The sequence below is a fragment of the Equus caballus genome, chromosome 8 (genome assembly GCF_041296265.1).
Source record: "Equus caballus isolate H_3958 breed thoroughbred chromosome 8, TB-T2T, whole genome shotgun sequence".
Classification (NCBI taxonomy): Eukaryota; Metazoa; Chordata; class Mammalia; order Perissodactyla; family Equidae; genus Equus; species Equus caballus.
Genome location: NC_091691.1, coordinates 97347044 through 97417455, shown reverse-complemented (window position 1 = coordinate 97417455; position 70412 = coordinate 97347044). Strand labels below are relative to the sequence as shown.

The window sequence follows — 70412 nt, the reverse complement described above, 5'->3', positions numbered from 1 at the left end:
ATTTGTTTCTGATGAGCAGAGGTCATTCAGATCTTTCCTCCCTTTCCTGTTTCTCTATATGTAATTTGTCATTTTTCTCTGGCTACTTTCAAATTTTTCTCTTTATTTTAGGCTTTCATCAGTTTGATCGTGATATGCTTAAGCATGATTTTCCTCATATTTATCCTGCTTGGGGTTTTCTGAGCTTTTAACATCTGTTAATTTATGTATTTCACCAAGTTTGGAAAATTTGCGGCCATTATTTCTCCAAATATTTTTCTTCTCCATTTTCTCTCTTTTTCTCTTGAACTCCAATTAAATATATATTACAGCTCTTGATATTATACACAACTCACTGAGGCTCTGTCCTTTTCTGCTTTGCTTTCATTCTTCTTTTCTCTCAGACCTTCAGATTAGATAATTTCTATTCATCTATCTTCTCTGTTCCCTGATTCTTCTGTCGTCTCCATTTGTCTGTTAAAATCAGCTAGTGATTTTTTTCTTATTTCAGATATTGTATCTTTTAGTTCTAAAATTTCTATTTGATTCTGTCTTATAATTTCTATTTCTCTGATGAGATTTTCTATTTGTTCACTTATTAAAGGCATATTTTCCTTTATGTCTTTGAGCAAAGTTATAATAGCTGCTTTGACATTTTGTCTGCTAATTCCGGCATATGAATCATCTTAAGGTTAATCTTCATTCATTTCCTCTTTTCTCTTGATTATGAGTCATGTTTTCCTCTTTCTTAGATGTCTAGTAATTTTGAATTGTATCCTAGACATATGAGCAATATACTTCAGAGATTCCTCTGAAGAGGTTGTTTGTTGTTGTTATTGTTTTAACAGGCCATTATTTTGGCTCTGTTAATCCTCCGTCCTTTGTCTCTCTTGTCATGGTAGCAAGTGAAATCTCATTCACTTCCCTTGTCCTCAGTTGGGAGGCTTGACTCTGCCTCACACGTGCACAGTTCAGAGGTTATCCAGAGGTTTAGGCAGAGTATGCAGGACTGGGTCCTTCCCCTCTGTGACTTCATCTCCTTTGCAGCACCTCCCTCCCCTGACTTTGTGCTGATGTGGTAGACTTGAACTCTGCCTTCTGGTTCTTCCAGTGGGGTTTTAAATAAAGTCTCGATAGCCTCCTTTATTTGAGTATAATTATTTAAAATTTGAAAGGAAGCACTGGTCATTTTTGGTGACTAACCATTTTTGATGACTAATTTACTTGAACAGTGCCCTTTAAAGTTCTAATTTCCTTTAAGTTAACATTTTCTGCCATTACATTCATATGCCTACCTACAATAACAGTGAGAATATGCTATGAACACTTAACCACCCACACTAAAATTTTAAATCTAAGTTCTCTTGGAATGCTGTTTTGATGAATTTCAGTGTGGGAGGTGAGATGATTTAAAACTTCATACTTTCCATTATAGTCAGAGGCATAATTTCTCTGACATCTTTTTTCATTCTGAGTAAGAAATTACACTAGAATAATGTTTTTAAATAAAATTTTTCCATGTAATGATAGTTTTTTCTCTTCAATCTACCCAAACTAAAAAAGTTCAGAAGCATTTATTTACTTATCATGACTGCTAAGAAATTATAGTCATTACACCTACCATCCATTCTCTTCCACATTGTGCTGGGAAAAAAAATACATCACTTTGCTTCAGAAAATCCCCTGTGTTTCTGTCTCCGTACTTCATCAATTGATTGAGCCTTTGGATAGCTGAGCAAAGCATGAAATATACCAAACCTAGCCTCTGCCTCCCAGTGCTTGTTTCCTAAAGAGGAAAGTTCTTTTCAATATAGTGAAGAGGAAGATTACCTTTCTTACTTGCCAAGTGGGCTACAAACTAGAATGTAGATGTCACAGGGTTGGTCAGTAAAAGAACAGAAATAATGTGTGCAAGTGTGAGGCCCTGGTTTAAGTTGTACTGGTGGTTGTCACGAAAGACAGTGGTATAACAGATAGGTAACTCAACCATAGTAGAGCTAACTGTAGGTACATTATCACACGAACAAATGTTTTACTTCATCTTGTATAATCAAGACCTCAAATCATTATTTAATTCTTTAGCTATTACATGTTCAATTAATATTCAAACTTGAATTTAAAAATAACGTTAAAAATAATAGCTAGATAAATTGAATACATTTAAAACTAGATTTTTAAAATAGTATAGTATTTAAAGATCATTTGGCCCTATCATAAAATGGCGTTTGTTTGGGGACTTGTTTTTTAAGTGGTAGCAGCTGTCAGTAGAAGTGAGAAGCCGGATAGAATAGCATTGTCTTCTTCTTTCATAAGCTTCCTTCTTATTCCACTTCTCAGAAGTTTGTTGAGCACGTATTATGGGCCAGGCACTGTGCTTAGCACAGCCTCTCAGCTCAGCTGATCATCACTCTCCAGGAATGGCAGGTCAGTGTTACCCAACCTTGTGATTGCTCAAGAGAAATCCTTTGTGTGAAGTCTGCCGATTCTGAAATGCTGGCGTCCATCTCAGAAGTACTTAGGACATTGTGAAGGCTGCAGGAAACAGAGTGAAGGGAGCCCATGGGGCTCCTAGGCTGCCAGTTTGTGACTTCAGAATTTAGGCATGACCCCTGTGACGTCACAAGCGCTGCCTGGGAGGATCCCCAGGAGCTGTTATCAGTCAGTGGCACCTCAGCATGACTTGTTTTATGTGCTTTTTTCCCAGTACTAGCTGCTCTCAAGATGATTTCAACCAGGAATGATGTGAGGTGAAGAGCATATGGAAGTCCAGGCAGGAGACAGCAGGCTTGGCAGAGGACACCCCAAAAATGCAGCCGCAGAGTCAAAAGGAAGATTTTAGTAAGCAATATTGAGCACCTACTGTGTGCAATGGACTTCACGGGGCCCATGAAGTGCAGAGATTAGTTGGAAATGGAATCTGATGTTATGAAGCTGTAAGTCTACTAAGGTAGATGTACATAAATTTTGGGAATGCGTGGCATCCTGTAGACGGACCAACAAGTCTTGAGGTTTCCATTAGTTTATCATATAAATGTTCCCTGAAAACCTACAACATGCCTGGAACGTTGGCAGCAGCACAATAAACAAAACAGACACAGTCTCTGCACTCAGGGATTTACAGTCTAGAAGGGGAGCTGGTAGTTTCTTAAAATATGTTCTTAAACGCTACAGTGGAACTATGGAGATTGTGATGGTGAATAGGGACACCTAACTCGCTCAGGAGGAATCAGAAAAGTCTTTCCTGAAAAAGTGCAACTAAGCTGAGATCTGAAGAATAACGTGGAGTCTGGCGTTGTGGGGGGACTAGCTTGACCAAGAGGACAGGTAGTGTTCCAGGGCTGGGGAGGGAATCAGAGAAGGCTCTGGTGCAGGTGAGATCTCAGTTCATTTGAGAAACCAGAAGGCTTAGAAGGATGGGATTGTTGGGACATATGTAGTGAGGTTAGAGGAGTAAGCAGAGAACCGAGTGGGCCAGACTCGTAGATCCTATTGCGATGTTGGGCTTCATGCTAAGACCCTATGGCCGCTGTAGGATTTTAAGCAGGAGAAAAGGGACGTGCAGTCTGCAATGTGACACATACATTGGAGAGGGCTGCCATGAAAGCAAAGAGATTAGGTAGGGGCTTTCGCAATAACTCAGCAAAAGTTATAGAGGATATGGCTTACAGGCTATGGGAGGTGATGGTGAAAATGGAAGAAGTGGTGGCTTTTGAGAAATGGAGTAACTGGTTTTGATATCGAATTGAATTTGAAAGAGAGGGAAGTGTCAAAGAAGATTCAGGATTACAGTGGCCCACTTACCAAGGCAAGGAATACCAGGGTGAAACAGATTCGAGACGATGTATGAAAGTTTCCATTTTGGACGAGTCGAGTTTCAGATATTAAATATGCAGGAGGATCAAGGTCCAGTTCTCAGAAGAGGGGACTGGGCTGGGCTGGGCTGGTGTCTGGCTAACACAGAGGCTGAGGGAGGGATGCACTGGAATGAACATGTGGAGCGAGAAGAAGCCCAGACCAGGTTCTCTGTGTGTCTGTGGCCCACTGCCCTCCTCCAGCTGCAAGTGCAGAGAATGTGTGTCACCACAGGGCTCTTGCACTGTCTAGCACACACTCACACAAGGTTTATTTTTATGAATACAACATAAAACCAAGAACATTCCTGGTCCTCATTATCTTCCATAAGAGCATCTACCAAATCTAATTGACAGTCCAAACCTGGACAGTCCCAAACCTGACATGTTGCCCTCCTTCAATACGATGACGTCCCCTCCTGATCATGTCACTATATACTCCCAATAAGTATACTGGGTGGTCATCTTTATCCATGTGCATATGCTTCTTTGATAAAATTTTTTAAAGCAAATACTTAAATGTCTCTATCCCCAACCTCTTTGTCTTCTTATTACTGGTTAATTGGTCTTCTGGCTAATAACTGGGAAGATTTCTGTCGTCCCTCTGAATGTAATCTATATGGAAAATACTTCCTATCTGGCTGCCAAACCACAGCAAGACCCAGGTAGCCACATGGCTTGGGTTTGGGTAGAAAATGGGGACCCATCAATGAGAGCTGGGGAGACCCATCATGACCTGGGGAGGCAGAAAACCACGGCTCTGGACTCAGGCATCCCAGGGTTGGAATCTCCTAGATTCAATGACCTCATTCGTCCTCCTCCCCTCCTCACCTCGTGGCAGCTGAATAATTAATCGAGACATTGCAGGTCTCAGAGATTCAGCAGGAATGAAGATCAGCAAATACATCTTATTATTTAGTGACTTGGTAAAACTGATGTTCCATTGCTCAGAAATGGTTATATTTTACAACCAACTTTTGTTAATTGACTACTATGAATACCCTTTTTAAAATACAAATTGGCGTCATAAACCTCCTGCACAGTTAGTCCTTGGGAACTCTGCCAAATACATCAGGTAGGTCCACGGAATCTGAAAACCTCACAAGATTCAACCAAATCTGGTGAGCATGGACTGTGCTTAAATAGTAAAGAGTACCAAACACCTGCGAATATTTAACCAAGAGGACTTGATGCTGTCCAGCACCAGAGAAGAAGTGGCTCCTTATGGATGCCTCAGCGAGGCTGATGCCACAGGTGGGTCCCATTTCTGTGACAAGAGGCAGGGTAAGCTGGCCCCATGATCCAGCCATTTTAGACGTGATGCAGCAAGCTTTAAAACTGACATTTCAAGAACCCACAAAGAGATGGAATATGTTGCACTTTGTTTTTATTTGGAATCATAAGAGAAACATTTTTAATAAACCCTTAAATTCTTCTCCATTAATGCTATTTAAATAGTGAATTCATAAAGATTGAAGTGATTTGTTTACTTATACTTAGCTGTAGAAAAATTACATGCTTTTGGTTATTTGTTTACACCATCAAATCCAATCGAGCCAAACAAGATGGTCGACTAAAATGACTGATGAATGCAACCTGAGCTGATGGCTTTAAATTTGGGATGTGTTACTGATGTCAGGGTTGATCAGTTCTCTGTCTAAAATTGATGCTATTTAAAGCTCTGAACAATTTAGATGTAGTCACTGAGTAAAATTCCAACGGGGTGAGAGAAATTCCATCAGGACTGATTCTACTGTGGTGAATTTACATGTGCGCAGGTGTCGGAGGGAGAGTGGCCTCTACCGATGGGGTAGTGAGACAGAACAGGATGCAGGAGGGGCAGTGGGCTGGCACCACTCACAGCAAAGGTAAAGAGGCTTAGAATAAATCTATACTCATCTTCTCACAAGGAATCCCAAATGGCATAAGAATGTGAATATTGGTCATTTCTGTTTCAAAACTTTTCAAGAAAGGAAAAAGTGAAGGGGAGGCAAGAAGTTAATATGTATCACGCTTCAATAACTCATCTGAAAATGAACCCACAGGGAAATCATGGTAGTCGGTGGGGTAGACCAATGTTTTATTAACAGTATAAAAGTAATGTGTGGTGAAAGCAACAGTGACATAAGTACTGACAGTCAGTGGATGAATGATTATGTGTCATGAGCACCTCAGGACACAGCAAACTAGAGCAATTCCACCAATCAAATGGCAAGAGAAGTCTAACCAAAGAACCATCCTTGTGCTGGAAGGGCAGAATGAGTCCAGTCCAGGGACTACTGCGGCCAGACTTGGGGAAATCAAGTTGTTGAAGGTAGCTGTGACTTTAGAGAGGTGTGCAACAGAGACATTAAACCATTTCCAGTGTCTGTACCTTTAAAATATTTTATTACTGGTCCAAATGTCCAAACACATATTAAAGAGGGAAAATATTATTTACTGGACTGAAATTCTCTGGATATTTAGATTCTATTCCTGTCCAGGGGTGTAAGAGAGGGGATCTGTCAGCAGCTCAGATGTAAGCTGGAAGGTTCCCGTCATTGTTAATGCAGCTTAGCCATCTCTAGGAAAAAGGCAGCAAATAATTTGGATCCCTCTATGTAGTTCCACCTAACAAAAGAAGAAATAAAGAGAAACTGTTATTTCCATTCAAATAATGGAGGAAAAATAGTCTACAATTTAAACAGGAAGATTTGATGACATAAATTCAATCTAAAATATGCAGCATGTTGGAAGGTTACTGATGGGGACACCCTGTGGTTTGCACACTGAGAGATCAGCCCCCTCAGGAACCCGCTAACCTGTTGATTTTCTCATTCTGCGCGTGCTCTCCATCGTCCACAGCGCCCAGCGGGAGCATCATCACACTCTTTTGGATAACATCCTGGAATATATTGGCAATTGGTATGGTTGATCCATCCCGGATCATATCTGGCTCTGTTCCAAACACTGAAACACAAGAAAAGAAGGCATTGAATAAATTAATGAGAAGACTACCCCCAGTGATCTCCGCAAATGTCATGTTTACTTTATCTTTCTTTCTTTTTTTTTTTTTCACCATTAAATTTGGTGCCTGGGATAAGTAAGCGTCTTGATATCATGCAATTTATATTCTAAAATAGTCAATACAGCCAAGAAGAAAACTGTGGTTGCCTTATTTACTATTATTTACTTTTAAGAAATATTTTTAAATAATATTTTTAACTAATTTTAAACTTACAGAAAAGTTGCAAAAGTAGTATAGAGTTCTCAAGTATTCCTTACTCTGCTTTCCCTAATGTTAACATCTTATATAACTATTGTACAGTTATCAAGAATAGGAGATTAACATTGGATAATATTATTAGCTAGACTCAGACTTTATTTGAATTTCACTCTTTCCCTGCTGCTGTACCAGGATCCAATGCAGAATCCCACACTGCATTTTGTCGTTGCTCCTTAGTCTCTTGTCTGTGACTGTTTCTCAGTCTTCCCTTGTCTTTCCTGAACTTGACCCTGCTGAAGTGTACTGATCAGTTGTTTTGTAAAATGTCCCTCAATTTGGGTTTGTCTGACGTTTTTTCACGATTGGAAGAGGTCATGTGTTTTTGGCCAGAGTACCACAAGAAGATGTACCTACCTACTTTTATGGTTGCTTCATGAATTAAATGTTAGAAACACTAATATTAAATATTAGGAACACATTTCTTTGGTGTTTTGTGTTTCTTTTGTAACCAATATATGAATAAATCGCTGTACTCAACTATTACCTGAATGTTGCAGTGTTTGTACTCAACTTTCAAGGTATCCCATGAAACAGTTTTAATGGGTATCCTAGGGTCTAGAAAGAGAGGAGTTGAAACCTAGGCTATAGGTAAAGGTGTCAGAGATGGAGTGGGATGAAAAATAAAATGAAGACACAAAAGAGAACATGCCATGTCTTCTGTATCCACAGAGCAAGGTGTGAATGTGAATAAAGATATTGTCCACTCGTGCATTGCTTAACGACAGGATACATTCTGAGAAATGCATCATTAGGTGATTTAATTGTTAGGTGGTTTAATTGTTGTGTACTCACACCAACCTAGGTGGTATGGCCTACCACACGCCTAGGTTATATGGTACTAATCTTATGGGACCGCTGTCGTACATGCAGTCCATTGTTGACAAAAAACTCGTTATGTGGCACATGACTGCTTTGTTAGCAGAACTGGTTTAGCACACAAATAGACAAAAAGGTGCCTTATGCATTCCTGCATTTTCCTGTATTTCATGTCTTTACCGTTGAACTTGACATTTCAATCACACATCTCTCTTCAGCTGGCATTCCATTTAACTTCCTAACTCTTCTTCCTCTTTTCTTCACCCCCAAATTTTACCGGTAAAATACTGCTACAATTGGGGGCAGGGGGGATGATTGTGTAAAGTACGGCTCTCAGTGTTGGACTTGTCCTCTAATTTTTGATGTTCGTGTCCCTTGTGCTCATAGACACAGAGAGTTAGTGCTGCAAGGAGGTCTGGAGGCCATTAAACCCAGACCTCTGTGACCGGGAAGAGCAAGTCCCGCAGGGCAGCCGAGTGCCAGCTTGCTCGCTCCACTAAAGCTTAGCTTCTTCATTTTTAACCCCAGAGGACTTCCTTTACTTTCGTGCAAGTTCAGCTGTGCTTTTAAAAGTTTTTGTGTATCGGCCAATATTTCCATGAGTTTTGCAGAAGGAGGGTTGGGAGGTTTCCAAGTCCATCATTTTTCCCCAAATTCAGGTCTCCAGAATGTGAATTTGAACCTGGCTTTGCTACTTCTAGCTGAGTGCCCTCCAGCAAATTATTTAATCTCTTCACACCTTAATCTGCACCCTGGGGAAGGCTGTTGGGAGGATTCATGAGACAGTGTGTATAAAGAGCCCTGAACCACACCGTTTACCATCAGTAATGCAGCCCATATAAAAGGAGAGTCCACATTGAAGTTTTAAAAGTGTCTGCTTTATCTACAGCCCCACCGGGTACCACCCCTTGTTCCCAGTGTAAACCAGCAATCAAAATAGCATCAGTCTAACCTGTTTTGATGGCTCTTTTTGCTGCAAGATACTGATTATCTTTAATATTTGCGATCCATGGGTGTAGTCCTAGTGCCATAGAAACAACCATCTGGTTGGAACTATTTCTTTTGGAAAATATATATTCAAGATGCTGCTTTACCTAAAAGGTAACATTTTCAGTTGTAAGAGAAAATTTTGAGTTACTCTCATAGCCTTGTATCAAGAAACTGATTGGAATCCCAAGCTGACGCATTCAAGTGTTCTGATTTTCCCTTAGCTCTTCCAGAGGGAGGACGCTGAGTGAGCAGGGTCTCCAGGACTGAGAGCTTCACCCAGTGTGAGAAACACTTGCTCTCACTCCCACCCCTCCCAAGAACCTCCAATCCCAGTCCTGTCCCCCACCCCTCCCCGACCACAGTGTCTCACTGTTAATGTTGGGTTATTATGAATTTGGGTAATTATGAAACCTTGAATGATATTATGGGTAATACGAATATGATGAATGTTTGAGGTAATTATGAAACACCATACAAGTAGAACTTCTCAATTTGAATATCCCTCTTTTTGGACTTAGTATCTTAATGAATATTTTGGGAACATTACACACTTGGAAATTTCCAAAAAGTGGGAGCAATTGCACGCTAAGCTGTGAAGGAGGCTCATTGACAGCATCTTTCTCTCTCCCCTGGGCTCCATTCTCATTGCCACTATGGAAATCCACCCGAGAAAAACTCATACTCTGAAATATTCATCCCTTCAACAAACATTTAAGGCACACCTGTTACGTGGCAGGAACTGTTTTAGGTGCTGGGACATAGCTGTGAGCAAGACGAAGACCGTCCTGCGCTCATGTAAAGTGTGTGCTGTGAGGAGGAGCAACAGTCCATCCAGAAAGGGAAGGAGGGAGGAAAGATGGAAAGAAAAAAACGGAGGGACGCAGAGGGGAAGGAGGATCTTTGAGAATGTAATTAGCGCTAAGACAACGATAAAAGTGGACAGTGGATGGAGAGAGGCCGCCGAGGTATTCCTTGAGCTCCCTTCTTCGGAGTCTACCTTCTGTTCAACTTGAGGTACACTGATGATAGGTCGATACTTTAGACATGCACCTCCTTCCAGACACAAACATTTTCATTAAGGTGGCTGCTTTCAGGGGGTTGATTTCAGACATCATGGACAAACTAATGCTGGGGGTAAAGATTTTCTGGCTCACTCCAGCCATAGACAAGTAGCTTCTACGCCTGTGTGTAAAACCAATCTTGCCTTTTTATCCACCATTTAATTTTTAAAAATTTCCCATCACTCCAACTCCAAATGGTTATTGGTCTGATGACTGTAATTGCATATAATTGAGAAAAGAGATTTTTACTCAACAAAAATCCTATTGGTTTCTTGACATTTGTTCCAGTCCCTTCTGTATTGGAAAAAAATGATACTTCAACGCTAACAACTGAGCTGCTCACTACTGTGTGGCATCCGGCTCTCAGGAATGGCGCTGCTGGACAGAAGAACAATGCACGTTTGTTACCTGTGTTTCCACCACGGACATATTCATGTGAGGGACTAGACGGATTGAAAATTTTCCTATAACTCGGCCAGGTATGACTGTTTTAGCTCCAGGCTCCTCAAAGGCGCCCTCAATCCCGTGAATAGAAAGAGATGGGTACCTCCATAGGTGCATTAGAATTTCCTCCTAAATTGAAATAAAAGTATTTTATTATATGAAAGAATGTTTAATTAAAACTCATTTGAATTGTATTGCTTGCATCACCAATTTCTGTACATCTGTGACACAGTTAATGGCAAGTTAATTATCACCTCACTTAGATATGTCTGGACAAACAGTACAAGCGGACTTTCCCCTCAGGACACTAGATCTCTGCTGCCTTCGCCTGCCCAAGCCACTCCCATTGGCGAGGGCCCCTCGTCGCTGAAGTTTGCAGTTAATAGATGGCAAAGGGGCCCTTTCAGAAACTTGGGTTCAGTTATAAATTTCTATCCCAGTCATTGCAATGATAATTTGTGTGCTAAATGCATTTTATTTTTCAGAAGGCTTCAAAGAACTCCGCAGATGTTTGAGCCAGTTTTCAATCTTGCTATGGCCACTGTAGAGCTAGTCTGAGGAAGAGCTACACTTCATGATAATAAACTCTATCACTCTCTTCTGCATGCTTCTCCCTCTCTTGGCTGTTCCCCCAGGAACCAGCCATAGCTAGCAAACACCCTAGCAGGCAAGCGTTTTAAAAAGGAGGAGGAGGAGGAGGAGAAGGGAAAAGGAAAAAATCTAAATTTGCCAGTAACGCTTTCGGCTTTGGGTCTACTTATTATACCAAGGCAGCAGTGACGTAGCAGTCTACAGATTAGCCCCTAAGTCTCTTGGTTTTGCCTATAAAAATGAACAATTAGGGTCATGGAGCTGGAATAACCTCAGACTATTCTCAATCTTTAAACAGTTAGGGAGCCCAGCTCACCGGCTGAAGACCGGCTTAGGATTGAGTCCAGAAAACTGATTTGGAAAAACACATCTGTGAAATATGCAATTGCTCCATGGTTAGGTGCCTAAATCCAGTGCCAGTGGGACCCCAGATAAAGGTCTGGTTGATCTAGACCACAGGGAAGTGGCCTTGAAAGTGAAAGTCCGCCTTGGAATTAACATCTGCTTTCAGTTCTAAGATGTGCAGATAAACAGGACACAGTAAATTAAGCCTTGGGAAAATATTTGTTACCATCATTCTTCGTTCAGATTATCCATCAACTTGTGACCATACCTTGGTGTCAAACAGAAATTTCTTAACCTGGCTGCTATTCCGGTATTCTTCTAGGTCCAGGTCAATGGCTTCGTACATTTTTTTTTCCTCTTCAGTAAGAGGAGCCACGTGGTCATAGATTCCAGGGATCAGAATATGACCCGATGAGTCTACAAGGCTACCTACAAGATACACACAGGAAACAAAGCCACATGGAGTCACCAGTGTGCTGATGTTCTGGTCCTGGAGCAGGATCATGGGGGACTCTCCTGGGCTTGCAGCAGACCTTGTGACCGGCCCTGGTCCCCACAGCAGAGCCACTGGCAGCAACTCACATCCCAGAGGTGATGGTCAGAAGAAAGAGCTGGTCACCCGGCAAACTCAGCCTGAGTTGGACCCGCGTGAATGTCCACCTTGTCAATGGAGGGATGAAAACACACGACTCTGCAGTAAATTCCATTGGGTATGACTTACCTGCATTATATCCCAATTCTCAACTCCACCTTTATATCATAAACAAGCTTCTTTTTTTTTTTAGTTTTATCTTATCATGAGTTAAAAAGTAACACATGTTCATTACAAAAAAAGTTTTTTTGAGGAAGATTAGCCCTGAGCTAACTACTCCCAATCCTCCTTTTTTTGCTGAGGAAGACTGGCTCTGAGCTAATATCCGTGCCTATCTTCCTCTACTTTATACGTGGGATGCCTACCACAGCATGGCTTTTGCCAAGCGGTGCCATGTCTGCACCTGGAATCCAAACCAGCGAACCCCGGGCTACCGAGAAGCAGGACGTGCAAACTTAACCGCTGCGCCACCGGGCCAGCCCAAAAAATTTTCAATATATATGTTTATATATATATACATACCTGAGAAACTGAAAATCATCATTCCTTCTCAATTTCTCTCCTCCTACACACACCATAATAATATAATAAATACTCGTCTTTAATCAAAAGCATAATATCCCTGAGGTCTAGTCTATGAGATATACATCATAACCACAAAAGCCTCCACAGTGAATAAGAAGATACTCAAATCTGTTCTTTATGAAAGAGTTTTGGACCAATAGGAATGGGGGAAAATCATCAGTGACTATCTATAAAAGAAACAGAAGTCAAGATTTAGCAAACACTGCTCGCTATCTTGAGAAAGTACTTATCAAAGATACAATGCAACTAGCAAGTAGACTAACAGAAATGACAGGAAAATGTCTCCAGGGCAGCCAACTTAATCCCCATTCAAGTAAAGACACTTCATAAAGATATGCTTCATATTCTTGATGTGACAGTCTTTCTTGACAATATCAGAAAATTACTGTGAAGCACTGTATTTTCAAATCTTTCTGTTAAAGTCGATAATTACAAAGCACAGAGTTGAAGGCTCTAAGAGGATGGATGCATTCCACGTAGTTATTGGACACCTGCTGTGTTCTAGGCCCCAGAGGAATGAATACACAGGACAGCACTGTCTCTGACCACAAAAGTCTAAATATCAAGTGTGACCCGACATGAGCAGACCACCAGGTGGCTGGCTCTGTAGAGACACAATTAAAGCCAAGGTAAACCCTCTACCAAAATCTACAGTAGTGGGGACGGCAGTAGTGCGATACATAACGGGCTTCCCAGCACTCTGAGAATGATCATAGACAGCAAAGCCCTGAGGTCTGAGGGTGCTAAGGCAGCAAAATGTGAAGCAACGTCTTCACTGTTCTGGTTTTCAACCACATCCTCTTTGGGCCCCCTTTCCTGGTCCTCCGAGGACTTTGCCCAGACTTGTGTAACCCCACTTTGGGGACAGTACTGCAGATTGCTGTGCATACATCAGCCTCCCTGCAGGTCCTGAGTTATGGAATTCTCCTCATTTAGCCCAATCAAGCATATTGTATGTTGAGTAAATGACACAAACCCATTAGTAAAATTCAAGTCAAAATAATAAGCTGAGCTCTGAGTGATTGGGACTGGCACTGATTGGCAGTCCATCCTCTAGCACCCTCACCAAAATCAAAACAAAACATCAACTACCGCCAATAATACAATCACTAAGTCTTCCCTTTAGTGTATGTCCCTCAACTTCTGCTGGCATTCTTGTGTGCAAGAACAGAGCTGCAAAGATGAATAAGAGACAGACCCTGCTCACAAACCAGCCAGAAAGATGCAGGGTAAAGAAATAACTGTGGGTCCACGTGCAAAGAGCTATAAAGAGGGGCAAACTGTCAGGAGCACAGAGAGCACGCAGTGAACCAGCCAAGGAGGAAGCGTCAGGGAAGACGACAGCGTCACAGTGGGGCCTCAGAGGTTGAGTAGGATGCGACAGGCACAGTCTCAGTGGTGAGAAGAGAGATGCATGTCTGAAACATCCAGTTTGACAACAATGAAGAGCTGAAATACTCTAGTAGCCAGGATGCTCAGTGTCCATCTTATGACACTGAGCTGTGACATTTTTCCTGTCATTTTATCTGGTGTTACCAGACATTACCACAGTGTGCGTGTTTGTGTGTTGGGGGGATTCAGATGTCATTAGCAAATTAGGCTGTGATTTGAGCAGCGCGGGCTCTCCACATGTCACTGCACATCTCCCGTAGAACTGCCCGGCCCGGTCCTCGGTGTAGGTTTCAACCTCGGACCCTGTTTTCTCAGGACACAAAGCAGCCGTCCCAGCTGCTGGCTCAGGCTGTGCCAGCAGACACACATCCTGACAGGAGAGACGCATAATGCCCTCCTTTTCCTTCCCTTTACATTCACTTGCAGAGAAGTTTGATTAGAGAGAGCTCCAGGGGCTGCGCAGCACACTGCCCTGACGGAACCTCCATCAAGGAATGGCGATGGGAAAACGCCGCCATGTGTGCCATGCAGATAATTCTGCTCCACATTTCCTATTTTGGTGTTTCTTTGCCCTAATGCTTCAGTATCGAGTGCATTTGTATGAAAACAGGATGCTTAAGACTCCACCTCCCCCTTCTCATTTTCCACTTGAAACCACGATCCTGTGAATGTGAGGTAGTTTCTACAGCCACGGCTGCCTCGGCCAGGAGCCCAGGCTTGGGGAATGCATGGGAGGCAGAGGGGGCCGCTTCTGAGAACTGTCCACAGGAAACGGAATCGTCCATCCCCGGGAGTCTTCTTGGAATTTTAACATTTTAATAATGTCGGATATTTGGTGCTTATACAAACGCCCTCGACCCAGTGATCTTTTCTACTTTGTGGCTTTTAGGAGAGTGCAGGGAGTGGGGAAATGTCTGCCAAGAGGAAAGCACAGAGGTGAGAGCTTTCTGTGTGAACATGAGGACCTCCACCTCCCACCTCCTGCCTCCCCGGCACACTGCACTGAAGTCTCTTTGAAGCCAGGGAACTTATTGATTTTCCTTTGTACTCCCTCTTTGTACTGCCTAGTGGAGAGTCTCATGCCTTTTACATAGTTGGCACTCAACAAACATCTGAGACCTATTAGTAATCGTGGTGGTTATCAGGACCATGCAGATGAGGAACTTGAAGGACAGAGAGGTTAGAAGATTTGCACATGGTCACACAGCAGTGGGAGCGCTGCCATCTGGGTTTCCAGTTTCCTGACTGATGTGTAGGGCACCTGCCAGCCTGCAGGGTGAGGACAGGACAGAACCGGCTCTCCCACGACATGACATCCTAATCTGCAGTGGCTGAGGTGGGGCGTGGGAGTCAAGATGCTATCGGGATTTCTCCACAACAGCCCTGCATGGCAGCAAGCAAAATTCCTGCTCGCCATCTGATCAGTGCTAAAGCTCCAGCTTCTGTCCTTACGTATTTGGACAAACCACATTAAAACCACACAGAGGGCACAATCCAGAATCACATTGTTATGGATTGCTTATTTGATTTGTTTCAAAAATTAAAGAAAGAGAAGCCACATGCTTTTTGTTATGTTCACGATCCTGGTCTGACTTTTCCTAGTGGAGTAATATGCATTTGTGGGGCTAAATGGAATTCCGTGCCTGGGTGAAACCATACAATCTAAAAGGATGTTATGGAGCAGGCATGCTTGGGGGAAATCAAAATGCACTATAAAGATTTGATGATGCCATTCCTAGGGAAGACAAAATTAGTTCTGGTAGAATGGAGAATTAACCTTTTTTCCCCCAAAAAATATTAAGTTGCAAGCTATCTGAATTCTTCTGGAAACAATTTAAAGGAAAAGGGCTTGTTGTATTCTGTCTGAAAGTGTCAAGCAAGGAAAATATAGTCCAAGAGTTTTATTCTAGGAAAACTAGAAGGCTGTAGAAGAATAGAATATGATAGATGGATAGAGAGAATGGGTAGATGATAGGTAGATAGATAGAGAGAGAGATCAATAGATAGATGAAAGATCAATAGATAGAATAGCAGGGGCCGGCCCCATGGACGAGTGGTGAAGTCCATGCACTCTGCATTGGTGGCCCAGGGTTTTGCAGGTTTGCATCCCGTGTGCAGACATGGCACCACTCACCAGGGTCACGCTGAGGCGGTGTCCCACACAGCACAACCAGAGGCGCTCACAAGTAGAATATACAACTATGTACTGGGGGGCTTTGGGAAGAAAAAAAAAAGAGGAAGATTGGCAAGAGTTGTTAGCTCAGGTGCCAATCTTTAAAAATAAAAAATAGAATAGTAGATGATAGATAGATAAAATAGATCATAGATAGAATAGTTAGATGATAGATGATAGGTAGAGAGATGACAGATGATAGGTAGATGATTGATAATAAAGATGGATAGATAATAGCTAGATAGATAAAATTTCATTATTTAATTTGGGGAATGAAGGAGCAGGAAGCTCTACATCTAAAGATGTTGCAGAAGACCCTCAGGAGACCTCCCACCAAGTTGGCCCTGCAGGCTGTCCTAGACTGCCAAGTCCCTGCCGAGACCAGAGGGATGCAAGCGGGTGGGGCTGAGGTTGGAGCTGTGTGAACAAGGAAAAAGTGGCGACTTTTACTGATTGATCCCATAGAGGGCATGCTTATGGGCAGTTTGCCCAAAAGAGGCACACTGTAAAATTTGCATAAAAGTGCCCTTGGTGCCAGGTGAGACAGAGCCAAGTGTTGTGGAGTCTGAAGCTCATGTAACCTGAGAAGCTCTTTTTAAAAAAGAACACCAAAATTATGAATACAAAAGTTCAGTGTCCCTGCCAGGACTGCGGAAGGGCCTCCTGCAGGTGAGGCGCTGAAAATGAAGCTTCCTTCAATCCCAGGAGCCCCCCGGGTGCTGGGCAGTCCTGACCTAGGCGAGAGCGACAGGGTGAATCAAGGCGGGCACTTGGCTCTCTGGAAACACACACTCTCACACACTCACACACACACGTAACTGCTGCCTGTACACACCAGGCACTCTACAGGAAGCCAGGAGCAGGGGGCAAGAAGCGAACTCACTGGAGGCTCTGGGCCACTTGGGGCCACAGCAACCTGCAAAAACGAAGCCACGTGCCGTTGATATTCTTTGGCACCATCTCTGGATGCTTCTGCAGAAGGGTCTCTATGCTATGGTTCTTGAGTGTGGCTGGATGTGTCGCAAGGTCCACTAAAAGAAAAGGAGGTGAGTTGAGGGAGAGTTTCAGTCCATGAGAAGAAATAACGTGGGCTTAACGAGCCCGAGGAACATCTAGCCAAAGGCGGTAAAGTTAAGAACTCCGTTTTTCTTCTACTCCATACTTATTCAGAGCTGGTTCAGAAACCAAGGGAGGAGAGACACTGAGTCAAACAGAACTGTATTTTGTAGATTCCTTGGTGCTTAAAAAGTGAAATGAAATACGACATTACCGAGAAGAGCAATCAAATCAGCCATTGGTTCATTAAGGATACCACCAAAGGTTCCCGAATGAAAATCTTGATCTCTGCATTTCACCTGTGAGAAAGGTAAAAGAGAAGACAGCTGCTTACCAAGTGGTTGCTTGAGCGATAGCTTTCACGTGGTGTCCCTCAGGACTCAGGTGGGTGACCTGATATCGTCACTTCTTGTATTTCTGTCACACGACTTGGAGCATCTACCCCTCCCATGTCTTCACTTCCCACTGAATCCCCTGAAACTGACTTCAGCCCCCAACTATTCCACTAACACGCTCTTCTCCAAGATCACCAGCCCTCCTTGGCCAGATTATTGATGTTTATAGAGTAAGCTTCCTCTTGTTTTCACCCCATCTGTTGCTCACACCTTCTTCCAGAAAAATTCTCTTCCTGTGGTTTCTGAGAAAGCTTCTCCCCTTTTTTCTCTTCTTGCCTGCAGGACAATTCTATTTATGTCTCCTCTAATAACTTCTTTTCTGTCTCCCATTCCTGCAGCTTAATCCTTGGATCATTCTTTCTCTATGTACAGAGCTTCGAGAACTCACATGTCTTCATTTACTAATTCCGTACTCTTAAATGTTCATCTCTGTAGATATGACCTTTTACCCACCCAGTAGACCTAAAATTTTGGTTGCTTATGGTGCAAGATACTTTGGTGTGCTCCCAGTTTTTGAAATGTGGTAGGTCTAGAAGTGAACTTCACATCTTCTACAATTTACTCTCTACCAGCTTCCCCAACTCCAAAACAAGGACAGACCGCAGTCCTGTAAATCTATCACCTTAAGGTGATGTTTGATGTCTTCTATGCACATCATATCCAATCCATTACCAATTCCTAATGAGTTATTTTTAAATTGTCTCTTTGGCTCATTCCCTCTTGTCATTCCTGCTCTGCTCCCATCTAGCTTTAAAGTCCCGCCAGGGGAATCTTTCATGTAGTCACTTTATTTCATTAGGCAGTAATACTAACTAAGCACTTCACAGTTTGCAGAGCCCCACCTCCAAAATCTTAAACCCTTATTCCAACTTCTGGTCACAACTTCTCTCCTCCCAGCTCCCTTGTCACTCGCCTGCACTCTGCCTGCTGTTGGTCTCAGCAAAATGTCCAATCCCTTGATCCCTCCAAGACTTCCCCACCTGTCATCTTCCTGTCTTTCTTTTTTCCCCCATTCAAACTAAATGCCACTGTTCATCACTTCAACCTTTCTGTCCTCAACGTCATGATTTGCTTTTCCCTGCTTCCTCCATCACACCACCTGGAATTACCTCAACCCTGGATGGATCCTGCCACTTGGACCTTCTCCATCCATGGCCACTGAGTACAGCTGCAAAAATTACCCAACTGCACAGACACATGACTCTATACCCCTCATCCTGCTGACACATCTTCATGCTCCAGTCTATTCTCTGATCCCCAGAGAGACCATTAGGGATACCACCTGGTACGCAGAGAGACCACTTCAAGCAATCACTTCTCCGCAGATTAGCTTCCTTCCTTCTCAAGAGAAAAAATAGAGGCCAATAACAGGGGAGATGTTCCACAACTTTCACCTCTCTAACTCCATCTTGCAGCTGCAACCACCTGATACCCTTGCACAAGAGGGGAGCTCCCTCACCTGTCTCAGCTCTCACCCCTCCGACCTCCTCAGGGCCTCTGTTCTCACGAATGCCCCCTCTCCCTAGGAGGTTTTCTACTGTCTCTTAAGGCTCTCTGAGTCTATGCTCCCTTGAGCTGCTATCCCAGCTCGCTCCTTCTTTTCACAGCCAAGTTTCTTGAGCGAGATTTCTACAAGGACCATGCGGCTTCCTCTTCCCTTCCACTCCCACATCATCTCTTGAAGTATCTGTATCTCCTGGCAGTAAACTCCTTGAGGGCAGGTGCTGTTTTATTCAGTCCTGTATCCTCTGGCACTCAGCATCATTATGTCTAGCGAATAGGAAGCACACACTCATTCTCAAATCCACAAGAATGCATGAGTGTGTCATCTTTGCTATACCACCTCCTTCTCATGACAGCCGGGGTTGGATCAGGTACGTATCATTAGCACACACATTGCTATACGTGAAGACAGACTAAAGTGGCTAAAATAACTCATGGTTGCCAGGGAGGGACTTTCTGATTCTAAACAGTATGCTCCATCACAGGCTGTCTGTATTCATAGAAAAGGAGAAGGAAACAGACTAGGTGTCAAATGTGAACTGGATGTTGCACCTAGTGGTCACAACAAACCTGGGGGGGATGGTTATTGTGCCCACTTTATAGGTAGGGAAACTGAGGCTCAGAGGTTGAGGTGCCTTCACAAGCCTGTCCATCGTGTGAGTCAGAGTACAGACGCAGGCCTCGGCAAGGCCAGCAAAGCTTCTCTTTCCATCCAAGATGCGGCAGGCAGGCACTGCGGAGCAGGTAATATTCCTGTCACAGCATCCCCATCACCTGCTTAGGTGGCATCCTTAGCTTAGCTCCCGGGGCTGCTGCTCCTGCCTCCAAATCCCACAACCGTAGTTCCTAAACCTTTTGGTCTGTGAGTCACAAACCCCTCTGAATCCTTTCTCCAGAAAACTGCAAAGCACATCCACCCTCAGCTTGGGAGTCTTCATGATCGCCCCAGTCCCAAGACCTCCGTGATCCCCCGGGCCGCACATCCAGGTCAGGGTCCCAACTCTGCTCTCGCAAGAGCCTTCTCTCTTCCCCACCAAGGTCCCTGAGTGGATTCCTCCCTGTGCGCCACCGTCGTTTGCAAATACCTCCACAGTGAAGTAGCTGTTCCCTCGTGTTCCACAGGTGAGCGCTGGCTTCCTCCGGCTGATCCACAGATTATCTGAAATTACCACGTAGTCTACACTGGAGAAGAACCGGTCCTTTTCTCTTCTGACAAGCTCCTCCAGAGCGACAGAACCTGCTTCTTCCATCCCTTCAATGATGAATTTGATATTCACGGGGAGATCCTGAATTAACAAATTAACAATGGGACAAACCATTCTGTCAAAAAACTGCACAACTTGCCCCTTCACCTTTTAAGGCCCAGGATTAGTTTGGATGTAACATAAATACATTCTGTTATTATATACATTCAGTGTATGGGTTGTTTACATCCCCAATAGTTCTGTTTACAACACAGGAATTTTAACTAAGATTGGGACAGAGAATTCAAGACAATGCCCAGTGTGTACACTCTCGCATGACCCATCAATTTGATGTTGATGATAAAGAATTTGGGGAAGGAATTCCTAAAGGAAAGCACCAGCCACACTGCAGAGCTGTGCTGGGCCAGCCCAGACAGACTCGCTTTCCTCCTTCTCCCAGAAAGGGATTTTTCCAGAAAGGTTACTCAATTACAAATCTCTTTTCTGTCCTCATAATTCTGAGCATGATAAATGAGAACTCTTGCCTTTGAAAGACTGTCTAATGTTTAAGCCTCAGGATAATTTTTATTTCAAGTATCTGTTATTTTTCAGCTGTGGGTTCAATCTGCCTTTTGACTCATTCAAAGGCTTTGATCTTGTAGCAAAATGGAACTAGAGTTTTTCTCTAGTTAATATCAGAGCACGGAATAGCTCCTTTAAAATTTTTACAATGTGCTTTTTCCCCCATTTGGTTTTGATCTTTTTGTATCTTTATAATTTATAACTTCATATCTTTGAGAGCCACATGAAGAGGAGAGGTCAGAGTCTTTCCCTGGAGCATAAGACATAGCAGGAGGCTCTAAAAGTGATTCTGTGCAGACCAACGACAGCACAAACATGCTAATTAGTTCTACTGAGTGGGACTGACTCGCCAAAGATTAACAAAGGCAGGATGAGTGGAGGATTATCTATGAAAAACAAGTGACCTTCGGTCATTCAGCTGGTTAAGGGCATTTGGGGATAATGATTTGTTGAAGTGTATCCCTTGCATACATTTCTACGTGTCTTAGGAAGTTAAGCTAAAGTTCTGAAAACCCTGATATTTGAAAACTCTTATTAACATTTAACTAGAAAACAATTGCTGAGAAGTAATTGGAAAGCTAAGAATTTTCTGGCAAAATGTGATTAATAAAATACAAGTCAATAGCTATTAAGTGGAGGAGGAGGAGGATGGGCCAGTAGCCAGGCCTGGGTTTTGGTCTCTGCCCTGTTCCTTGATGCCCAAGGGACCTGGGAAAAGTCATTTAACCTTTCAGCAGCTCACGTCTCTATCCATGCAATATGGTTATTAACATTGCTCTGCCTCGGGCTAAAGTAATCCAGTGGGGTGATGTACATGAAGTGCTCTGTAATGGAGACAGAAAGACAGGATGGAAGGGCAGGAGGCACAGGAAGGAAGAAGCCAGCAGTCGTGGTGGCCTGGCTCGCGCGGGCGCTGGAGCACCTTCACATCTGTTGCTTCATTGAAGCCCAGAAGCTTCATCATTCCTAGCTCACAGATGTGGAACATGAGGCTCAGAGATTAACCGACTTGTCCAAGGGCAGAAAATATTTCTTAGGTTTTGTACGTGATTATGTAAGTTTCAGAGGTGAAAATTGAAAAAAGCAAAGCAGATTTTGGCCTTTATGTAGGAACTTTCTTTTAAACATCTCTTTTTCTCCCCTTAGAAACAAGGAAAAAGAGAGAAAAGGGAGGGAGAGAGAGAGGGAGGGAAAGAAGGAAGGAGAGAAAGAAAGAAAGTGGAGAGAGAGAATCAAAGAAAGAGAGAGAGAAAAACCAAGGCCACATTCAGTGCTCAGGGCTTATTTAGAGCGAGCATCAGCAATGAGAAGAGGACTTTGGAGTGGTCAACAGACCCAGCCGGAAAATGCTCTGATTTATTGAGCCTGTCTTTCTCGATAAGATAAAGCAGTTGAGTGAGCACAGTTAAATCTCATCTCTTCTGCTTATGTCTCAGGAGCAAACAAACTGATGAAAGAGCAGCCCCCGGCCTCTGAGGAAATCGCCTCCAGGAGAACAGACTGCAGCCAGGACCGGCTCTGAGGGCCAGGGTTTGGGAGAGGCACCCTCAGAGATGGAATTACGCTCTGGGCGTGAGCTGGGCTGCTCTACCCGGTGTTGTGTTTATCCTGTGGCGACAGCACCCAGAGATTGATGCCTACTCCCCTAGTCCTCACCAGAACGGGCAAGGTGGAGACGGGCACAGCCGAACCCCAACCTTGAACTTCCTCCATCCTGGAAGAGGTGTGCTGCTCCCAGAGCCTCTGCTGGGGCCAGCAGCCGGGACAGTGGGCAAAGGGCTTGCTCTGTGATGGTGTCCTTGAACCGAACAAAGGGGACCCATTTCCTTCTTAAATTTCCAGTGTTCAAAAATGCTTAATTCAATTAAGCCATGCGAGCAAGATAAAGGAAAGGTGGCAGAGCAAGCCCACAAAATCTGTCTGCACCCCAAGTCACACAGCTAATCCTTTGTGGAGCCCAGCCTGGAACTGGCCCTGTCTAATTCCTGTGCATGTCCCAGCACCCACAAAGCCAACACGAGCCTCCTTGTTATTATAATACCACATTGGACAATGTTTATATTAGCTGCTTCTGGAAGTTTGTGTAAAATGTCAATCCTATGACCTAAAAGTTGCAGATGTCAGACTTCCCATTACAAACTGCACGGCAAGGAACATTCAACAATGGACACCTCAAAGGTTGGGTCTGAGTAGAAGAGAGACTTTGGCTCAAAGGGCCCTGAGGAACTTTCTAGAAAGCTGAGGCCCTCTCAGTGTGCTTCAGGAGACCCTAGGGCTGTGAAACAGGTCCAGGGTGAGCAGGGGAACAAGAGGAGAGTCCTCAAGGCCAGGACCACAGAGACCTGTGCCTCCAGCCCCATGACCTCTTGTAGTACCTGGCGCACAGTAGGTCCTCTGAGCATGTTTCCTGAACTTAACATGCAGGAGAGGCTAACGGGTTGGCTTTGCTTGGGAAGTGCTTTGGGAGTCAGGGTATAATGATTGTGCCTCTCCTTCTTCCTCTTCCCTCTCCCATTTCCTTGGCCATTTCCAATGACTCCTCCCACCATCTCCAGCCCTGGAGCTGCCTCCTCTCCTCGGAAGTTTCCCTGAACTCGGAGCTGGCCCAGCCACAGTGTGGGAGTTTTCCAACTTCCCCAGAGCTGGAAGTAAGAACAGGGGCTAGGAGCCAACAGCCAGGCTCTCCCCATCTCAAGTTCACTAACGAGATGGGCCATTTCTGCGTAAAATGGAAGTACATCATCAAATAAAACCAGTGTCAGAAAGCCGGCCACCCAAATCAACACCCTCATTTTTACAGAACAGAATCTGAGGCCGAGAGAGATCAATTCTCCTGCCTGTAGCCACACAGCTAGATTGAATCCTCTGTTTGGAGTCTAAGCACATTGATTAGTAGAAGAGAAAAGAATGGTGTGAGACGAAACCATCCTGTGAGAGCATCACACCAGACAGTCAAAGATGCATACCCGGTCCACCAGTCCTGGCCTCTGGTGGCCTGAAGAGGAGCCCTCCTGCTCAGAGCTGCAGCCCCACCTTTCTTCCAGAACCCTTATCTGGACTTCTCTTGAAACTACTTTCCACAAGAATGGAAAGAGATTTAAGGATTCAGACAGAATGTCACATAACCAGAGATTTCTATGTTGATAATTTGCAAAGTAGCAATATTTTTTTAAAGTGTATGCCTGTTTCTATTAATAAAACTATACTTTGTGATAAGAAAGAGGAGAAGATAAAAAAAAAGACAAGCTAAGGTAAGATAAAGGTAAAAAAAGACAAGATAAGATAAGGAGAAAAAAGACAAGTCCCAGCAGATAGTAATTTAGCTCACCATGTTTTTTGTTGTGTTTCCTTTTCCATTGTGGTCAACAGTGCAGGCTCAGACCAGCTGGGTGGCTTTGCACAAGCTCCCTAACCTTCCCCAGGCTCACTCTCTTCATCTGTAAAGTGGGTGTGATTGTAATACACACCTCCAAGGATTGTAGGAAGAGGAAAGGACACATGCAGTTTAAAGCGCAGAGCACAGTGAGTAGCTCAAAGCACACTGCCTTTATCACCCTCCTCATCCTCATCACCCTCATCCTCATCATGTCGCCATCATCATCATCCCCATCCTCTCTCCCAAACACAGCTGGTCACCCACCTCTTCCATGGCTCTGAATGCGCTCACAGCATTAATCCATGCTAAAACGGGGCCTTTGTTGTCTGTTGCTCCTCGTCCGTAAAGTTTTCCTTTAAAAATGGGGGAAGAATTTTCAAAAAAGCACAGACACCTCTGCCAACTTGAGTGGGCTAAGAACAGAGGTAGTTTTACAAGTAATCATTTTAACAGTGCTTTCTATTTTTCCAGGTACGAATCTTGCTCTGAAATCTCAAAGCATGATTTCTTATGTACAGATAGTAGGGTCATCACCTAGTCAGAGAATGTAAGCTAATTGGAAATATACAAATCCCCTTGGCCTTAATAGTAATTAGTTATTTCATCCAAGTTCATTGAAAAGGACCTGAGGATTTGCTGTGGAATGTCACGCAACATAGGCTCTCACTTTGAGACTTTACGATCGGAAGAAGAATGAAAAAAGAGTGTGTGTCTATCTCCACTAACCTTTCTTCTTCTTTTCTTTATAAAACATAATTACATTTGGTATATTTAAAAAGGAAAATGTGTGACCTAGACAACTATTTTCCTCACAACCCAAGAACTCCCATCATGGGGAGCTAGTCCCCCTAGGGGCACAAAGTTTCATAGTTTCCTCCACAAATGAAAGAAAATCAGCCTCATTGGACCAACTATGAGACTACAGACAATGAGAGCAGCATTCTGCTCCTTCTTAACAACGGGGGAGGGCCTGCAGCTGGAGACAGGAGTCACATCTTAAATTCTTAAGCCTGTAAGCAATCCCTTATCCATGGGGGAACGCAGCACTGGTGGTCACATACCGTCCACCTCCGTCAGCGTGTAAGGGTCCGTGAGCCACCCATCTTCCCTTCTAGCAGGCTGCACGTCCAGGTGGCCGTAGAAGCACACAGTGGGTTTCTTCGGATCATTCCCCAGTTCGGCTAGGATGATGGGAGGGATCGGGAGAGTCTGACCATTGGGCAGCTGCAGATGGAAAATGGACCACATTAAAAAAGAAAACAAGATTTGGCTCTTCCAGAAAATCCAAAGACACGACATTAGGAGTCCTGTTTCTACCCCTGGGTCCTCGTAGAGCCCATGTAATTCTTCCAATCATCACTTTTTCCAGCTCTAAAATGGGTACCTTGAGACACTTTTCGTTAAAACATCAAACAATTAAAAGTAAGTACTCCCTCAGAGACACTGACAAATAGTATACTTAATTGAAAATCTCTCCAATCCAAACTCAGACTCAGCTAGCTTGAATTAGGTGGACATGGTTCTGGAAAACAGACCACTTAGAGCCTTGTCTGGACTAAAGCTGGCGGCATGGGGCACGTGGGTCTAAGACGGCCGTTTGTGATTGCGTGGCAGTAGTAGCAATGACTCTGATAAAGGATCGCAGCTCTACATACGGATGGCCTTTCAGGAAGACGCATTTGAATTTAAAGGGAAGGACAGTTTGGGATAAATTTGAACCTTACGAGCAGGTTGTGAATAGTATGGGGGCCTCTCTGTAATAAGCTGACCTCCGCTCCTCTCCTCCACTTGCCCCCCACCCCCGATCCTGACATGATGAGGAATCAGTAAAATCGTCTCATTTGGCACCAGGTGGAATTTTTCATCCTTACTGGGAATTGAGATTGTGGGGCTTTTTTGTTGAGGATCAGGGTAAGTCCCCATCTTGGCCCCACCAAGGGAAGGTATGGCCCATGTACAGGGAGTGGCAGCTCGTAGGTGGGAGGGGGCCACCCAGCACCTGCTGAGAGCCCCCGTCCACGGAGTCCACGCTGGCTCCCAGGCGCCGGAGCTTGTCTGCAGCCAGGGCCATCATTCGGAAGAGCTCCTGTCTGAGGCGAGGCACAGGCTGGATGGAGTCGCTCTCAACGGCCACCCACTCCTTCAGCGTCTGTGAGGAAAGGCGACGAGGTGATCAGCATGAGGGGGTCATCCAGGTCTACTCGGGGTGAGGCTCTCTTCCCGGTGCCGGTTCTCAAGGGCAGGAGGCCCCACACCCCCAGCGCTCTCTGTTTGTCCTGAAGACTGAGCTGGCAACACGCGACACTCACAAGAAGCTGGAGGTTCAATCAAGAACAGAGGCCAGAGACCTCTGGTTAATAAAGAAGATGAGGCAGGACGCGCTGGGCTGGAGGGTGCCTTCCTAAAACCCTGGCTGCTGCCTCCTGGGTCCTCCAGGGTGGCAGAGAAGGGCAGGCCCCGACTCACTGTTTCTAGTTACTAGGAACCGAGAGCAGCTGGCCGGCCACACCCGCTCCAGAATTCTGGGCTTCCCACAAGTGCCCCTGGAGGCCTCTGGCCCTCAGGGGTCACTCTCATTCAACCCCCTGGTGGCCTCAGCTGGGCTGCAGGGCTCCTCCTGAGCACCCTTTGCGTTTAGGATCCACGGGCAGAGTACCCCGGCACTCAGCACAGGGTGGTGCAGGCAGGCAGCCTTGGTTCCGCCCTCTATAGTCGGTGACTGAGTACCTTCCTGGAACTCTCCTAGCCTCAGCTTCCTCATCTGTCTGAGGAGCAATGCTCCCTAACTGCAGGTTACAGTGAGTGTGACATGGTGATGCAATGAGAAATATGTATCTTGGCCTTTGTTCTGGGCTCTTGGCCAGCGCTCCTAAAACCTTTGTAATTTCCTAGGCGATAAAGGTGCTGGGAGCATCTTTTGTTCCAGGATTTGGTCTCTGCCTCGAGTTCCTAACCCAGAGCTCCTCATGCGCTTGGAATTATCTGGGTGATCGGAGCATCTCTTGTTCTAATGAGGGAATGCTGGTGGTCCCTGGATAGGGGCTGTCACCAGGAAGACCAAGCGTGATTATAAGCTGGGAACTTTCAACCCCAGCCCACATCCTCAGGGGAGGGGGAGGGGCTGGGGAGTGAGTCAATAATTTATCATGCCAACGTGATAAAGCTTGCATAAACATCCCTAAAGTGCGGCGTTCCAGGTAGGTGAACACCTCCAGGTGCCGGGAGGGTGGTGTGCCCCAACCCCACGGGGACAGAAGCTCCTGTGCTGGGGACCTTTCCGGTCCTCAATACACCCCTTCATCTGGCTGTTCGTCTGTGTCCTTTATCATGTCTTTTAGTATATGATAAACCAGTAAAGGTAAGGTAAATGTCTCCCTAAGTTCTGGAGCTGTTCTAGCAGATGATTGAACCTGAGGACAGGGTCGTGGGGATCCCCAACTGGTAGCCAAGTCAGAGAGAAGTGCAGGGAACCTGGAGACCTCATACTTGAGACTGGCGCTTAGAGTCAGCGGTGGGGGGGGGAGGGGGGCGAGGGTGAGGCTAACTCCAGGTAGATCGTGTCAGAAGTGAGTCAAACTGTAGGACACCCAGTTGGTGTCGCAGAGAATTGGAGAATTGCTTCTTGTACAAAAACACACACATCTGGTCACAGATGTGAGTGGAGTAGTGGAAGAAAACAAATTTCCTTTCAGTGAGGATTAAATAAGATACAGTGCACAGAAAATACAGCTCAGTGCCCAGCCCTGAGTGGGCACTCAATAACACCAGCTAACGTTGAGTTATGCAGAAAAATAATTCACAGTCCAGTATCAGCACTGAGTTGCTCATACTGGGATAGCCATAGTTTTTATTAAAAACCACTCATATTTTGGATGACTGATCTTGAACTCCCTAACTTATTTTAGTTTACTCTCTATTCTGGATGTAATGCTTTTACTTTATCATAAAGAAAGTTATTTCACCTTAAGGAATATTGTGTTTTACATTTTTTAACTAGAATTTATAGAGCAGATGCTGCCAAGTTATCCTTACATTTGATGGTATATTTGAGGAAGTTGCAAAGAGAAGAGAAGAGTTTTGGCTGAAAGACCCAAATGGGCGCATGCTCCCACACATGCTGTTCCTCTCCCCTCTAATTCCAGCAACACGGAAACCCCGCTCAGATTTTGAAAACCCAATAGGCATTTATGCCAAATTAATAAACCCACAGGAGTGAGGATTGCATGAAGGTCAAGCTTAGGAACAGAGGCCTGGTCGTTCAGCTTTATGTTTTAGCATGAAACATGAGGGTTTCACATCTAATCGTTTGCCCAATAATACTCCTAACATTGGTTGGCTGATCCAAGAAACGTATATTGAACACACGTCATGAACCAGACATGGTGTGGGGCTCAGGGTACAAAGTCCAGTGAGACTCCAGGGAGTTTCTGGGCTGTAGTGGGCCAGGTGTGCGGGCGAGGGAGGGGACAAGAGAGCCAGAGAAGGAGGAGAGGGTCTTGCAGGTGAGGAGGAGGAGACAGCCTTCTCCTGCCCCACCGCTCCCCTCTCCTCTGGCTCCTTGCCCTCCCTCTCTCTATATATGCCCACACCACGTGGTGAGTTAGGAATGAAGCAGAGGTTATACAGGAGGAGATAAATTGTGTATTGCACATGGACTACAAAACAAAGAGCTTTGACGTTGAACTTGGCAGAGCTCTGTCTGGACCTAAAGCAGCTGTAGTCCAGTGGAATTAGCCTGGGATGTGTCCTGGGGAGGATGAGTTTCAGGCAGGTGTTGAAGGTGGAGAGGACATCAGCAAGCCCTCTAAAGGGGAGGATGGGCTGTCTGATGATGGTCCAGAGTGAACCTGAGCTCAGTGGAGTTTGCTGGTCATCACTAAACGGACAGGCCTAGATCCAAGGAGCTGGGAATGCCATTTTTAGGAGGAACGGCTGGGAGGGATCTCTTACCTAAACCTAATGAATATTGGTTATTTAAATTCAATGAGGATTCACAGGCATTTTAAGTGGAATTAAGTTGTCAGGGAAAAAAATTCCACATCACTCAGGGGGCCAGCCCAGTGGCGTGGTATTGAAGTACACGCACTCCACTTCAGTGACAGGGGTTGGCAGGTCTGGATCCGGGTGTGCACCTACATACCACTCATCAAGCCATGCTGTGATGGTGCTCCACATACAAAAACAGAGGAAGATTGGCACAGATGTTAGCCCAGAGACAATCTCCCTCAAGCAAAAAGAGGAAGATCGGCAACAGATGTTAGCTCAGAGCCAATCTCCCTCACCAAAAAAAATAAAATAAAATAAAAATCCACATCTCCCAGCAAATAACCATTCACCCAGATACCCAAAGGGCATATCATGCGAGCACTCTTTGTGTCTAGTTTTTCCTACCTGGACAAATTCATCCTGATGGAGATCGATGTATTGGATGACCTTCTCTAACAGCCGGGCGGGCGGTGAGGACGGAGAGAACATGCCTCTCTCAAGTAGCAGCAGGAAAACAAGGAGAGACGATGCCTGTGAGCGGGCAACAGAGGAGGGATGGTTTAAAATAAATAAATGCTGTCCCAGGTTTTGGACTTTCGACCCTTCAAACACTTAAAGGAAGTATGTTACCCAACACAGCTGCTTCCAGTCATTTGGACTCAAATAACAAAAGGTACTAGAATGGGGAGTATATTTCTTGCTACATCTTTACCCAAATGCTTCATTTGCAATGCTAAAGAATTTCAACAAGACAGAAACCAAGTTAACAAGCTTGTGTTTAAACCATCTACTTCAGTTTTTCCTACGAGGCAATCTTTCCGATTGGCTCACTTCCTGTAAAAGGAGGTCAGTGCTCTACAGCCCAGGTGTGAAGGGCAATATTTGTAAGAGAGAGAAGCGTGAGACAACTAAAAAAACAAAACTTCTATGTGTGATTAACCACTTTATTAGAAAAAAACCTACTTTGCAGGGGCTGTTTAAAGTCCTGTGTGGTACTGTGGGATTTGTTTCCATCAGCTCCTGAAGTCAGAGTACTTTACACAGAAACTATAAGCCATGCTGGGATAATAATGTTGGGGCCCAGGGCAGGCCAACCCCAAATATCCCACAATTGCATATTGATTATTTTGAACTAAAGTTACTTGAGAAGCAGAAAGGGCATTCTGACCCTCCTGTCTCTGTTCCCCTGAAAGCAGGAAATCTACCTCCTGTGTGACAGGTGCTCTCCTGCATCCTTCTCAGCAGAGCTGGGGATTCGGGGCAAGAAGCTGCATAAACAAACCTTGTTAGTTTCCTACCTCAGCCTAAACTCTGCTTAAATTCCTCACTATTTACGTACCCTAAACCTAACTTTCTTTGTCCAGTCAATTCTTCACAAATTTATGTTTCTTTGTGTTCAAGATATATATGCTGCCTGCTTTGTTCCCTCTCCAAGCATCATTTCTTTATGGTCTCCAATATGTACATATTAAACTGGGTTTTTCTCCTGTTAATCTGGTCTTGTGTCAATTTTATTACTAGTCCAGCCATAAGAACACAAGAAGAGAAGAAAGGGGATTTTCCCTCACCCCAAAGGTAACAACAAAGGACTGATGGTCATTTAGACGCTGTTGGCCACACTCTCCACCTGGGAAACCCATGGCCCTGGCTCTCACTTTTCCCTCCCACTTCTCTGGGCTCTCTGCTTCTGTCCCTGATGGGTCTCTCCCTTCCCTCACCTATAACTGTGGGACCTGCCAAGACCCCATTCTCCTCCCTGTTCCCTCTCCCTGTGTGTGACCCCTTCCCCATCACCCCTCCAGCCCCATGGTGGGCTCCAGGCTGGGTCCAGAAGAGGTTAAGATTTCCAGTTTCAGAACTAAGCTAATTATCTTCTTCCAAACCAGCTCTACCTTCTGGACTTTTGTACATTTTAACAATAGACTTTACTTTTTAGAGTTATTTTAGGTTTAGGCTGCTTGCTCCCTTGGTCTACAGTTCCAGCACCAACAGAGTCAAGGCGAGAACGTGTGTGTAGAGTAGAAAGAACTACTGAACTCAGTCATAAAATACAAACTAACCCAATTTAAAAATGGGTCATGGATTTGAATAGACATTTCTCCAAAGAAAATAAACAAATGGCCAATAAGCACATGAAAAGATACTCAACATCATTAGCCCTCAGGAAATGCACATCAAAACACAACGAGACAAGAATTCATACCCACTAGGATTAAAATCTGAGCTAAAATCAAAAAGTCAGATAACAACAAGTGTTGGCGAGGATGTGGAGCAATTGGAGCCTTCATCCACTGCAGGTGGTGCAACCACTTTGCAAATCAGTCTGGCAGGTCCTCAAAAGACTAAACAGAATTACCATATGAACCAGCAGTTCCACTCCTTGGTGTATACTCAAAAGAAATGAAAGCATATGTACACAAAAACTCATGCATGGATGTTTATAGCAGCATTATTCACAATAGCCAAAAGGTGGAGATAATCCAAATGACCATCAATGGGTGATCAGATAAACAAAATGTAGAACATATGCATACAGCGCAATATTACTCAGCCATAAAAAGAAATGAAGTACTCATACATGCTACAACATGAATGAACCTTAAACACGTTATGCTAAGTGAAAGAAACCAGACACAAAAGACTACATACCATATCGTCCATTTATATGAAATGTCCAGAACAGATAAATCCTGAGAGATAAAAAGTAGACAGGTGTTTGTCTAGGGCTGAGAAGATGGGGGGAAACGGGAGTGACTGCTAAGGGGTAGGGGAGTTCTTTTCAGGCAATGCAAATGTTCTAAATTGATTGTGGCAATGATTGTACAATTCTGAATGTACTAAAAGCCATTGAATTGCACACTTTAAATGGGCGAATTGTAAGGTATGTGAATTATAGTGCAATACAGTTGTTATAAAAATAATAATCATAGTTGTAAGCACTCATTCAACAATGTAAGTATATTACTGAGTATGAGAAGTGTCTGTCTATAAAGGAAGCTAAGCAGTGGGTGAAATCATGGTTAAAGTGAGCCGCGCTCATTCATGAACGGATTGAGAACTTGGTCCAGTAGATGGTGCCAATGGGCTGTTCCTGAGCGGCCTCTGCCTTGTAATGTGATAGGACTGAGGCTGGATCCAGCTAAGCTGTGTGGGGCAGAGCCAAGAGCTGGGGACTGCCAATAAATCAGGAGGAAAGGACTCCTATAGACCAATAGTGGCAGGAAGATGGAGCTCTGGGCACCCAGGAAAGGCTCTTTGAAATGGAGCAGGTTCTTTTCTGTAGCTGATCCATCTAAATTAATATTTGAACTTTTATTTTTCATTCATTCAATTTCTATTAAAAAATTACTTGGCGCACCTCTCCAGTGAAAAATAAAAAGCGAAACTTGAAGAAGAAAGGGATGCCACAGGAAAAGAAGGAAAACAGCGATGGTAGGGACTCAGAATATTTCAGATTTCAGGGAGCCACCTCCCTTCCCAATGAGAAGAGCACAGCGACGGCTGATCTTCCTAGAGGTGTCTGCATGGCTCCCTTTTCTCCCTTGGTTCTTCCCTCCTCTCCCTTTCCCCCCAGGGCAGACGGACCACTGCTGTCCATTCACCATCGGGCCAACAGAGACGGACTCCGGGTGCCAATCCTGCCTTTAAGATCTTGGGTGGGACCCCGGACCATGTCTGCTCTCCTCAAGAGTTCCCCCTGTTTTTTCATCTTCCTGTTTTTTCTCTTGTGTTATAGTCATGCTTGACCTTGAACTAAGCAACCAACAAAAATGGAGGTTTAGAAAAGCTCTTCCTGGCTTTGTCCTTTGCAGAAAGAAGAGAAAGCTGCTGGGGAATGGGAAGCTGATGGCGTGGGCCAGGGAGCAGAGCCAGGAAAGCCCTGGTCTTAGCGTTTTCTTGTGTGTGTGTGGGGGGGGGGGGGGGGGGGGTTGGGGAGGGGAAACAGGTAGCCGAGCCCCGTGCTACAGGACCCTCATGGAGGAAACCCCACCTGCTCCACAGGCTCCTGCTAATTCCAGCTGGTTGTCCTTAGACTTGGAACATAACTTCCAAGTGCTCCTGCACCGTCTTATTTTTAAATACTTTAACTTTTAGGACTTCTCCAGGTCACGTGCACATCCTCTGCAGTGTGATCACCCCCATCCTGTCCTTCTCCCATCAATTCAGCTCCACTTTCTTAGAGCCTTCCTTCCCACTGCTGCCCAGGTCTCCCTCAGGACGCAGGACGTGGCCTCAGGCTCATTCTCCTCTCTCCCAGCTCTGGCCAACGACTGAAGAAAGTTAGATCACCTGTGTGCTTAGCCGACAGTGACCTTGAAATTGCCATGGGCTGCCTTAACTGCTGACACTTCTACCTCCTGATGTGAAAACAGCAGGCACCCCAAAAGGAGGCCAGGAGTGCGGTGAGCTGTTGACACATCCCACTCCTGCACCGACCGCTCTTGTTGTTTGCTTCTGAGTTTGAATAGAACAAACAATAGAAAATGAAAGCATTCTTACGGAAAATAGTATGTAAGTTCCTCAAAAAATTAAAAATAGATCTACCATATGATCCAGTGATCCCACTTCTGAGTATATACGCAAAGGAAATGAAAACAGAATAGTGAAGAGACATCTGCTCTCCCATGTTCATTGCAGCATTATTCACAACAGCCAGGACATGGGAACAACCTAAGTGCCCGTCCCGGGATGAATGGATGAAGGTGTGGTATGTATATGCAATGGAATATTATTGAGCATGAGAAAGAAGGACATCCTGCCATTTGTGACACATGGATGGTCCTTATGCTAAGTGAGATAAGTCAGACAGAGAAGGACAAATACGGTACGATATCACTTATATGTGGAATCTAAAAAAGCCAAAGTCGTGAAAACAGAGTAAAGTGTTGGTTACCAGGGGCTAGGGGTCAGGGGGATAGGAGAGATGTTTAAGGGTAAAAATTGGCAGCTAGTAGTAAATAAGCCCTAGAGAGCTAATGCACAGTACAGTGAATATAGACAATAATATCGTATTCTCATCATCAAACTTGTTAAGAGACTGGAACTTAATTATTCCAACCACTAAAAAGAAAGGATAATTACTTGACGTGATGGAGGTGCTAATTAGCGATCAATGGCAATCATATTATAATACATAAATGCGTCAGATCAACACGTTGTACACCTTAAATTTGCACAATGTTATATGTCAAACATATTTCAGTAAAAAGAAAGAAAATGAAAGCCTTCTTGCCTCCCACCGCACAGAGCCTGGGGCCAAGCGTGGCTCCTCCCCAGCGCGCTCGATGGCTCAACTGAGAAATGTTAGTGCCGGCACCGCGGAGCTCAAGAATCCCACTTACCACTGGCCTAGAGTCCGTGTGACTGGTTTTACAGAGGATGCTCTGCCCCGTGTCTGCTTTGATGAACGGTTACAATACAGAAAAAATCCTTTATTGGCCTAGTTTATCTCACCATGATGGTATTAAAAATAAAACCCGAAAACCAAAAAGCAGGTTTTTCTGGATTCCGTGAATTCCCCTGCAGGTGCTGGCCCAGCCAAGCGATTGCTGCAGAGATTAATGAAGTCTGGCAGCTGGGGGTGAAGAAGGAGCCAGGAGGGCGTGGCCTTCAGGGGGCAGCCGGGCCTCGCTGCGGGGGAAGGGAGCCGCTTCAAGGAGCAGAACCCCCCCAGAAAGTCCCAAGTGCTGGGAGCCGTGGCTACATCATTTGATCGGCTGTTTGACAGGGTCCAGCCGATTAACGCCGAGGGGTGCAGGGTCGCCCCTTGGTGAAGAATAACTGGCCAGCCCCTCACATAGTTCTGAAACCTGTGCTGCTTCTAATTGCCCTTCATTCCTTTTCCTTTCTTAACCTCCAGTTTTCACTCCTTTGGGTGGCTGCTTGGGAGGCACTACCTCCTGGGAAAATTAGATATCGTAAGAGAATGTGACCACCTGCAGGTAACTTTCAAGATATTCTTCGGTTAATTATTGGAGGAGCACACAGTCCTATTTGAGGCAATCAGAAAGGAATCCTGCCCAGATAAGATGTCGAATTAGGTTTATGGCCTCTGTCTGGTTAATGTTTCCTTCTCCCTCCAGTTCTTTGTCTAAATATATATATGCATCGTCCTTCTAAGTTTGTTGGTTAATTGGATGATCAAGAAGTATCTATATATTATTCTTGACCTTCTGCTTTCTGTTAAAATGTTATAGAGGTTTTCTCCTAAAAGCAATAAATAATAAATAATTGATGAGTAGAAGGGCCGAGGGGTGCAGGGATGCCCCTCGGTGAAGAATGGCCGGCCGACACCCCTGATATTTTCTGAATTATATGCATGCTTTCTATCAAGGTTATGTGTATACTTATTTCTCTTTTTTATTCTTGAAGATATATAGTTTAGCTTAGCTTTTCAGCCCTTTACTTTACTAACAATATGATACTTTCTCCGGCAGTGTACTTAAGGGACTGTTAGCTCTACAATCTAAAAGACAAAGGAATGCTTCCACCCCCTAAAGGGCACGAAAAAGTAAAGATGTTTAACTGCCCGCTGAGAATGCAGATAGCCCTGGGGATAAGACACCCTGGAGTCGCCTTTTGTTCCCATTAACCATCTACACTAATGGCGTAAATGATTGAGGGAGGCAGGGATGGCTCCACCAGGATGTAACCAGACGGACTGCTGTCCTGTCCGGAGGCCTGGACCTTCTCTCTTTGATTTAACTTTACCATGAATCACAACAGACGCCTAGGTACCTATCTCCTTTAGCTTAGAGACAACAAACACTAGTTAATTGCGGAGAAGACTACCATTAACCTTATGCTCTATAGAATAGAATGCTAATAAATATTCTTGTGCTCGTTTTTTACTTCCTTATCTCTCTGAGAATATTTGTAAAACTATTTCTGTACTAATCCTGAAAAATATATAAATGACACTTGTGCACAGTAAAGTCGGACTTGCTAACACCAACCCAAGTCTCACGTCCCCTTTATTTCCCCCTCACTCATCGTGCCGACGCTGTCCATCCCTCAGGAACCTGGACTCCGCCGGGACGGGACCCCGGCACCCAAGAACTGCGAGTTTCTCCACCCTCTTCCAGCCGGGTCTGAGCGCGACTTTGACCCCAAAGAAGAGCTTAGCCTCCCTAAGGCCAAGCTTATCCTCCCTCAGGAGGGCGGAGGTCAACAGCTCCCGGGGATGGGGATGCTGAGCGCAGGCGCCAGCCCAGGCTGAGGGGCACCGGCTCTGAAATGGCGCAGAGCGCTCCCAAGTGCCATCAAGAGGAGGCAGGAGCGGCTGTAGGCGCAGCATCGGCCCTTCGGAGGCCCGAGGCTCTGCGCAGAGCGGTCCATCCTGGGCGGCGGACAGCTGGTCTTCCCCCCGCAGAGGAGGGAGCGGGCTGTCCATGCAGGCCACGGGCAGGGGGAAGGCTGGCATTGTCAGCGTGTGATGTCACCTCAGAAAGGACCCTTGTGACCCTTTTCATTCCCTCCCGTCAGGCCAGGGACCTGCGTCTCTCCCAACATCAGCCAGAGAGACAGCCCCGGCTTTGCAGGACTCTCAGGAGTCAGGGAGGCGGAGCTGACAGAGCTGGTGGGACTGGTCTAGCCAGCAAAGGAACCAAAATGGAGATATCACCAGAGAATGCATGTCTTTTTCTAGAAACCTGTAGTTAGCTAGATACTGTTTTAGATGTTATCTTATAGAGTCTCAAGCTCGCAGCAAACTTGGTTTGACTTCAAAGCTTGGGGCTTTAGCTGTCCTTCACGACTGGGAAGCAAGATCCAAGGGATAAAGGGAAGGATGAATTCCAGGCTTGGCCACGTCCTGGAGCAGCACCGCAGGCTACACTCTGTTGTGAACAAAGTCCAACAAATGAAAATTCAGGAACAAGAGCAGTTTCGAGGAGAGGGCAGGAGCATTTCCATCCCTTCATGTTAGTGTCCTGTGGCTGCTGCAACAAAGTACCGCAAAGTCTTTTTTTCTTTTTCTGTCTTCTCTCTGCTCCCTGGGTGAGTTCCTCAGTCCTGTCTTCCAGTTCGTCCTTCTCTCTTGGACTGTGGCCCGTGAAGAATTTACATGAACTGTTGAGTTTTTCAATGACTAGTTTTCACTTTCAGTATTTCTAATTAGTTGCAGTTCACATCCGTCTTTCTCAACACTCATATGCCTGCTTATGTTTTACAATCTCTTCTCTTCTTTTTTTTGAGATTGGCACCTGAGCTAACAAGTGTTAGCAATCTTTTTCTTTTTTTTTTTTATTCTTCTCTCCAAAGCCCCCCAGTACATAGTTGTATATTCTAGTTGTAGGTCCTTCTGGTTGTGGCATGTGGGACGCCACCTCAGCGTGGCTTGACGAGCAGTGCTAATGATGTGGATTAAGGCTGCCCCAGATAGAGAAGCCCAAGGTGACCTGGCCTACATGCCAAACTATATGACCCAGTGGACTTTTTTTATGGTATGAATTAGGACTGCCCCAGGGAGAGAAGCCTGGGGCATCCTCACCTGCATGCCGATCTATATGGCCAGATTCGTATCTAAAGTTATATAACCGCACAATAACCAGACCCCATCTGCACTGAAATCATTTAATGACTTTTTACATCATCTTTTCTTTTTTCCAGTAAAAATAAGTCACGTACCCATGCCTTAGAAATTTAGCCCTAACCCTCAACTCAGAGCAGCAGGAGCTCTGACTGCCCATGGGTCCTGTCCCCATGCAGCAGCAGCAGGAGCTCTGACCGCCCGTGGGTCCTGTCCCCATGCACCAGCTCTGCCTGCCCATGGGTCCTGTCCCCATGTCAGCGGGGGCAGCAGCAGGAGCTCTGACTGCCCGTGGGTCCTGTCCCCACGCACCAGCTCTGCCTGCCCATGGGTCCTGTCCCCATGCCAGCGGGGGCAGCAGCAGGAGCTCTGCCTGCCCATGGGCCCTGTCCCCATGCCAGCGGGGGCAGCAGAAGCGGCGGCAGCAGAAGCTCTGACTGCCCATGGGTCCTGTCCCCATGCTATTCCACACTATTCTCTAAATAAAAGAGCACTACTGCCAGATCTTAAGAGTCTAAGAAATCTTTCTTTCGACTCCTCGGCTCACTGAACCCGCATCACTAGGTCTGCGCCCAGGATCCAAACCAGCGAAACCCTGAGCCACTGAAGCAGAGCGTGTGAACCTGATCCCTTGGCCATGGGGCCGGCCCCTCTTACTCTTTTGTATGAGTGGTACTCCTTCATTTATGTCTTTTGTTGTTGTTGTTGTTAGAGTGGCAACTGAGCTAACAACTGTTGCCAATCTTCTTTTGTTTTCTTTCTTCTGTTTCTCCCCAAGACCCACAGTACATAGTTGTATATTTTAGTTGTGGGCCCTTCTAGTTGTGGCATGTGGGACACCATCTCAGCGTGGCCTAACTAGCAGTGCCATGGCTGCGCCCAGGATCCGAACCAGCGAAACCCTGGGCTGCCAAAGTGGAGTGTGAGAACTTAACCACTTGGCCATGGGTCTGGCCCCCTCATTTATGTCTTGATGATTCTAAACATTCTTCAATTGTATCCATTTTAAATATGTTCTACTCTTTGCATTTCAGTAGCAGTAAACCCACCTCCCAATTAATTTTGTGGGCTATCATTCTAATTGTTAATCTTTCTTATGTATTTCAGAATTTTAACGGGCAGGCTCAAGTTAAAATGTCAAGTTGAATGACAGGTGTTTTATTCTCCCTCTCTGTAATGATTTGTGCCTAGAAATGTGAGGTTACCTTTGCCTAGTGTTTCAGGATGCCCAGTCTGGGACCAGGTCTTAAGTTGGTGGCTTAGCATTCCCAAACAGTGTGCAGTGGAGGGCTGGGGCCGTGTCACCAGCAGGGAGATTCACTCAGTCTCTCAGTTTCCTGCAATGGTGCTGGCTCCCGCTGCCCTCTGTGCCTGGGTGCTTTTGGTCCCAGTTACCCTGCAGGAGTCTCAGTTCTAGATGCCAAGGCCTGTTTTGCACCCAGAGTCCAGTGAAGCTGCAGTTTCAGCCCCTGTTCACCACTATATGCTTCTGTTTTGTTTCTATTCAGTAGAAATATTTATTATGTTTTTGAGTCTATGTTTTTTAAATTAAAAATGTAAAGTATATGTAATTACATTGTTTGAAGTGGATGGGGGAGTTTAAGAGGGAACTCTTGCTGAATCTTGATTTGAAGTCCCTACAGTGATTTCACTTCCCAGAAGGCAGTCACTGCACATGCCAGCCTCAGTATGCAGTCTCCACACGCACACTCCTTGGAAACATGCCCCACGGCCAACTCTCCCAAATAGAGGGGGTAGGGTTAGCAGGGAGAGAAGAAAAAGCTCCCTGAAAAGCTTATGTGCTCTGATCACTGTACCTTGAAAGGCATAAATGGCCGTATCCTGGATATCTTTCACCTCCCTGGTCCTCAGACCAGGACATGAGCTGACTAATAACTGTGGACCCAGCACTGTGAGCTCAGGATCCAAACTAAGATGCAAGGTCTGTAGGGGCATTGGGCTCCCTGTGATTGCCCCAGGGCGGCGCTCCTGCAGAGTTGCATGGCCTGCAGTGCAAGGTGTGTAGTTAGGTAACCAGGGGCCCCAGGCAAACTGTAAAGCTGAAATCTGTTAGTACCAAGGACTCACAAAGCCCAGGGCACTCACGCTGCTCCTGGACTGTGCAGGGTCTTCCTCCTTATTCCATATTCTTTGGGGGAGCTCACCTGTTCATACCTCCCCCTCACTTCTCCTCTCCTTTCACAAAGTCCCCATTCGCCGGGGGTATTCTGAATCCCATCCCTTCGGGGGTCGATAGGGGATAACTCCCCCAACTTTATGTGCTACTGGCTGCTGGAAGCTGAGTGTGGTCTTTTTCAGTGCTGTGCATGCATCTAAAAGGTGCCTCTGCTCCAACCAGAGTGCTTCTGGATGGGGAGGATTGTAATCACTTGAAAGGGCGATTGAGATGGTGGACACTTGAGGCGCTATGGGGGCCACAGGGGAAGAGGTGCTTTGGGGACTGAAGTCCCTCGCATCCTGGTGTGTAGGAGTTGCCTACCGTCCTGCGATCAGGGCTGGGATGGAGTTCCTCCTCATGGTTCAATTCTGCCCGCCCCGGCATCTCTCCTATCGGCCCAGAGACAGCAAGACCGTTTGTCTTGTCTGGGCTCTGTCAGAGAGACGATATGACCATAGCTCCCTTCAGGCAGGAGATCTGTGCCTGATGCCCGACAGGGTCAAAGAAAGCATCCGGGAGGACTGGGGCTGACTCACACACCCCATCTCTTCTCTCCTCCTGTGACCTCGCCAGGAGCCCAGCTACCGGCACCAACTACTCAGCAACTCAATGCTCATGTTTTATAAAATATGTCTGCTTAAAAATAGTTTCCAAGATCTTATTGGTAACTTGAGACCTTAAAGTTATACTGTTAAGTTAAATGATGAATGCTCATTAAACATCCAGATTATTTCTAAATAAGATGAAATACTGAAACGTTAATTTCGAAACATGTTTATCTACTTTTGGCTTCTTATTATAGAGAAACTAAAGATATTTGAGTCTGTTAGTAAATATATTCTCTCACCACACTGAAAATAAATTGTACTGTGAGGAAGCACATGCCTCTAGAAATTGTGAAAGGATGTATTCATAAATTTGCTAACCTACTATCAAATGTCGTTATGTAACAACTAGTACACGATGCTTACCTCCTAGTTTTCACTAGATATTAAAGTTACTAAGGTTTAAGAATTCTAATCCACATATGTAAGTGAGATTACTAGGAATAATCAAGGTAAAGAAAAAAGCTCTATATACAAAATATGCAAGGAAAGTAAGATGTGTTTTTGGTAAGAAAAGGTATAAGACATGAAGATGTATTCTTGGTAAGGGAAAAGGAGAGTAATTTTGTCCTAGTTTAGAGATAATTTAAAGGTTGTTTCAAAATTTAAAAAACACTTGAATAAGGGATAAAACTAAATGCATATAAAAGTTGGGAAAAGAGAGAGAGAAAGATAGAAAAATCTTACGTTGTGTGGTCAAGCTGGCTAAAATTACAAGAATTTATTATTAACCTTTTTCCTAAAAAAGAGTTTTATATCAACAGTTTGCCTATGCAAAAACTACAATTTAATATCCTTTCTCTTTTGAAAGGACAAAGCTTTCTTAGATTATTGTGAAAGGCTTTTCTTTACTCATTGAATAATCTGCCTAGAAAGCAAAAACAGAAATTAAATAATTTCCTGTACTTCATATTAACTTGATCAGGTCTTTGATTACTTAAGAAAACCAAGTCTTCTCAATATTAATATAACTAATTTTTTTTTACAACTATATAATTTCTAGAAATTTATATAATTTTTGAAATATTTATGTTAGTAATATACACCTATACAAATATAACCTAAAGAAGGTTAAACACCACTTTTATTTGACAATGCTTCACATGTAATTTAACATATCAAATAAGCCTAATTAGTTTAATATTGTTCTTTTTATAAGGAGAGAAAAAAATCTTTGAGGTTTTCCAAGGGCCCCCTAAAAAACTCCCAAAGTTGGTTCCAGCTCAAAAAGACTTTATTTAGAATTTGACCTTGGGAGGTTATCAAAAGTGTCAAAAGGCTTAAAATACTTGATTAAATATGACCACAGGTCACTGTGAAACAATACTTGGTTATCCATTTAACCAAAGTGACAATTAAAAAATGTCAAAATGGACTCTCACGGAGCCATTTTAAAATGGAGTCGGAGCTGCCTTTCCAGAGAAACTGCCTTGCTGTCTTGAACCTTGCACTGGGCCAAACCTTTGGACTGGGCCAAAACCACCACTGTTTTATAACTAACTGTTTGAGAAGTTACCAGAGAAACGGACATCCTGATCACAAGACTGAGGTTTACGGACTTTCTATTTGAAGATAGAATCAGTAACCAATTATGTGCAGCCAGGGACCACTCAGCTTATTGACACCCGTAGAATATTTTTTTCTCTTTCCTCTTTCAACTTGTGTGATTATCCCCTTCCTCTTCTCACAGAAACCCCTGCTTTCACCCTGTAATCAGGACATTATTTGGGCTTCTGCCTGAATTTGCGCTCCCCAAATTTCAATTCTTTGATCCTGAATAAGTGTTTCATCTCTTCAACTGGGTTCTTTTTTTCGAAGGTTGACACCGGATTCCACCATTCACCCAGAGTAACTGTATTCCAGGCACTACACAAACTATTTGAAAATAATGCTACTTAATTGCAAGAATATGCAGCCACCCAAAGCATACTGATAAAGTATGTGCAAGCAGCACATCCCTCAGGCGGAGCCAGTGATCGCCTAAGAAGAGCATGTCTGTCCCCGCAGGGCATCTGCTCTCCTCACCTGGCTCAATGGCAGAGCACACGCACTCTTTAGGCAAATGCAAGTGTAGCACTCTGGTCCCCTAGACTCTTGACGCAGGAGGGTCTACTAACCATTCTTCCTAGTTTGAGAACCATGGGGCTGGAACTCTGTAGCCTCTAGCAATTACCCTGGACCTCAAAGGACAGTGGAAGAGGAGGTCTCATCAAGGCTGTCAGCCAGTCACATTAAATATCTCTCTGCAAATTGCTTGCCTGTGCTCCCACCCCTCCCCCAGAAGGAAGACAAGGCTGTTATAGTGATCGATTCACATCTAGAAAACAAAGATGCCTCAGACATTCATTCCGTTTGAAGGCAGAAGAAACAATGTATCTCATATGCACAGATATGGGATGACACAGTGTTACGGCCTGCAAACATAGGTCCCTTACCTGCCACACAAGAGGGGCCAAGTAAAAACTGGAACGCCAGGTTTACGTCAAGGAAAGGGTTTTTATTTCAGATGATATCAGCTGGGAGATGAGAGTAAGCCCTCAAATTCATCTTGTTTCATTTCGTCTCCCTGACAGATGGGAGGCCAGGGGTTTTAACGATTTGTGAGGAATATGGCTGCTTGTAGAGAGTAGGGGTGGGCAGTCAGTGGCCTTGCTGGTCGCAGCTTTCCCACCAGCTTGCATTCTGCCTTGGGACACTGCTTGTAGGAAGGAGGACAAGACGATAAGGGAATTTGCAGTGGATGACCTTGGCTGTTTGTTTCCATGGTGGGTATTGGATTCTGGCGCCAGGAAGCCAGGGAGTAAGCAGGGATTGGGAGCTTTGGTTTCAACCCCATATAGGCTGGGTTTAATGTAGGGAAACTGATATCAGGGCCAGTTTCAGTAGTGGCCTGGAAGTCATTTGATGCTATTGAAGGCCATCAGGGCTGGCTCAAGCTGTGTGTGACAACCCAGGTACTTCACTGGGTGCATGTGGAGGATGTCACCTTTGAGAGGAGGCAGATGCATATGCCCAAGGCCAGCAGAGCTGAGACAGAGGCGGCATGAATATACCCTGTTACTTGAACAGGTGCCAGAGCCTCTGCTCTGTGGCTGTGGCCCCGCGCTAGAAGCTGCCGTGAGCCGGGCAGCACTGCAGGCTCTCCGTTCATCTGCTCAGGCTGCCATAACGACGTCTTGCAGACTTGGTGGCTTAAACAACGGAAACCTAGTCTCCCCCTTTGCTGGAGGCTGCAAGTCTAAGATCAAGGTGTTGGCAGGGTTGGTTCCTTCTAAGAGCAGTGAGGGGGAATCTGTTCCTGGCCTCTCTCTCTTGGCTTCTGGGGGTTGCTGGCAATCTTTGGTGTTCCTCATTTGTGAAAGCATCACCTGGTCTCTGCCTTCATCTCCACGTGGCCTTCTCCCCGTGTGCATGTCTGTGTCCAAATGTCTCCCTTTCATAGGGGCATCAGTCCTACTGCATGAGGACCTGCCCTACTCCAGCAGGCCTCATCATAACTAATGACATCTGCAAAGACCCTATTTCCAAATCAGGTCACATTCTGAGGCACTGGGAGTTATGACTTTGATAAATAAATGAAAAGCAATAGCATATGTTGGAAGATATGAGGAAACCATTTGGTTTAAAACTAATTTGGCCTGACCTTGTTTTTCCAAAAGGGGCTGTACATCTGCTTTAAACATTTACTATGTCCCAAAGACAAGAATGATGCCCTTAAAGGCAGGGATACAACTTCCCCCCATATCGGCATTTCTTTAAGGATAAACATCTCTTCCTGGGAACTAAGGATTAATTACTGACCTGCTGTGCTCACCTTGTGACCGCTGACCTGCTGACCACCGATCTGCTGTGCCACCTAAGCATCTTGTGACTATTGTAAATGGGACATTCCTATTATATGTGATATATGCTCTTTGTTCCAAGATGGTATATAACCACTCTGTACATTCCACTTTTTTGGTGCCCTTCCTTCCTTAGGGAAGGAAAGCCCCGGGCTAGTCCTCAGATTTGGCTCATAACAAGCTCACCCCAATTTTGATTTACAGATTGATTATGGATTATTTGCATCAACAACTTCAATATACAAATGTTGGGGGGGGGGGTGGTACACAATTCAACCCCTAACAGGTGTGAGTCTCCAAATCACCTAGAGAGAACTTTCAAAACATACCAGGCCTGTGAGTACAAATCTCTGAGGGTTATCTCTGGGCAAGTTAGTCCCTGATCTCTCCCACACACAAGTTTGGGGCCACAGGACCATCTGCCCCAAACATCTGGGTTGAAGTCCATACTGTTCCCTCTTGGGTAGGGTTTGGCCATGACTGTCTGTTCTTCTGCTCCTACTAAATTACTGTTCAAGTTGTGCATTGAGTCAGCCTCTCCTCAACAAACTATTTTCATGCATCAGTCCATTCAGGGGCATTCTCTTAAGATGGAGAGTAATAGATTCCACTAAACGTAGGTGATTTATGGTGATTATGGAACATGAGCCTGAAAAGAACGCACTGTGCTGGGCTCCCCTGCGAGCCCAGCCACATGGATGCAAAATTGTGAAAGGAAAAGAACAGGAGGCGGGGAGCTCCCTCTGTCAGGTTTGCTTCCTGCTCCCCGCTCAGCGTGCTCCCTGAAGCCTCCGAGGCCGATGCAGATGTCAGCATTCTCTCTGAAGAATGAGCAGCAAAGCACACTCCATGAGTCCTTTCTCCGTCTAATGCTGCAGAGTCTCTTTTTTAGTCTTGGTTTTCCTTGGGACAAATGCCATGCTATAACCGTGGTGTAATAGAGGGACTTAGAGGGTGTCTCCCTATTTGGGGAAAGCTGACTATCGTCCTCAGTATCTGCTCTGCTTCTTCTACAGTGTGATGGGGATTTCCGCCAGGTGTATGGCCCTGCCTCTCGCACAGTTAGGAGTGGCCATGAGAGTACTTTCTGAGAGTGAGATGCAAATGGAAGAAGCATCTGCTAATTCTGGATTGTGCCTTAAAGTGAAATAGTATGTCTTCCCTTCCCCTCCCCACCTTCCCACAGGCTGAATGGCAGGAGCTGGGGCAGAGGCCACGGACCATGAGACGAAACTGTGGGCGGAGGAGCCACCACACCTGCCCTGGCCTGCCTGCGCAGACTTCATGTGAAGGAGAAATGCGTCAGCTGTCACCGTGCTGAAGCCTTGTTGTTTGGGTCACAGTAGCCTGGCCGCCATGCTCACTAACAAATACTGTGGTTTAAGGATCCTGACATGTCTAGCATCTCTTCCTGACACTGTCACCAAACAGTAACAAGGGCAGAGTGAACTTGACTTTCCCTGAGTCACCTGGAAACGCTCAAGCTCCTTCAGGTCAGAAGTGCGCCTCTCAGCTCGTTCTCTTCTGGGTCAAGAAGGCAGCCCAGGAACTTCTCTTTTCCTAAATGAGACCAGGTGGTTGGATTTTTGTTAGTGGAGTGATACAACACGGAACAAGCTTTGGATCTGGCAATTGGGGAAGACCCCATATGCAGACACTTCTCCTGGAACGTTTGTGACGAATGCCATTTCATTAGCATTGAATAAAGCTTTATCCCCTACGTGGAAACTAGTTAGAGCGCGAAGACCCCTGAGGAAGGTTGCTCGAAGGAATCGGCCCCTTGAGTGCAGTGATTGGTACCAGACTGTCTTCCTAGGATGAGCCTCCCAGAGAGGACTAGCAGGATGGGGTGGTTAGAAAGGAGACGAGATTACAGGAGGACACAGGCTCCTGGACACTATAGAGGTGACTCCAGGGGTGTAGGAGAGAGGTCATGGGGGGCTCCGTGACCTCCAGCGTCGCCACGCTGTTCCATTCAGTGTTGGGAGTGAGAGGGCAAAAATATAGCACACCTTTTTCCCACCCAAGTCCTGACCTCTGAGGCAAAATGCTCGGAAAGTGGACAAAATGAAGACTTTAATACAAAGTCCTGCTCCTCTTTTTGGAGTTTACTCTGGTCTTTTCTATCAGCTGGGCCAATAAACAATTTTGTTTAAACCAGTTTGATTTGATTTTTGGTTATTGGCAGCATGAGTGGGGATGGGGACACCTCCCTAACACCACCCCTCACCTGGACTGGGGAGAGGAGACCCACGTCTGCTGTCTGAGCCCTGCCCCCACCCCCACCGGGAGCCACAACAAACCACAGTGTGCTCCAGGAGTAAGTCAGACGGGCAGCAATTCTTCTAGAGGCTTCATTTTTACTTTTTATTTAGCAGCACAGAATGAGACCAAATAATCCTTCCAGTTAGGTTTAGGTTTTGAAGGCTCATAACAAAGTGAAGACAGGAAACAGCAGTGATGGCTAAGGTCTTGAAAAAAGGACAGAATATGCACGACACTGAGGGATCAGAAAGGGTGGCCCCTTGAGGCATCAGATGCCCCTGACAATGTTCCAAGTGTGCACGACCCTGAATCAGGAGGCAGAGACAGGACCAGAAAGCATCAAGTCCTTTCTTCAGCCCAACTGGATGGAACCAGAACTTTCTACAGCAGAACTAGTGCTTTTAGACCATGGCTATTTTCTGGAGACCAAGCCATGCTGAGCACCTTTGAGAATTCAGCCGTCCTTCAGGGTCATTTACAAGCCCCCAGGACTGCATTTATATCTGCCCTGTCTAGGTAACTCAATTCATGAGACAGTTGGGTACTCGTGTCTGTTCTTGGAAGTCTGTGTATGATCTGACAAGAGAGAGAGGAGAGAGAGGAGCTTCCGCTTTCCCGAGCAATCAGAAGACGATGCGGGTAGGGGGCAGGATTCCTCCGGCGGCACTCCACGGAAAACAGGGTCCTCTCAGTTCTTCAGCTGAGACACTTCGTACAGGTACGCAGCCAGCATTTTGGTTCCTTCTATGTAGTTATGCCTAAGGGAGAAGAACAAGGCAGACTGTTGGCTGGTGTCCCGAGGCCCAAGCACACACATTTCCTGGGAGAGTCCCGCCATCCTGGCTTGCTGGCCCTGAGTTCCGCCTGCCCTTAGAACTGGGCCACCGGGTCCTCAAGTGCAGGTTCAGTCCAAATGTCCCAGCAGGGAGTCCTGGTCCTGGTCTAGCGGAATGTACGGGGTTTCACCCAGGACTTAATGTGAAAAGCCTTCCCTCCATCATGGGCCCCCTTTGTCTGTTTGTTTGGATCCGAGGCCTCCACCTCGTGTCCCAGTGCCCCAGTCTCTGCCCCCTCTCTCTGCCCTTCAAGCAGGGACTTTGCCTCTGTTTTAGTCCCTGACTGGCCCACCCCAGTCACTCCAAGACGGCCCTGTATTCTGCCCTCCTCAGCTGTTCCTGAACTGCCTGCCTGGACCTCTCCTCACTGCTGCTAACAGAGACCACCCTCCATCCCTGTTGAATAAAAGAACCCCCATCATGTCTGCATAAGCCAGGAACACATAAAAGTGGCTTATGAAGCCAGCAACAATATTACCATTTTTCAAACAGGGAAAGTGAGCAGGAGGCGTAGACAAAGTACAGAGATGAACAGAGACCACTGGTGGAAGCTTGTTTTGAAGAACCGCCAACTCCCCAAGGCCCATTTCCCGGCCTCCCGGTGGAAAGCGCGGGAGGTGGTGCTTCTGGAAACCGCCACTTCCTGCTCTCCTCTCTTAGCAGCACGACAGCAGGAGGAGTGGAGGAGGAAAGGACTGGAGGGGATGCCCTGGGCTTTCCCAGCATTTCTCGCTGGTACCCACAGGAAGATAACTCAGGTTCAGGACAGAGGACCCGGAGCCTCACCTGTTGAGCTTTTCATTCTGGGAGTGGGCGCCGTCATCAGCTGACCCCACAGGCAACAGCATGACATTCTTGCCCGTGGCCTCCTGAAATGTCAGAGTCACAGGAATACTGCCGCCTTCCCTGGTCAAGTCTGGCTCAACACCAAAAACTGGGGGGAATGGAATAAGAGACACGGTGAGCTTCACGGCTGTGAGGCTGGGGATCCTCGCAGATCCACTGCTCAGCAACACCGAGTGCAGACCGTGTGCAAGGCCTGAGCACAGCAGCCCCACTCGTGAGGCTGGCTGGTGGTGCTGCCCAGCCTGCACATCGACCCTCCGCAGGGTGTCACTGATGCAGCTTCATGACCACACAACACGGCAGAGCCCTATGCTGAGGCTCCTGGCCTGCGTCCCCAAGGAGGATGTCTGACCTGTTTTCAGGGCTTTTCTCCCAGCCATGTAATGTGGGTGGTTGAAGTCAGACACCCAGGGCTTCCCACCATGGCCCATGTACACCTTGAACTTGTTGGGGCTGTTCAGTTCAGCAAACTTCTTAGTCAAGTAGCTTGTAACCTGAACCACAAACAGAAGGGACACAATGTATCAGAAGCTTGGCATTTGATCCAATGCTGGTGATGTACTCTGCAAGAGTCCCCAGTGGGTCTACACTAGGTCTAAAGAGGGCCTATGAAACGCCTGTAATGGTCTACAGCTAGTTTACAGTGAGTCTACACAGGTCTACAGTGAGTCTACAAAAGGCTTACAGGGGGCCCGCAGTGAGTCTACAACGGGCCTACAGTGAGTCTACAGTGAGTCTACAACGGGCCTACAGTGAGTCTACAACGGGCCTACAGTGAGTCTACAACGGGCCTACAGTGAGTCTACCATGGGCCTACAGTGAGTCTACAGTGGGCTTGAGCGGGTCTCCAGTGGGCCTACAATGAGTCTACAGTGAGTCTACAACGGGCCTACAGTGAGTCTACAGGGGGCCTACAGTGAGTCTACAACGGGTCTACAGGGGGCCTACAGGGAGTCTACAATGGGCCTACAGTGAGTCTACAACGGGCCTACAGGGAGTCTACAGGGGGCCTACAGTGAGTCTACAGTGGGCCTACAGTGAGTCTACAGGGGGCCTACAGTGAGTCTACAGGGGGCCTACGGTGAGTCTACAATGGGCCTACAGTGAGTCTACAGGGGGCCTACAGTGAGTCTACAATGGGCTTACAGTGAGTCTACAGTGGGTTTGAGCAGGTCTCCAGTGGGCCTACAATGAGTCTACAGTGAGTCTACAGGGGGCCTACAGTGAGCCTACAGTGGGCCTACAGTGAGTCTACAGGGGGCCTACAGTGAGTCTACAGGGGGCCTACGGTGAGTCTACAACGGGCCTACAGTGAGTCTACAACAGGCCTACAGTGAGTCTACCATGGGCCTACAGTGAGTCTACCATGGGCCTACAGTGAGTCTCCAGTGGGTCTCAGTGGGTCTCCAGTGGGCCTACAGTGAGTCTCCAGTGGGCCTACAGTGAGTCTATAACAGGTCCACAGTAAGTCTACGAGTCTACAATGGGTCTCCTTTTCTTCTGCTAAACACTGATCTACATAACTGTGCTTGGAGAAAAAGGGATTTTATCAAGAAACAAAATCCAGTTTTATGAAGGTAAAAGGTACTGTTTTATATTCAAGTAATTCACCCTTTAGCAGATGTTTGCAAATAATGATAATATTTAAACCAAGTTTTAAAAGTGTTCCTTGACTTGCTTTATAAAAATCATCGTATCTAGACCAAAAACGGAGCCAGGAGCCAACCCAAAGCCACCTCCTGATGGCAAAATCCCAGCCCTTGGCCTCCCCTCCCTGCAGGAAAGGTCTCGATTCCATCTCTCCACGAAACCCTCCCAGATGAGGGCAAGCCTGGCTGACTTGCGGCCATCAGGATTTGCTCCTTCTGGAATCTTCCCCCTCTGCTCCTCACCATGGCCCAGAGGTGGCTCTTGGATTCTTACCATAAGGTATTTGGCCAAAAGTCAGCATTTGACCTGAAGCCTTAGGATGAAGCCAGAAGTCAGGTCTTGGCATGCCCCAGCAGCGACCAGAGTCACTTCCATGTGATGCTTGCTTATATGGCCTTTATCTTTGATCAGTCTCTGAACTGCTTATTCTAGTAATTACAAGTTGGCAAGAGCCGAGAGATGGGATGTGTGGGTTTTGGGTTTGTGTTTTCAGCTGTCAGAGCCCTAGTAAAAGCCTTTTGTACTCTGAGTCTCTGTGGGGGTCCGGCAGCCCCCTCCCTGCATCCCTGCGCCCCCACATGCCTGCTTGCTGACAACTTCGGGAGTCATGTTCGGGACGAGCCTGATGGAGAACTTGCCGACCACTTTCCTGGGAATCACGGTCTTGGCCCCCGACCCAGAGAAGGCGCCTTCAATCCCATGGAGGGAGAGTGACGGGTACCGCCATCTGTGCATCAGGATGTCTTTCTGCAAAAAACGACAGAGTGGGTTGGGGACAACACTGTCTGCTTACGGAGGAGAGACGAACATTGCGTGGGAAGTCCTCAGTAGTCACCAGTGGGCCTGGGGAGTCTGCACAACCACAGGAAGGAGGTACAGACCCCAGAAGGCAGGTGGATGGGCTGGCCCCAAATGCACTCTGGCACCTGCTATGATACACCACAAAGTGGGCTCTGTGCGCTCCAAATGGCCTCAGGTGCGGCATCTCCATGCCTCCCTGCAGCTCTGGACCCTTCAGATTAACAAACTGACTACAAGAGCTGTGGGTTCCTGCCAGCCCTGTAGAATCCACAGAGAAGTCACAGTCCCACACACATCAGAGCTCCTGGAGGGCCACAGGTACCAGAAGCCAGGAGGAAGAGAGAAGCATGGCACAGGCCATCTCTGAATGCTCCTAGGCTCCGGGCTGACAGGTCACAGAACCTGGGGGTAGTTCCCACTGGGAGAGGAAAGCCAGGACCATCCACTGTGTCCTGGGCCCGGTGACCACAGACAAGCACTGTCACCCTCTGCTGAGGGGACTCGCATGAAGCAGCCTCCTGTCTCCCAAGCATTCAATCATACTGCCACCCTTCATGCCCTGCGCATCTAGCAATGGCACAAGACAAGTCAGGAGAGGACACACGGCCACCTGAACGGCCGGCCAGCACAGAGGAACCTTCCAGGGCTCCTGGGGTTTCACAGTAATTCAGCCACCTAATGTGTGGGCTTCTCATTTGTGAACCAAACAGCTCAGTGATATGTGGAAGGGATATCATGGCCCTAAAGCAGACACCCTATATAAAAGCAAACATTAATTTGAAGGCAGCAGACAGGAGGAAACAGAAGTGCGCTGAGCACCCAACTTTTCCCCGTCTCGTCCCTTCCCCAGGACTAAGCTCTCCTGGCCCAGGGCATCAGAACCAAGTGACTACTGCCGGGGAGGACCTTTTCCCTGCTCCACCTGTGAAATTCTTACTCCATTTGGTCCTGTCGACTCTCTCTGATGCATCCTGAGCTTAAGAAGTGGCCCCACCCGCCTCCCTGGCCCCACAACACGAGCTCAAGGCTCTCTCCCCTGCAGTAGCCTAACTGGTCTCCCACCTCCACTGCCTCAGCTCCAATCCAGCCACCCGCCAACATAATCTGTCCACAGTGAGATCGGATCACTCACCCCTTGACTCAAAAGCAGCCACGTCCGTCATCTTCCAAGAGAACATGCCAACTCCTCGGCAGACCACAGAGGCCTTTACATCAGGCAGTTTCAGTCTTAATCCCATGCCTTACCGAGCTGGCCCTCCTCCACCGCTCGGCCCCTCCTGTCTCCTGCAAGCCCCATTGCAAACAGCGCTCCTCTCTGATGAGGCCTCACCCCTCACAGGCACCCACGCTCCAGACCACCCGAGTGGCCTGGCACATCCTTTTAGTCTTTGCTCGTTTGTCTCCTGGAGGGATGACACTCAAGGGCCAGGCCTGGCAACATTCCTCTTGCATCCCCAGGGCCTGTCATTGCAGTTCAGTTAATGCTGGGTAAACGGAATGTGAACTCACAGCCAGACCTCATAAACCAAGAACTAAACCAAGAGAAAAGTTAGGACACAATTTTCTCCTAACAGTTAAGTAAACATATTGTGCAAATAGTTTCTACCTTAGCACCTGGCTCTCTTAGGAATGGCTTAAATCATCTCTGCGCCCAGTGGTAAAGAAATTACCCTAAAAACAGAAATAAGAGGAAAGCTATTTGCTACTGTGTTTTCTCTCATATGTTCTCCAGTTCCTAAGTTGTCAAAAGTCAACATTTGACATTTTTAAAAACCTCCCAGCTCCCAGACTGGTGACGGGCTGCCTTCCAGCATCTGTAGTGTCTGATGCCCGAATCTCTGCTAGCATCTCTGGCTCCTTCCCACGGGGGTCCCAGGACAGGGCACGGCATGAGGCCTGGTGGAACGGATAGGTCACACATCACACCAGACCCCAGGTTGGGTGCCAGGCCCCAGACGTGGCCGAGGCAGCACCTTGCAGTCGTGGAGCAGGGTCTTGGCGCCCACGTCCTTGGCGTACTCCTCCAAATCAAAGTCGATCTTGTCGTAGAGCTCCAGCTCCTCCTCTGTCACGGGGGCCACCGCTTCGCTGATGCCGGGGATGAGGATCCGCCCCCTCCTGTCTATCAAGGAGCCTGGAGGAGAGCAGAGGACCCGCTCAGCGGGTGGGCGGCACAAGGCGAGCTGTGCTTAGCACAGGAGCTTGGGGGCTGGGTGCAGTGTCAGGGAGCCCACGCCACTGCCACCACAGCTGAGCAGGGCCAGGAGTCCTAGCACAAGAGCTGCGGGGTGACGTCTCCTGAGCATGCAGGATCCCTTGGGCACCGTCCAAGGCCCTGCGCGTACCAAGCCATTCAGCTACATCCTAACCACCTGGTGAGTGAGCAGTGCCGTCATCCCATCTTAGGATGAAGAGATTGCCACACAGAAAGGCAGGCGCACCGTCACGGCCCAGCACGCACACCGTGCACCCTTCCAGCATTTCTTTCCTAATGCACGTTCCACAAGAAACTAGCTGCTCCCCAGCTGAGGGAAAGCGGAGTGGGACAGAGTAACTCTGGTCCCAGAAACGACATCAGCTCCACATATGGTGGCCATCGTCCACGAGGGAAGGAAATAGGACTTACAAGTCGTGGGGCGAGGCAACAGTTCCGTCCAGCCTTACAGTAGGAGGACGCCAGGCAGAGTGAGCTGCAGTCTCACTCTGAGAGCTGACCACGCAGGAGGCCACGCTGCGGCCAGTAATAATGTAAAACAGACCGAAGCAGATGCCCTCCAAGAGACGTAACATACAATGGCCTCCAGAGAGAGGACAGTCCTGTGACTCCAGGGGACGGGCCAGACAGGGCCCGATGTGGCCGGGGATGCCGAGTTGGGGCTTGGAGGCGAGGCAGGGTTTAGTGACACAGGGCAGGTGCGAGGAAGATAGAAGGTTTCGAAATGAAGCGTGTGGGTTTTTTAAAAGGAACAGTGAGGAGAGGGAGGAGGGAGGGAAGGAGGAGACCAACGTGGTTCATGAAGAACGCTGAAACGCACCAAATGCTGATGGCAGCCTGGAAACAGGCCCACGCCAACTGTTCTACCAAATCGCCACATCGTGTCTGAAACCCGGGCTTACCCATCAGTGTAATGAGATCGGTCATGGCCTCGTGCACTGAGCCCCCATACACGCCGGAGTGGAGGTCTCTGTCACTGCACTCCACCTGGAGAGAAACAAAGGCCACTCTATTTGGCTACTTAGTGGGAACTCATTCTTATCACGTGACAATAAATTGAACAAAGAACATTCACAAGACCTGACAACTTTCAGAATCAAAGCTTGCTCCCTCAACGAGCAAAGCAAGGCATTTTCTAAATTACAGACCTTGGGCAGCAACAACAAAAAATACCCTAGGAAATGCTGAACACAGGTGAGAGCACGCTGCAGGGCAACTCCTCAAGCACTCAGAGCTTTTTCCAGCAGTTTCCCGAAGGCCCTGCACCCATCTACTGAAAGGGCAACACCTACCATGACAGACAGCCCATAGGGACCCGGAGCACGAAGGCTGGGGTCAGATCCAGCCAACAGTGACTAGCTGTGTGACCAGGGTAAGGCTGCTGACTGCTAACACTGACTAGCTGTGTGACCAGGGTAAGGCTGCTGTCCACTCTGGGCCACAGTCTTCTCGCCTGTAAAATGGCCTCATAAGAGCGCTCACCTCACAGCCCCTGCATTCCTGCGCTGGGTTATTTGACAGACATGTAGAACAGTGCCTGGCACAGAGTGATACTCATGTAGCAATTATGGTCATTTCTAGCACTTTTCAGTCTAGAAAACACTCTCATGTACAGGGTCTAATTTCGTCATCAGTCCCCCTGTGTGGCAGCTGCCCCATCCTTATGTGAAGATGAGAAGACCCAGGCTCAGTGGACCAGCCCGTGAGCAGCAGGGTGGTCCCGTGCCGGCCCCTCCTGCCCGTCCCAGTCCCCCAGAGATCACTCCACTGAGCGGTAAGAGCCTAAGGGCCGACATGCGAACATTTTAACTTTTCAAAGGCAGTCTTTCTAAAACGCTTTGCAAATGTCCGTCTTCTTAAATGGACTAGCATTTAATCATTCCTCAGTTGCTCCAAGGGAATACTACAGACAACACCATCCTGGCTGGAAGTTGCACGAGACCCTCCTGATGGCCATCAGGCCTGGAGCATCACAGAGGCGGTTTCCGTCCCGCGAGAGCTGGGGCGCTGAGCAGGCTCTGCTTCTCCAGCAAGAGTGGGCCTGCTTCTAGGTACCTGCCTGCTGCAGGCCAGGGAAGAACAGGGGCCCGAGGCTGGGGAAGACACCAGGACACACAGACACCGCACAGTACCTCAATGAAAAAGTAGCAGATGCCCCGGAGCCCGTAAGTGATGCAGGGCTTCTTCTTGCCCAGCCAGTAATTGTCAGAAATGCAGACGTAGTCCACGTCTTTAAAGAAGCCGTCCTTCTGGGCAAAAATCAGCTCGTCCAGGCCCTCGGAGCCCGACTCCTCCATGCCTTCCAGACAGAATCGGATGTTGACAGGAATTTCCTGTGAAAGGAAAAGGGTGTTAGCAGGCCAACTTTCGTGTACTTTTATTTTTTAGAAACAATAGACAGGATGTCACCAAACATTTTGAAACCACAAATTTCAAATACCCGACTTTCTCCAGACCAACCACCCGGGCAGGCTGTGTAACCCGTAGTGACCCTCAGTCCCCAGGTGCTGGACTGTCAGCCACAAGTGTGGCTCCAGTGTAATTACACCCTCACCGTGGTCTCCTTCCAAGGAATTCCACAGCGTAATGTCTCCTATCAGAGGGGTGTCTGCACTCACCCCACACGAATCAGGACTCTCCAGGACACCTGAGCTGCTCTCTCTAAAGTAAAGGCCGTGACACAAACAAAACCACAGCCTTCATTTGCACCGTTCAGGCCACCACCAGTCACACTAGAGTGAGCGAGAGCCTTCTCCCAATTTGGCAGGGTCTCCAGCACCCCGACTCCACCCTCCACGCACAGAAGTCCCTCTTCCTAAAGCCGCCGCTGTCCAGCTGGCTCCTGCTCTCATTCTTCCAGATCTCCACAGGGCTGTGCAGTGAAGCAGGTGGCTCCTTCCACAGAGGAGAAAATGAAGCCGCATCTGAGCAAGGTGAGGCCAAAGGTCACAGGCCACTGGAGGGCAGGGCCCCCATGTGGACTCAAGCCTACGGAGCCTTGATCAGAATGGCCCCAGGCAGCACTCTCACTACATACATCGCCTCCCCCTCTTCTGCCCCTAGACTGAAAACTTTCTCCGAGACCTGGGCACGTGGAATAGGTGTACGTGGAGCTGCTCCGGGCAGCCCTGCCTTGCACCCGGCCACCCCTCCCCTCGGTCACCCCCAGACCCTGAGGGGCCCTGGAGCAGGGTGAGCCCTCCCAGTCCCGCAGTCAGAGGTTCTGGGCCTTGGCTTCCTTCTGTGCAAAATGACCCCCTGGACCAGAGGGGCCGAGGCTCTTTTCAGACCTACCATTCCACGTTCCGACAAAAATGCTTACCTTGTTATTTTATCACGATACAAGATAAAAAGCAAGATGCAAAAAGTATATGCTATGATCACAATTAGGTTAAAAACAGTTGAAAAGATAAGTAACAAAATGTTTAGTCTCTGAAGGTTGGGATTCTAGGCACCTTTTATCTCTCTACTTTTCTGCATTTTACAAACTTTTGACAAGGGAATACAGTTAAGGAAATACATTTTTAAAAACAAAATTTATTTTTAGGAGGATAAAAACCATAGAGAGAATAGGGCGTTTGTCCACATTACAGAGCCACACCTCGTCCTGGAAGCAAGCTCTCTCACAGGTGGTCAAGGACTGAACACTCATTTCACGTGTTGGCTGGATTCCTGCTGAGTCATCAACACTGTGACCTCTGAACAACAGTAAAACGATTACACCTTTCATGTTTCCTAAAGCTGCAAAACAAACCTACAATCTTAAAGCTGACACAACTGTGCTGATATGGTTTTGGAGGAATACACTTTCTCATATCCCAGTGACCTTTGATCTTTACAGGCTGCTCTGGGAATAGAAAGCCCCTCTTTGTAGTGCTCAGATGGGACCCGGAGAATCAGGTAGAGTCAGACAAGGCGGAAGTACCTGGCTTGTTTTCTGAAAGGCTTCCAGGGCATTGATCCAGCCGGCCACGGGCCCCTTATCATCAGTTGCACCTCTCCCATACAATTTGCCTAGAACAGCAATCAGCAAATTCGTCAAGTTATGATTACAGTGAAATAGAAAGGAGAGCGTATCTCCAAGGAACATCTGATAACATCTTGGAACAACCACACGTGGCTGTCCTAAGACTTTCTCTTCAAATCAGAAGCCCCGTTTTCAATCTATGAGGAGCCCTGAGTCTCTATCCAAAACTACTGTTGGAATTTACCAGAGAATTTGCCATAATCTAACAGCAAGCCATGTGGATGCCTCCAGTTTCCCTCCCCTCCTTGGGGGACGCAGTCCAGCATTCCTGCTGACTCAGGGCACGGGCTGCCGACCCAGCTCCAAGACAGCGGTACCAGTTGACTTAGTTCATTAAAATCCATTTCCATAGCCAGCTGGAGGCAATAAGGGTGGGAAGCTCAGTCATACGTAGGAATGACAACGCACCATTATCAAAAGGGAATTACAAATCTCACCCCACCCCAACTTTGACACCTAATTTGATAAAGAATAGAACTTATGTTTCTTATTTATTTCTCTAGGTTATTACTTTGAAACGGTAAGGACAAGATATTGCTTCTTTTCAGCGTAATTAGTCACAGAACCTCCCCTCCACACACTTGCTGTGGGACCTCTTACGAAGGCGGGTGTCTGGGCTCGGTACTGGTCGCCACAAACAACTGGACAAGCAAGCCGGGACCCTCCTGTGGGTCCCCTGTCACGTGATGCAGAGCACAGCCCAAGGGAGACCAGGGCAGGAGAAGGACAGAATCCTGGCCATCACGTTCTCAGGGCTTGGCTTCTCTCTGGACCTTGGTCTGTCCTGGCCAGTCCACTGGTTTTCTCATTCTTAGCCTGTTTTTAATGTCTGGCAGTTTCAACATGACCTATCCCAAAGTAGGAGAGGCTTAAATACTCAAATACATCATCGCCTCGGGAATCTCCTTTCATAAACGAGATGCACTTTTCACAAAAGCTAAAGAGCTCGTCTAAAAAGCATCCTTGCTCCTGTGACAAACACTGACTAACTATGGGGTGTTAGAACTGTGCTGGACAGAGGGGCTCAAAGACAAGAGCAGCGCTCTCCAGCCCCCAGACCCCAACAAAGAGAGACAGCAGGCCGTCAGACGTTAGCAAGGGAGCTCATCTGCGGTACGAGGAGTTACTCCAGCTTCACCCAAGCCCAGTCTACCAAGGGTGTCTGTCTGTCTGTCTGGGATCGGGGAAGGGCTGAGCAGAGGGTGTGGGGTAGAAGAGCTGGCGCAGAAGCAGGTGTCCACGTGGCACGGGGGGAGTAACAAGTGGGAGACAAGACCGGGAGGAAGGAGAGCCGTGTCAAGTAGAGACACAGCACGTTGAGGTCACCATGGGGCAGGACAGAGAGGGCACAGAAACGAACTTCAACAAGCAGTGGGAGGGCCCTCAATGGGGGAAGAGCGGTGGCTGGCAGAGAGGGCCTGGCAGGGACCGGGGGCTGCAGGGGCGGGGGTGAGGGACCAGGATGAAAACCTCCAGGTTTCTGGTGCAGGTGGTGGGGCAGATGGCGGGGCCATTCGGAGACGGTAAGAGAGGACAAGGAGGAGGGCAGGCTGGAGAGCGAAGACACAGAATTCTGTTCCAGACAGGGGCGAGCGGAAGGACCCAGCAGCTATGAGGGTCTGACGCTCCAGAGGAGCCTGGTGCCCACGGAGGCCTAGTTCTCCGATTGACGGTAAGTCAGCGGGTGCACTGGGAGGATGACTGGTGTGGAGCTGAATTTCCTCACAGACGTTGCTTTCAGTACAAAGCTTCCTCGATTGTGCACAGTAATGAACACAACTGAGCCCGAACAGAAGACATATCCAGTCAGAAGGACCTTAGTTAAAGACAGTCTGCACTTAGCCTGAGGAGTGAGGTAGAGACGAAGTGGCTGCTTCATCTGGCCGAAGACGGCCAAGCATGGAAACGTGAAAATTCAGAAGTGAAGGCGGGAGGAGCCTTTATGGAAGAAGGGGCGGGAAGAACAGCGGTCAGCCCGAGGTGAGTGCTTGATGGAGAGGATGAGGCGCCCGAGGGCCTGGCCTGGGAGGCACCACGATACTGATACGCCAGCGGACAGTGGCGCGGGAACACGGCGCTTCCCGCATTTCCTGGAGTGCAGCTGCTGAAACCCACCACGGACGCCGCCACGGACAGCAGGGGCTCGCGCAGGGTCTGAGGCTGCACAGCCCCAATTCAGAACTTGTTTCTGAGAAAGTGCCAGCAGTGGAGGGAAGCCTAGCAGAGCCCAGGCCACAAAGACCCCGTTTCCATGAGGAACGCAAGGCTTTCTGTGTTTCAATGACTGGTGCACATGCAAGAAACTTCCAGAACTCAACTTCTAGATTATCTAAAAATGACTTGTTCTGGAAAGAGAACCACCAGGGCTGTCAGTGATCTCCCTAAGGCAAAGGAGGAGAGCTGCTTTCCAGATGTTACACGTCCTTTTCCGCTGGGAAAGTGCCCCTTACCGTCTCGTTCTGTCAAGGTGAAGGGCTCACTGTCCCAGCCGTCCTCGAGAGCTGCCGGCTGCACGTCCAGATGGCCATAAACACACACCGTTTTCTTCTGTGGGTTGGAGCCCAGTTTGCCGAGTAAAATGGGAGGAAGTGGTATCTCCGAGCCATCAGGGAGCTAAGAGCCGAGAGGGAAGCAAACAAGGCAGCCTTTGTTTAAAAAATCCTGGGTTCACAGCAGATATTATTAAAATACCTTGGGCGCTCTTATCTGTTCTCATCAATTACCCTCTATGGTAGAGTTTCAGACTATATTGTTCAACTGAGTCATTAATTAACAAGAACTAACTCTCCTATAATCCAGAGCACATAGGCTGAATTATGCTTACGAACCACAGGCAGTTTCATAAATTTTTAAAGGCTGATTTTTTTGTTTAACTTTTATGTAACAAAACATTACGAAGGCTAAGTTTGGGATGCAGCTTAGTTGATTATTTTCTAAAATAATGGATAAAAACTACCACAATCTTAAAGCAGAAGGTATATTTTTGAACTTCTGTATATAGATTACAACTCTGCAGAGAAAGGGCCACGGCTGAGGATATAAAGAAGTATCATTCACAGCAGCCGTACGAAATCAAGCAGTGACAGGTGGTACTCCTGAGTTGTCTCCCAAAGGCCTTATCGGTCTCCCACAATCCCGTACAAATGTGTATTAATCACACTCTCTCTTTATCTAGAGTAGAACTGCAGGTATTCGAAGGCCCATCAGTGTCAACCCTCACAGCAAACTCAGGTCTTCCCCAACTTTCACATCAACTCGACATCTCCACCTTTGAATGCAAACCACAGCCCGTGCAGGCCGTGCAGAACACCCTACACCCTGTACCTACTCTCCCGGTTCCTACAGTCTAGCAGGAACACCCCGTGCTCACTATAAAGTGCCACAAATGGCAGGGGAGGGAGAGAAGTGTGTCCTTTTGTTTTGGCTGGAGGAATAAGGATTATTTATATTAGAACCATCACGCACTTAGGTATTAGTCTAGTTACTAGAAAATACTCTTTATGAAACTATACACTAATAAACGTAATATACAAACTAAATTGGTAATGAAGTGAAACTAATGATTTACAATCAAAGGTAAAATGAGCAGCAACTAAAAATGACAAGTAAATCAGGACAACACCAGTGACAGGCTGATTAATGTGTCCTTCCCCAACACCCAGGGGCTCTGAGCATCTCTGAGCATCCACGTACATTAGGGAACACGCCAGGCTGCACAATTCTTGCAGGATACAGGATTTATCTTTCTAGTAAACTCTACTCATAAATTCTCAACTTAAGGAACTCTTGGTAGCCCCACAGCTACCCATGTACAGCCCTTGGAAGATGGCCTGTTGGCCCCAGACTACAAAGAATGGTTCCTTAGATTCACTGGCCTGATCACATATGACACGTGGGACTACAGTCACAGCTGGCCCTCAGCTTGCCTCAGGAGGAAAATGATTTGTAAATGACAACAGGTTTTCTCCAAATAAATTTCTACTCAACATAGCTCCTCTGAAATACTTTACACTTTTCTAAGAAGCCATTTGGGCCCATAGGTAAATTTGTACTGAAATTCATGCTGCAAATTGCAAATCTCTCTCTGGGTATTCCTATCTACTCCGACATTACAGAATAAAGTCTGGCTGAGAAGCAAAGTCAAGTGTTTACAGGGATAACATATGATCCTCCGCTAGAGCCTCTCTCTGGGTGGAAGTCTTCGCCAAGGATACCACATTTCTCCCTCCTTTCTGCCCCATTCCCACGACCACCACCCTAATCCAGCTCCCAGCCCTTGCCTCACTGAACAAGCACTCAGTGGGCCCTACTCCCCCCTGCACATTGTTAACGTCTTCCCTTACGTCACTTCTTGGCTCAACAGGCATGACTGTCCTATTTCCTGAGCTCCTCTGCCTGGAGGGCAGGCTCTCCCACACCTACATGCCAGGCACCCTTTCTATCCTACTGCCGGGGGCAGGGGCTGGAAGCAGACAGGCCCAGCTTGATGTCTCCTGCCCCGGCCTTGGTAGTGAGGCCCAATACCAAATAGCCCCAAATTAGCCTTTCCCACAGTCAGCGCCTGCCCCGAGCCTCACCCACCAGGGACCTGTGCTCCAACATCCGTGAGTAGGACATGGAACTGCCAACATCGTCTTTCCTCTGTAAGCCTGAAAGTATTCTAGCTTCTGCATGTACGTGTGATGACATCCAACTCTACCTCCACACCTGCCCCAAGTCATCACTGCTTCCTAAAAAACACACCACTGCTGCCAAATGAAGTGATGGGAAGAGGAGCTCAACATGGCAGCCCCCCACACCACGAGGACCGCTGGAGAACTCTTCCAACAGTGATGACAGCTGTCAATTCCTTGATAAAAAAAGAACTGGTGTAATGTAATTCAAAACAGTGTGGTAGTCATTTTAGTCTTTTGTGGAAGGCCCTTTCCTAAGAACTGCACATTATGTTAAATAGAATAAATCTATTGTAATGCAACAACACTTAAAAATTATTTACCACCTAGATTTTTTTTAATACACAGTCATGCACCGCATAACGACATTTCGGTTAACAAAGGACCTCACATACGACAGTGGTCCCGTAAGATTAGTACCATACAGCCTAGGTGTGTAGTAGGCTATGCCACCTAGGTTTGTGTAAGTGCACACTATGATGTTCACACAATGACAAAACTGCCTAAGCACACTTTTCTCAGAATGTGTCCCCGTCACTAAGCCATGCATGACTGTATTAGGAAAAAAGGGAGGGGGAGCAAGTCAAGAATGCTCCTAAAACAAAAGACTACAAAGAAACCTGGTTTATTCTCTCATGAATGGGGGAAGAGCTGGGAAGCTGTAATGTATCTTACCTAACTAATCTTAAGTCAACTATTAAATTTGTCGTCAGAAGAAATCTCAAACAAATAACACTGGACTGGGAATCAGGAGGCCCAGGTTTTAATCTCCTTTGCCACGAAGACTGTGGGTTCTCAGTGGAGTCAGAGCCCACCTGGGCCTCCGAGTTCTTCCATTTATGAAAAGAGCAGACTGGGCTGAATGTCCACACGTAAAATCCCAGGACTATGATTTCAACTGACACTTAAATCATCTGGCAAGAGAACTGAGACAAGGCAAACCCGGTCACACCCCACAATATAAAAGAATATCACAAGGTTTCAAAATATATGGTATGAAACATGTAATTAACCTGAGACTGAAATTGAAACTAGAAGAGTAGAATAATGCACCGTGAAATGAAACTGTTCATTTCAGTGAGGAAGAAAATACACCAGTTTCATAAGTCAGAATCCTGCATTAAAATGCAACTGAGCCCCCAGCCCCACATACCAAGCAGCTTTTCTGGCAGCCAAGTCATGAAGAAGTGCTATTTCTACCGATTGGGATGCTAGTGACAGAGTGCGGTGCAAGTGGGAGTCTTCACTGTTTTCACACCTACGTGGATAGAGTGCACCTTCCTAGTTTGAAAGCTGACTCATTTCTGGGGGAAAGGTCAGCAATTTTCTAAGAATGGCCATTATGTTAATTTGTTCTCGAGTAACTCAACAGGTCTCCTTCCTGGAGAAAAATGCCGAGTATCATGAAAGCTTTCTTCTGATCCAACTGAAGAAATCACACAGACTTTAGTACCCAAATCAGGCCTTTTTTGTTTGCTTTAAAGACAAGCAGGTTATTGGAAGCAAAAGATGGTTTGAATGTGCTGAGCCCTGTCAACTCCTCAGGTAGAGTCTGCTCACTCGTGGTTCTGCAGCACGGAGAACACCAGACTCATACCTTCTGCTTTCCAATATCCACCAGCTCCACGGAGCCGCCCAGCTGCTTGATGTCCGCGGCGGCCACTTCCATCATCCTTCTGATCTCCCCTCTCTTCTCGGGCCACGCAGAGATGCTCTGGATGGCCACCCACTCTGCAAGTTTCTGTTTGTGGGGAATAAGCAAAAGGGGATTCTGAAAAGCTGTTCCTTAAGGAAGAAAGGTGTTCATAATTGTGCCAGGTTTTGAGCACCCAAAGTTGACTTGCTCTCTGTGGTCACTCCATTTTGAACATGTTGACTAGATGTACAAGAGTTTCATCACTTTCCTTTTTGTTTAAGATTTAAAAAAACCATTTGTCATGACCCTGTACCAAGAACTGGAGCATAACAGAAAAATGTCAGAATGTGTACTTTTAACCATTAAGTATGAGGTGAATGTAAAATGTACAAAGTTCCATAAATATGTTCCTATCTGAATCTAACAAAATTACAACAGAAAGATACAGAAAATACCCAACATTTCCACTCTCCAAGTTACCTCATTTATCATCCTGACAACAGCCAAGTTCTCTAACGTACAATTTTTAGAATGAGAACTCTGAAATGTGTCTACCAAGTACAACTTTAAAGCATCATCGTTTAAGTTAATGTCAAGGAACAGATTAATATATAACATTACTGAATCATTTAAAAAATACTAAATGCAAAATAGTTCTTTAATCTATATCTGCCAAAAGAAAATGTAGATGAAGATTAAACAAAAATCTCAGATTAGCTCTGATATTTCTAGAAACAGATACTAAGACTTTCTGTCAAAAGGCAAAAGTGTAAATTATGTATCATAGTGAAGGGGGAGAGGGAAGATCTCTCGGCTAGATATACACATATAGATATATAGTTACCATCTTTTCTGTGGTGAGAACACTTAAGATCTACTCTCTTAGCAACTTTCAAATAAACAACTACAGTATTATTAACTACAGTCACCAGGCTGCACATTAGATCCCCAGAACTTACTCACCTTATAACTGAAACTTTGTACCCTTTGACTAACATCCCCCCTTTGCCCCCAGCCCCAGTCCCTGGCAACCACCATTCTATTCTCTGCTTCTGTGAGTGCAACTTTTTTAGACATATAAGTGAGATCATACAGTGTCTGTCTTTCTCTGTGTAGACAATATATATATATTTTCTTTTTTAGTGAGGCAGATTGGCCCTGAGCTAACGTCTATGGCAGTCTTCCTCTCTTTTGTACATGGGATGCCACCACAGTGTGGCTTGATAAGTGGTGCATAGGTCTGCACCCAGGATGGGAACCTGCCAACCCGGGGCCGCTGAAGCAGAGCACGTGAACATAACCACTACACCACCAGGCCAGCCCCTAGACAATATTTTTAATACTTGATTTAAATGGCATAATTCATATTAGTTTCTTGAATTTCTCTGAGCTCCATAGGATTAAACCAAACTTTAATGTTTACTAGAACAAATATTCCCTTACCTTAACATAGCGATCCTGATTGTCATCAACATACTTAAACAGGGTAGTGAGGACTGACATCTTTCAGCTGGACCACAGACCTTGGAGATTCTTGGAAGGAAGAACAATCCGTCAGTCCTGTCTCTAGATCAGCCGACTGAACTAACTGAGCAAAGGGCTCAGAAGGCGCTTGTTCAGGATCATAAACTGCTGCTCCGCCCTCCAGCCAGCATTGCAAGAACGCAGTCATCACGAGGATTCCAGGAAATGACTGCAGAGGCAGAAACAAAAGCTCTGGGGAGCAGTTAGAGGCTCTGGTTGACCTCCCATTCTTTTTTAGGAGGTTAATGCACCCCAAATTGTGTCAAAATGGCAGGTAACTAAAGGAAGGGCCTGGGTTGAAGAAAATCTGATGAAAATTAAAAGTAGGTATTTCCCAGCAACACTGATCTATTGGCACTTAATTCTTTTTGGGAAAATTTTTTTTATTTTACTCTCTTAAAGCACACAGAGAACTTCCCACTTACTATGACCAGACAGGAAAGAATCACTTCAAGGATCTCAACAAAAATGTCACAATCTATCTCTTATGGCTCCAAACACAAACAGAGCAAACAAAGCCCAAGGAGAGGGAGATAAATTCTGTTTAAGAAAGTTGATAATCTGAGTCCAGAAACAGCCAAAGGCAACAAACGAAACCTTCACAAAGGCCTGATTAGGATAAAGAAACTTCCATCTAACGAACAGCCTCCCCAGTGAGTGCATTTTCTGACCCCCAGTTTCTCATGTGTGAGACCCAGCACATTCCACTCTGCCTTACAAATACAGGGGAAAAGAAATCATGTGACTGATCATCTTTAAAAACTAGAATGAATACGAAACAAAAACGACTCTGGTATTGGGGCTTTCAAAATGGATTCTGTCCCCTTCCTTGAACTGACAATTCCGATGCCATCAAATGGCAAAACTCAAACGTCAGCAATAGTTGAAAAGAGCTCAGTTATCCCACGGGGTATGAAGTATTTCAGAACTGCAGCTGTAGAGTGACAAGATCCTACCACATCTAGAGAGTTCTGAAGTGGGATGCCAGGCAAATGCCTGTGTATTGACACACTGTAGTTAAATAGCATATTTTTTTCTTGGTATAGGATTCCAAAATAATTTCTAAACAGAGGAGTGACCGTATCCCCTGTGCTACGAAGCGTGACAGCTGTTGAGCAGAATGAGGAAGTTAACCCAGCCCTGCAGTGTGAGTTCGCTAAGGCTGGGCGATCAAATCAAACTGCTGAGCTCTCAGCGCTTCCTTCCTCCTCTTCAAACACCCACAACGGAGCATAAAATATTTACTAACCTCCTAGCCAACTCAGATGGTTTCAGCTGAGGCTCTTATCTGAAGGAGCCCAGTAAGACGGCCCATAACCGCTGTAGAGGTATTTCATGGGCGTTAATTAGTCAAATTTTCATCGTTCTATCACCAGAAATGTAAACAAGGAAGCTGTCTAGGACAATTTGCTACAGCGGGTACTGTTATTTGGGTTCCTGGTCTCTAAGTACCACAAACCTCGCTCACTGTGGTATATTCTCACTAATATTATGTTCTTTGCAGCCAAATTAACCAATGACCTTCCAATAAAGTCACTCAAAGATGTAACTATTTAAGTTGCACCTTTCACCAAAGGCGAGTAAACAGCCACCAGACCGTTCAGCCTTTCATGGCAACTCACCAAGGCTGGCTAAAAAGCAACTCCTCTGAACTACCAATCCAGCCCGAGCAGGTTAGGCCAGGTCCATTGTCTTCCCCCTACTCACAGTTCCGTTATTCCCCACCCCCCATCCCCACTACCAAAGCCATTAAATGGGACCACTTCTGTATGCTCTGCTGAACCTCCTTTGTTAAGGTAAAAGCGCCAGGTTGGAGTGAACGCAAGCAAACATTAACTACCCTTTCAAAATAAATGCCATCTTCACTTCCCTCTTGAAATTTAACGTTCCTGGGGACTAACATAACTTCAACAGTGAAACAAGTGAGAGGGGAAGGAGAAACGACACTGGTGGCACCTGGAAACATCTCCCAACACCTACAAATGACTCTTAGCTCTGAGTGTCCGAATCCTTGTCCCTCATTAATTCAAGGCATATATTAAACACCTGAATCACGGCTTCAAACCTCTGTAAAAACCACGAAAACAGGGGCAGGAACCTCCAATAGGCCCAATCTAGAGCTTCCTCCCAAACATACAGTTCTACAAACTCCTCTCTCGCTACTGCTCCCTGTAAACATCAGCGACAGCAAAGGCTCACGTGAGGAGACGGCCCGAGACAGGCCCTCCACCTCGTTGCACGGCGTTCGCACCAAGATGACCGCCCCGCATCCCATCTCGGCGGTGCGGGGGCGTCGGCGGCCCGGGGTCTCAGCCGACCCGGGACCACGATCACCGCCGTCTACCGACGAGAAAACCGAGGCCGATGGAACGACTCACGCGCAAGGTGCAACCTCCTAGCCTTCCACGCTGGCGGGAGCTAGAGACCCCCGACCCCGGGCCCTCTGACCCGGGCCCAGGCCGCCCAACCCGAAGCCTCCGCCAGAGGGATCTGTGGGCGAGAAAGGCTCAGCTTGCTGCGGGCCTGGGCGGAGGGAGCGTGCGGACTGCCCGGTGCTCGGCGTGTCCTGCCCGCCGCCCGCGAAGCCCCGGATCCCGTGGGACACGCTCTTTTCCTGTCACTGCTGGCCACGCGGACCGGACAGCGGTTCCCCTTGGGGCCGCCGACCTCGGCCGCCGCGCACGCCCGGCCTCCGCTGCTCCCACTGGCTGCGGCCCGGAGCCCGACGCTCCCGGCCACGGCCCCGTTCCCACACGCCCAGGCGCGACCGCCGCTGCCCCCCGGGGCCTCCCCGGCCCGGTCCGGCCCAGCCGGAGAGAGCCGCTTACCCGCAGACAGCCGCCGCGCCGGTTCCGCACCACGTGCCCGGTCACGCCCCCCCTGCGCGGGCCCGCCCCGCCCCCCAATCACGGCCTCGTCCGGAGAGCCGACGTCGCCCCGCCCCCCGCCGTCCCGCCCACCAATCCCGGACCGCGTCCTCTTGCCGGCGTCGCCCCGCCCCCCCGCCGCCTGGTCCACCAACCTCCGGTCTCGGCCAGAGAGCTGCGTGGTCCCGCCCCCCGCCGTCCCGCCGACCAATCCCCGACCTCGTCCGGAGAGCCGCCTTCGCCCCGCCCCCGCCGTCGTCCTGTCCACAAATCCCCATTTTCTCCTGGGGGGCCGGCGTCGCCCCGCCCCGTCGTCGCCCCGCCTCTCCGCGGCCCCCGGCGCATTCCTGTGCAGAGACCTTGGGGAGACGCGGCTCTTCCCGCTCGCTCTGACTTGGTGTCTCCGGTGGGGTCGGAGAGGCCTGCCATGCGGTTCTGACGAAGTGGGGAGCCCACACCGCCTCTGAGCCCTCAGATTTTGGGGGAGCCCCCATCCCTGCAGGCTCCTGAGTGGTGCATGTTTTGCTGGTCACTCACGTCTCCGGTTGACGTGGATTTGGCGCTTAATTCCCAAAGCCTTCATTAGCACCGTGATATATTTTAGTATGTAAGTCTAATAATCCTAGGAATTAATGAAGAAAGTAGACTCATCATTTACTTATTGTCCGCTAACTTACCTTTTTAATCCTTACAATGGTCCTCGGGGGTAATGATTCTCTCCCTTAAAGTATTCCCAAAATGATTTGGCAAAACTTGTGCGGTAATGTCGACCTTTAGGACCGAAAGGGAAGTGGTTCAGCCAGCACAGTGGAGTGTATTTTATTCGAGAATAGCAGAGGAACTGCAATTTGGGACACGCAAACCGTGAGGAACAGAACCATCGGCAAGTGGAGAACAAAGCAGAGGAGCAGTCTTTTATAGAGGAAAGGGGGAGGTGGGCGGGGCGTTCTTGAAGGAAAGCTCATGGGAGGAGAGTGAGAGCGCCGGGTTGTGGCAGCTTCTCATTGGCTGGGCTGGTGCCGGGCGCAGAGAAGATCTCTTCCTCCCGATGGGGTGGGTAGAGTAAGCTTTGATGAGTGGTACCTGCAGGAGCGCTCTCTCTTCAGGGCTTCCTGGCTCCGTTTTGAAAGAGGTTTTAACTTTACTGCTTTTCACATGGTCCATATCCTTTGTTTTTTTTTTTTAATAGCTGGAAAGGATGTAATTTCCCACATCCAGTAAATATTTTAAAATAAATTTATGTCCCCCTGAAATCTTACATGGTTAATTTCCCCTTGGAAATTCTGTCGCCATCCATATCCTTATTTATGATCCTGTCATCCTTTTCTGCTAAGGAATATATATAAAAATTTAAATTAGTATTTACTTTCCTATAACTAGAAAGCTGTGTTAAAATTTTTCCTCTAGGGGCTGGCCCCATGGCCGAGTGGTTAAGTTCGTGCGCTCCGCTGCAGGTGGCCCAGTGTTTCGTTGGTTCGAATCCTGGGTGTGGACATGGCACTGCTCATCAAGCCACGCTGAGGCAGCACCCCACATGCCACAACTAGAAGGACCCACACTGAAGAATATACAACTATATACTGGGGGGCTTTGGGGAGAAAAAAATTTTTTTCTTCTGGATTAAATTCTCATTGCAATGATTATTGATTGATAAAAACCACCTAAATATGTTACACATTTTGGTGACTTTTTAGATGTTAAAAGTAATTTATTGGAAATGTATCCTTCAATGATATTTATTGGGCTTTTAAAACAATTAGTTCAGGTATCTTTAAACGAGATTATTGCTGGAATGAGACAGGGTTCAGAGAAAAAAGACAGCAAAAAAAGTGAGATTTAGAGTAAAATCCATAACGCATTGCCCATTAAGTTTATTAAAATTTTATACTTATGTGGTGATAATAAAGAAATGAGCAAAACTGTTGGTAAATAAAAGCAAAGAGGAGGCCTGGATCTGAGTAAAAGTGGATATGTGTTTACAGCACCTAATAATCATTTGACAAAAGTTAGTGAAAATGATTCTCCTACAAATTTGAATAAAAGTTAAGAAAATAAAAAAATTTACTCTTGGGGCCGGCCCGGTGGTGCAGTGGTTTAGTGCACATGTTCTGCTTCGGCGGCCTGGGGTTCCCTGGTTCAGATCCGGGGTGCAGACATGGCGCCGCTTGTCAAGCCAAGCTGTGGTAGGCGTCCCACATATAAAGTAGAAGAAGATGGGCACAGATGTTAGCTCAGGGCCAGTCTTCCTCAAAAACAAAAAAATTTTGCTCTTGATATAGAATTCTTTTACTTGGAAATACAATGTTAATTGTCAGAAGGTGGAACTTTCTACCTTCTGCCCCTTGAAATAATGCAAAATGTGCAACTGCCAAGTGTCCTTCATTAAGGAAGTATTCTCCAATAACGTACTGTGGTATTTCACACTGTCCCTTTGTTTAGAGCATTTGAGGCTTATAAAAGGTTAATAAACATACACTTGTGATGCCTGGCAATGAGTGTCTTGGTCTCTTTGGGCTGCTATCACTATCATAGACTGGTTGGCTTATAAACAACAGAGATTTATTTCTCACAATTCTGGAGGCTGGAAGTTCAAGGCTGGTGCATCAGATTTGGTGTTTGGTGAGAGCCCATTTCTTGGTTCATAGATGGCCATCTTTTTGCTGTGCCCTCACATGGTGGAAGGGGCAAGGGAGCTCTAAGTGGGTCTCTTTTAGGAGGGCACTAATCCCATTCAGGAGGGCTCCATCCTC

The 70412-nt window shown here is 46.8% G+C and overlaps 2 protein-coding genes and 1 long non-coding RNA gene across 13 annotated transcripts; 1 reads left to right on the top strand and 2 right to left on the bottom strand.

The window, feature by feature from the left end:
- Positions 1–6201: 6201 nt before the first annotated feature.
- Positions 6202–35043, bottom strand: CNDP1 (carnosine dipeptidase 1). 2 transcript variants are annotated; one of them, XM_014727869.3, is made up of 12 exons: positions 34509–35043; positions 29572–29697; positions 26180–26329; positions 25242–25404; positions 24445–24533; positions 20124–20324; positions 17355–17439; positions 11611–11771; positions 10371–10535; positions 8864–9005; positions 6632–6779; positions 6202–6440 (listed from the first exon to the last, which is right to left on the bottom strand). In XM_014727869.3, the coding sequence occupies exons 2-12, from the start codon at positions 29653–29655 to the stop codon at positions 6374–6376; spliced, it is 1455 nt and encodes a 484-aa protein (XP_014583355.2). In that variant the 5' UTR covers positions 29656–29697; positions 34509–35043; the 3' UTR covers positions 6202–6373. The 2 variants fall into 2 exon arrangements, with proteins under 2 accessions (XP_014583355.2, XP_023503758.2); XM_023647990.2 differs by lacking the exon at positions 34509–35043 and adding an exon at positions 29797–29929.
- Positions 35044–46665: 11622 nt separating this feature from the next.
- CNDP2 (carnosine dipeptidase 2) lies at positions 46666–68551 on the bottom strand. Of its 10 annotated transcripts, none has more exons than XM_070221180.1 (12): positions 68340–68551; positions 64715–64804; positions 63233–63376; positions 59413–59575; positions 56861–56949; positions 55068–55268; positions 53838–53922; positions 52694–52854; positions 50502–50666; positions 48622–48763; positions 48210–48357; positions 46666–47345 (listed from the first exon to the last, which is right to left on the bottom strand). In XM_070221180.1, the coding sequence occupies exons 2-12, from the start codon at positions 64772–64774 to the stop codon at positions 47276–47278; spliced, it is 1428 nt and encodes a 475-aa protein (XP_070077281.1). In that variant the 5' UTR covers positions 64775–64804; positions 68340–68551; the 3' UTR covers positions 46666–47275. The 10 variants fall into 10 exon arrangements, with proteins under 10 accessions (XP_070077281.1, XP_023503757.1, XP_070077276.1 ...); XM_023647989.2 differs by lacking the exon at positions 68340–68551 and adding an exon at positions 67624–67767; XM_070221175.1 differs by lacking the exon at positions 68340–68551 and adding an exon at positions 67624–67699 and having other exon boundaries at positions 64715–64964.
- LOC138915301 (uncharacterized) lies at positions 67992–70154 on the top strand. The gene is made up of 2 exons (XR_011421102.1): positions 67992–68269; positions 69070–70154. It is a non-coding gene; the product is annotated as an uncharacterized lncRNA (long non-coding RNA).
- Positions 70155–70412: the final 258 nt, after the last annotated feature.

What these genes read in the sequence shown, in the direction of transcription:
- CNDP1 (XM_014727869.3), bottom strand. Translation starts at nt 29,655, where the DNA reads ATGTTCTCTCCGTCCTCACCGCCCGCCCGGCTGTTAGAGAAGGTCATC. An exon ending in ATCAGGATGAATTTGTCCAG is followed by an intron (nt 26,330 to 29,571) that starts GTAGGAAAAACT and finishes CTTTCCTCACAG; the next exon opens with ACGCTGAAGGAGTGGGTGGC. An exon ending in ACAGCTACTTCACTGTGGAG is followed by an intron (nt 17,440 to 20,123) that starts GTATTTGCAAAC and finishes CCTTTCTCACAG; the next exon opens with GTGAAATGCAGAGATCAAGA.
- CNDP2 (XM_070221180.1), bottom strand. Translation starts at nt 64,774, where the DNA reads ATGTCAGTCCTCACTACCCTGTTTAAGTATGTTGATGACAATCAGGAT. An exon ending in CACCTTGACAGAACGAGACG is followed by an intron (nt 56,950 to 59,412) that starts GTAAGGGGCACT and finishes TTGCTGTTCTAG; the next exon opens with GCAAATTGTATGGGAGAGGT. An exon ending in GAGAAAAGCCCTGAAAACAG is followed by an intron (nt 48,358 to 48,621) that starts GTCAGACATCCT and finishes CATTCCCCCCAG; the next exon opens with TTTTTGGTGTTGAGCCAGAC.